The 72089-nt window shown below is 48.0% G+C and overlaps 1 protein-coding gene across 1 annotated transcript; it reads right to left on the bottom strand.

Annotated features, from left to right (window-relative positions):
- Window positions 1–11222: 11222 nt before the first annotated feature.
- On the bottom strand, window positions 11223–48553 carry POLR3D (RNA polymerase III subunit D). Its single transcript, XM_063931807.1, has 9 exons — window positions 48422–48553; window positions 42627–42789; window positions 42264–42307; window positions 41764–41915; window positions 41536–41660; window positions 41211–41379; window positions 40703–40965; window positions 33004–33156; window positions 11223–11732 (listed from the first exon to the last, which is right to left on the bottom strand). Exons 2-9 carry the CDS (start codon window positions 42786–42788, stop codon window positions 11610–11612), a joined length of 1191 nt encoding a protein of 396 aa, XP_063787877.1. The 5' UTR covers window position 42789; window positions 48422–48553; the 3' UTR covers window positions 11223–11609.
- Between the last annotated feature and the right edge of the window lie 23536 nt (window positions 48554–72089).

Below are 72089 nucleotides of genomic sequence, written 5' to 3' on the forward strand. Positions count from 1 at the left end.
GTGTGCACTGGCTCCTCCCCCTATGACCCTCCTCCAAGCCGGTTAGATTTTTGTGCCCGGCCGAGAAGGGTGCAATCTAGGTGGCTCTCCTAAAGAGCTGCTTAGAAAAGTTTAGCTTAGGTTTTTTATTTTACAGTGAGTCCTGCTGGCAACAGGATCACTGCAACGAGGGACTTAGGGGAGAAGAAGTGAACTCACCTGCGTGCAGGATGGATTGGCTTCTTGGCTACTGGACATCAGCTCCAGAGGGACGATCACAGGTACAGCCTGGATGGTCACCGGAGCCTTGCCGCCGGCCCCCTTGCAGATGCTGAAATATGAAGAGGTCCAGAATCGGCGGCAGAAGACTCCTCAGTCTTCTAAAGGTAGCGCACAGCACTGCAGCTGTGCGCCATTTTCCTCTCAGCACACTTCACACGGCAGTCACTGAGGGTGCAGGGCGCTGGGAGGGGGGCGCCCTGGGAGGCAAATGAAAACCTATTTTGGCTAAAAATACCTCACATATAGCCTCCGGAGGCTATATGGAGATATTTAACCCCTGCCAGAATCCGTTAAGAGCGGGAGACGAGGCCGCCGAAAAAGGGGCGGGGCCTATCTCCTCAGCACACAGCGCCATTTTCCCTCACAGAAAGGCTGGAGGGAAGGCTCCCAGGCTCTCCCCTGCACTGCACTACAGAAACAGGGTTAAAACAGAGAGGGGGGGCACTAATTTGGCGTTAGAAATATATAAAAAAGATGCTATAAGGGAAAACACTTATATAAGGTTGTCCCTATATAATTATAGCGTTTTTGGTGTGTGCTGGCAAACTCTCCCTCTGTCTCTCCAAAGGGCTAGTGGGTCCTGTCCTCTATCAGAGCATTCCCTGTGTGTGTGCTGTGTGTCGGTACGTGTGTGTCGACATGTAGGAGGACGATGTTGGTGAGGAGGCGGAGCAATTGCCTGTAATGGTGATGTCACTCTCTAGGGAGTCGACACCGGAATGGATGGCTTATTTAGGGAATTACGTGATAATGTCAACACGCTGCAAGGTCGGTTGACGACATGAGACGGCCGACAAACAATTAGTACCGGTCCAGACGTCTCAAAAACACCGTCAGGGGTTTTAAAACGCCCGTTTACTTTAGTCGGTCGACACAGACAGGGACACTAGAATCCAGTGTCGACGGTGAATAAACAAACGTATTCCTTATTAGGGCCACACGTTAAAGGCAATGAAGGAGGTGTTACATATTTCTGATACTACAAGTACCACAAAAGAGGGTATTATGTAGGATGTGAAAAAACTACCATAGTTTTTCCTGAATCAGATAAATTAAATAAAGTGTGTGATGATGCGTGGGTTCCCCCCGATAGAAAATTATGGGCGGTATACCCTTTCCCGCCAGAAGTTAGGGCGCGTTGGGAAACACCCCTTAGGGTGGATAAGGCGCTCACACGCTTATCAAAACAAGTGGCGGTACCGTCTATAGATAGGGCCGTCCTCAAGGACCAGCTGACAGGAGGCTGGAAAATATCATAAAAAGTATATACACACATACTGGTGTTATACTGCAACCAGCGATCGCCTCAGCCTGGATGTGCAGAGCTGGGGTGGCTTGGTCGGATTCCCTGACTAAAAATATTGATACCCTTGACAGGGACAGTATTTTATTGACTATAGAGCATTTAAAGGATGCATTTCTATATATGCGAGATGCACAGAGGGATATTTGCACTCTGGCAGCAAGAGTAAATGCGATGTCCATAACTGCCAGAAGATGTTATGGACACGACAGGGGTCAGGTGATGCAGATTCCAAACGGCACAAAGGTGTATTGCCGTATAAAGGAAGAGGAGTTATTTGGGGTCGGTCCATCGGACCTGGTGGCCACGGCAACTGCTGGAAAATCCACCGTTTTTACCCTAAGTCACATCTCTGCAGAAAAAGACACCGTCTTTTCAGCCTCAGTCCTTTCGTCCCTATAAGATCATATCTGCCCAGGGATAGAGGAAAGGGAAGAAGACTGCAGCAGGCAGCCCATTCCCAGGAACAGAAGCGTTCCACCGCTTCTGACAAGTTCTCAGCATGGCGCTGAGACCGTACAGGACCCCTGGATCCTACAAGTAGTATCCCAGGGGTACAGATTGGAATGTCGAGACGTTTCCCCTTCGCAGGCTCCTGAAGTCTGCTTTACCAAGGTCTCCCTCCGACAAGGAGGCAGTATGGGAAAAAATTCACAAGCTGTATTCCCAGCAGGTGATAATTAAATTACCCCTCCTACTACAAGAAAAGGGGTATTATTCCACACTATATTGTGGTACTGAAGCCAGAAGGCTAGGTGAGACTTATTCTAAATCTAAAAAAAATTTTGAACACTTACAAAGGTTCAAATCAAGATGGAGTCACTCAGAGCAGTGATAACGAACAGGAAGAAGGGGACTATATATAGTGTCCCGGGACATCAGGGATGCTTACCTCTATGTCCCAAATTTGCCCTTCTCACTAAGGGTACCTCAGGTTCGTGGTGCAGAACTGTCACTATCAGTTTCAGACGCTGCCGTTTGGATTGTCCACGGCACCCCGGGTCTTTACTAAGGTAATGGCCGAAATGATGATTCTTCTTCGAAGAAAAGGCGTCTTAATTATCCCTTACTTGGACGATCTCCTGATAAGGGCATAGTCCAGGGAACAGTTGGAGGTAGGAGTAGCACTATCTCGGATACTGCTACAACAGCACGGGTGGATTCTAAATATTCCAAAATCGCAGCTGATCCCGACGACACGTCTGCTGTGCCTAGGGATGATTCTGGACACAGTCCAGAAAAAGGTGTTTCTCCCGAAAGAGAAAGCCAGGGAGTTATCCGAGCTAGTCAGGAACCTCCTAAAAACAGTGCATCATTGCACAAGGGTCCTGGTAGAAAATGGTGGCTTCCTACGAAGCAATTCCATTCGGCAGATTTCACGCAAGAACTTTTCAGTGGGATCTGCTGGACAAATGGTCCGGATCGCATCTTCAGATGCATCAGCGGATAACCCTATATCCAAGGACAAGGGTGTCTCTCCTGTGGTGGTTATAGAGTGCTCATCTTCTAGAGGGCCGCAGATTCGGCATTCAGGATTGGATGCTGGTGACCACGGAGCTCAGCCCGAGAGGCTGGGGAGCAGTCACACAAGGAAAAAATTTCCAGGGAGTGTGATCAAGTCTGGAGACTTTTCTCCACATAAATATACTGGAGCTAAGGGTAAATTTATAATGCTCTAAGCTTAGCAAGACCTCTGCTTCAAGGTCAGCCGGTATTGATCCAGTGGGAAAAACATCACGGCAGTCGCCCACGTAAACAGACAGGGCGACACAAGAAGCAGGAGGGCAATGGCAAAAACTGCAAGGACTTTTCGCTGGGCGGAAAATCATGTGATAGCACTGTCAGCAGTGTTTCATCCCGGGAATGGAAACTGGGAAGCAGACTTCCTCAGCAGGCACGACCTCCACCCGGGAGAGTGGAAACTTCATCGGGAAGTTTTTTCCACATGATTGTAAACCGTTGGGAAATACCAAAGGTGGACATGATGGCGTCCCGTCTGAACAAAAAACGGGACAGGTATTGCGCCAGGTCAAGAGACCCTCAGGCAATAGCTGTGGACGTTCTGGTAACACCGTGGGTGTACCAGTCGGTGTATGTGTTCCCTCCTCTGCTTCTCATACCTAAGGTGCTGAGAATTATAAGACGTAGAGGAGTAAGAACTATACTCATGGCTCCGGATTGGCCAAGAAGGACTTGGTACCCGGAACTTCAAGAGATGTTTACAGAGGTCTTATGGCCTCTGCCGCTAAGAAGGGACTTGCTTCAGCAAGTACCATGTCTGTTCCAAGACTTACCGCAGCTGCGTTTGTTGGCATGGCAGTGGAACGCCGGATCCTAAGGGAAAAAGGCATTCCGGAAGAGGTCATTCCTACCCTGGTCAAAGCCAGAAAGGAGGTGACCGCACAACATTATCACCACATGTGGCGAAAATATGTTGCGTGGTGTGAGGCCAGGAAGGCCCCACAAAGAAATTTCAACTCGGTCGATTTCTGCATTTCCTGCAAACAGGAGTGTCTATGGGCCTCAAATTGGGGTCCATTAAGGTTCAAATTTCGGCCCTGTCAATTTTCTTCCAGAAAGAATTGGCTTCAGTTCCTGAAGTCCAGAACTTTGTCAAGGGAGTATTGCATATACAACCCTCTTTTGTGCCTCCAGTGGCACTGTGGGATCTCAACGTAGTTCTGGGATTCTTCAAATCACATTGGTTTAAAACCAGTCAAATCTGTGGATTTGAAGCATCTCACATGAAAAGTGACCATGTTCTTGGCCCTGGCCTGGACCAGGCGAGTGTCAAATTGGTGGTTTTTTTCTCAAAAAAGCCCATATTTGTTTGTCCATTCGGACAGGGCAGAGCTGCGGACTCGTCCCCAGTTCTCTCCCTAAGGTGGTGTCAGTGTTTCACCTGAACCAGCTTATTGTGGTGCCTTGCACCTACTAGGGACTTGGAGGACTCCAAGTTGCTAGATGTTGTCAGGGCCCTGAAAATATAGGTTCCAGGACGGCTGGAGTCAGGAAAACTGACTTGCTGTTATCCTGTATGCACCCAACAAACTGGGTGCTCTTGCTTTTAAGCAGACTATTGCTAGTTGGATGTGTAATACAATTCAGCTTGCACATTCTGTGGCAGGCCTGCCACAGCCAAAATATGTAAATGCCCATTCCACAAGGAAGGTGGGCTCATCTTGGGCGGCTGCCCGAGAGGTCTCGGCTTTACAACTGTGCCGAGCGGTTATTTAGTCAGGGGCAAACACGTTTGTAAAATCCTACAAATTTGATACCCTGGCTAAGGAGGACCTGGAGTTCTCTCATTCGGTGCTGCAGAGTCATCCGCACTCTCCCGCCCGTTTGGGAGCTTTGGTATAATCCCCATGGTCTTTTCAGGAACCCCAGCATCCACTAGGACGATAGAGAAAATAAGAATTTACTTACCGATAATTCTATTTCTCGGAGTCCGTAGTGGATGCTGGGCGCCCATCCCAAGTGCGGATTATCTGCAATACTTGTACATAGTTACAAAAATCGGGTTATTATTGTTGTGAGCCATCTTTTCAGAGGCTCCGCTGTTATCATACTGTTAACTGGGTTTAGATCACAAGTTGTACGGTGTGATTGGTGTGGCTGGTATGAGTCTTACCCGGGATTCAAAATTCCTCCCTTATTGTGTACGCTCGTCCGGGCACAGTACCTAACTGGCTTGGAGGAGGGTCATAGGGGGAGGAGCCAGTGCACACCACCTGATCGGAAAGCTTTACTTTTGTGCCCTGTCTCCTGCGGAGCCGCTTTCCCCCATGGTCTTTTCAGGAACCCCAGCATCCACTACGGACTCCGAGAAATAGAATTATCGGTAAGTAAATTCTTATTATCTGATTTTCCATTCGGACAGGGCGGAATTGAGGACTCGTCCTCAGTTTCTCCCTAAGGTGGTTTCAGCGTTTCACCTGAACCAACCTATGGTGGTGCCTGCGGCTACTAGGGACTTGGAGGACTCCAAGTTGCTAGACGTTGTCAGGGCCCTGAAAATATATGTTTCCAGGACGGCTGGAGTCAGAAAATCTGACTCACTGTTTATCCTGTATGCACCCAACAAGCTGGGTGCTCCTGCTTCTAAGCAGACTATTGCTCGTTGGATTTGTAGTGCAATTCAGCTTGCACATTCTGTGGCAGGCCTGCCACAGCCAAAAATCTGTAAATGCCCACTCCACAAGGGAGGTGGGCTCATCTTGGGCGGCTGCCCGAGGGGTCTCGGCTTTACAACTTTGCCGAGCAGCTACTTGGTCAGGAGCAAATACGTTTGTAAAATTCTACAAATTTGATACCCTGGCTGAGGAGGACCTGGAGTTCTCTCATTTGGTGCTGCAGAGTCATCCGCACTCTCCCGCCCGTTTGGGAGCTTTGGTATAATCCCCATGGTCCTTACGGAGTTCCCAGCATCCACTAGGACGTCAGAGAAAATAAGAATTTACTTACCGATAATTCTATTTCTCGTAGTCCGTAGTGGATGCTGGGCGCCCATCCCAAGTGCGGATTGTCTGCAATACTTGTACATAGTTATTGTTAACTAAATCGGGTTATTATTGTTGTGAGCCATCTTTTCAGAGGCTCCTCTGTTATCATGCTGTTAACTGGGTTCAGATCACAGGTTGTACGGTGTGATTGGTGTGGCTGGTATGAGTCTTACCCGGGATTCAATATCCTTCCTTATTGTGTACGCTCATCCGGGCACAGTATCCTAACTGAGGCTTGGAGGAGGGTCATGGGGGGAGGAGCCAGTGCACACCAGGTAGTCCTAAAGCTTTTACTTTTGTGCCCAGTCTCCTGCGGAGCCGCTATTCCCCATGGTCCTTACGGAGTTCCCAGCATCCACTACGGACTACGAGAAATAGAATTATCGGTAAGTAAATTCTTATTTTTATCTTACGTCCTAGAGGATGCTGGGGTCCACATTAGTACCATGGGGTATAGATGGGTCCACATTAGTACCATGGGGTATAGATGGGTCCACTAGGAGCCACTAGCACTTTAAGAGTTTGAGTGTGGGCTGGCTCCTCCCTCTATGCCCCTCCCACCAGACTAAGTTTAGAAAATGTGCCGGTCACAGAAGGGGAGCTCTCCAGAGTTTCTCTAGTAAAGTTATTTTTTAGAGTTTATTATTTTACAGGGATGCTGCTGGCAACAGCCTCCCTGCTTCGCGGGACTAAGGGGGGGAAATAGTGTCCGCCCTGCGGGGTCTGAGCCACTATCTCCGCTGACAGGACACTGAGCTCCTGAGGGGATTGAACGTTCCCCACCACACGGGATCGCACCCCATCACAGAGCCAGAACATCAGAAGGGGAAAGATATGGCGGCACAAGGGTAGGAGCGCAGCGCTGAGCTACTGCGCTCCGGTAAGGCTCAGCGGCACACAGTGTTGGCGCTATGCGGGGCGTCCTGAGCCATCGTCTTAATACCATAGACTGGTTACAGACGCTAACCGGAGACTGAATCCCCAGGCTAGCGACAGAATCCACAGTACACAGACGCTAACCAGCCCCGACTAGCGACGGAATCCTCAGGCCAGTATAAAGAATTGTGCGGGAAGACGCGCTATCTTCAGGAGGGGGAGCTTTTCCTCAGAGCGGACCCAGCAGAGTTCAGCGCCATTTTCCTGCCTGCAGTTCCTGTACACAGGGAGCTGTCCCTCCAAGCAACTCCAGCTATCCTGAGCGGTGCCAGGGGGTTGTAGAAAGGGGGGGGGGGGATTGTGTCAAATTTGTGTAGTCTATTAAGGTACACAGGTGGCGCTGGTAGTTTTATTTGTTCTACCTCAGAGAGCGCTGTGTGGGGGTTGGCTCCAATCTCTGCCATACTTGGGGGTGAGGGGGAGCTATGACTGACAATTCCCTGTGTGTGTATGTGGGTGTTCAATACCTTTCATAGCCATGTCTAGGGCCTCTGTGTCATACTGCTGAAGTGGTTTCCTTTCAGGAGGAATCCATTTCATGTACACAGAAATGGAATCACGGTGCTGAGCCAGCGTCTAAATACCCTAAACTGGTCACAGTCGCTAGCCGGAGACTGAATCCCCAGACAAGCGCCTGAATCCTCAGTACACAGACGCTGGCCGGGGACTGAATCCCCCGGCTAGCAACGGAATCTTCAGGCCAGTATATAGAAGTTGCGTGGGAAGACGTGCCATCTTCGGAGGGCGGAGCTTCTTCTCAGTATGAACCCAGCAGAGTTCAGCACCATTTCTGCTGCAGGGTACACTGGGCTCCACAGGGAATGACATTGGGGTGTAGAGTAGGATCTTGATCTGAGGCACCAACAGGCTCAAAGCTTTGACTGTTCCCAGAATGCCTTATGTCCCGCCGGTGGCTCCTTGGGACTTGTCGGTGGTTTTGGAGGCGTCTCCGTTCAAGCCTCTTGAATCTGCAGACCTTAAGTGGCTTACTCTTAAGGTGTTGTTTCTGCTGACTATTGCCTCTGCTAGACGGGTGTCGGATTTGGGTGCCTTGTCTTATAGGTCACCATATCTGATTTTTCACCGTGACCAGGCAGTTTTTCGAATTCGCCTGGTTATCTACCTAAGGTGGTGTTTTCTATTCACCTTAACCAAGAGATTCCAGTCTTTGTCTCTCCAGATTTATCCTCCAAACAGCGGTCTTTGGATGTGGTACGGGCTCTCCGTATCTATGTGAAGAGAACTGCCTCCATCAGGAAGTCGGATTCTCTCTTTGTTCGGTTTGGTTTCAAACGTGGCTGGCCTGCTCACAAGCAAACCATGGCCAGATGGATTAGAATGGTGATTGCACATGCTTCTGTACAGGCTGGCCTTTCAGCTCCTGCTACCATAAAGGCCCATTGTACTCGGTCGGTTGGACCTTCTTGGGCGGCCAGCCGTGGTGTGACCCTTGAACAATTGTGCAAGGCGGCTACGTGGTCCTCAGTGAACACGTTCATAAGGTTCTATGCCTTCGATACTGGCGCTTCCAAGGATGCTTCCTTTGGACGCCGGGTTCTTGTGCCCGCTACAGTGCGTCCCCTCCCATAAGGAACTGCATTAGGACATCTCCGATGTTATTCCCTGTGGAATACCAGTGTACCCCGCTGCAGAAAAGGAGATTTATGGTAAGAACTTACCCTTGTTAAATCTTTCTGCGAGGTACACTGGATTCCACATGGCGCCCACCCTGACGCACTTAGCTTCTTTGGATTGGTATGGCATTAGCCACTGATACCTTCTCCTGTCGTGAGAATGTGGTGTCTGTGGCTACTAACTATTGTTGTCTCTTTTACCTGCTACTGCATTGGACTGGTAAACAAAACTGAGCTCCTGTGTTATAGAGGAATCGGCACTGAGCATCTTGGGAACAGTCAAAGCTTTTAGCCTGTTGGTGCCTCAGATCAAGATCCTACTCTACACCCCGATGTTATTCCCTGTGGAATACAGTGTACCTCAGAGAAAGATTTAACAAGGGTAAGTTCTTACCATAGATCTCCTTTTGCCTACATTGTGAATTTCCTAGAAGAAAGTGGGCAGGACCAGGACAAGAGTGTCATTAGGCCCCACCCCCTCATTGGAAAAATGCTGGAACAGAATTGTATTTGCTAATGGGTGGGGCTAAAATGACATAATTAGCATATAATCACTTCATTAGGCCCTTCCCTCTCCAGAGATCGCAGTTCTCTGTATTTATCCCACCGTTCTGCCCTCTGCACTAGGAAGAATCTGAGAGTAGTGACCATGCTTCCTGGGCTGCGGGGGACCCGAAAACGCCAGGACAGTAGGCAAGTATGATTTTTATTTTACTAACAAATTTGTACTTTTGTCAGGCTGCAGACAATTAATTAGACCTCATGATATAACTAGTCACCTGCAAAGGGATGGGTTTAATGTACATGCCTATTCATTTACGACCTAATTCAGTAAGGATCATTAAATTGCAAAAACGTATATCGTCCGATTATTGGTAGACTGTGCATGCAATGCGAACGCAATGTGCGTGCACAAAGATCAAAGTACGATTACTCTGCAATCGCAGGCCCTGTGAAAATGAAGCATCAAAATTATTGACAGGAAGTGACCGTTTGTGGGAGGCAACATGGCATTTGGGGGGGTGGTTGGCAAAATGCAGGTGCGTCATGGCTGTTTTAGGGGCGTGTATCTGACGTCAGCTGTGATCGCTGCAATTAAAAACATGGCACCCGCTGCAACTGTAATTGCAATATTTTGAGTAGGTATGGGTCAACAGCACCTGTCGATGGTGTTCGATTTCTGCTGCTTATGCAAACTTGCGAATAAGGCGGTGGGTGTCTTTTTCCTTTCTGGGCAGCTCTTCACATGCGATTATTATCTGCATTTGAGACCATCACTATTTTCAGTCTGAATAGCAATCCTTATGAATTAGGCCCTTAGTCCCAAAATCACTGAAATAAATTATAAATCTGGGTACACACTGACGCAATCTGTACCCAACCAACGAGTGGCACTTGATATGCTGGCTGTCAGGATCCCGGCGCTCAGCATACTGGCGCCAGAATCCGGACACCTGGCATACTGACAACTATTTTCCCTCTTGGGGTGTCCAAGACAACCCTGGAAGAATAAATAGCGTAGTGCGCCACCGTGGCCTCAGCGTGGCGAGCACAATGAGCCCACAAGGGGTTCTTTTGCGCTCGCCCCGCTGCTAGCATACCGCAGTAGACCCCAACCTACAAATCGGAACCTGTGTACACTTTGAGCGATGTTAATGAAGGACGGAATGATCATTGTCCCATCCTTCAGCATGCATGTTGTCGCTAGCAGTACTTCAAACTTGACGTCACTAGCAACCACGGGCACCCGCATATCGGTCACACACTTTGCCTGATAAGTGGTGATGTGAGTGATCTGTCGGTTCAATACGCCAGACTAGACATATCATCGCTCAGTGTGTACCCAGCTTTAAACTCATCAGTTTCCTACTAGATCTATGGCTTGATGAAGAAACATCCTCTACAAAACTTGTGGGACTGCTAGCAATCTTGATGAGTGGGACTTTCTAGATTACATCTATTGGAAACTGTCTCGGGTTTATTTAGCATTATGGAGTTGCTGCATATTCCTCAAAAACACCTGTTTTTGGGGGATATCAGCAAATATTAAGTATCCCCAATAAATAACAAGGAGGAACGGCTGCAGATATCTATATTTACTGCAGCCCCTCCATTTCCTACAGCAGTCACGGCACCTGTACGTTTCTATGGGGCATGTAATGCTGTCAGATTTACCAAGCTCGCATTCTGGGGTTTGGTGGCTCCCAGATAATGCTATCTGACGATGGTGTTGTGCTGCTCTAGCCTATGACCTACACTTCACAAAATTAGCCACTAGAGGGTTCCTCCAGAAACCTCCCCAGCAATGGCTAACACACCAAACATATCACAGGGATGGACTCCTTTCTGAGCCCCTGTTCCAGCACGTGAAGATTGATATATGCCAGCAGTATAATCGCATGCAATTTTGGGTGCTCATATCATGCCCAAATCACTTTGCACATGTGATTATTGATAAATGGGACCCTCAGTGTACTCATGAATTAGAGGCAGCCCACAATGACAGCCTCCACGATGTCTGTTCTATGAAAATACAGATGAATTTGTAACGGTGCAATCTGATATAAATACAACAGCTCAAAGTGAGGTAATATTGGATCACATTGTGTCCAGTTTAATTAAATAAAAGACCTGATGTGTCCTAACAATGTTTCATTGTTTCATTTCAGTCAGCACCCCCCGTTTGTGATTTGTAAAGTAAACCTGAATTTCACTGTACATTATGCACACGCACGTAACAAACAAATTCTCTCCAACATCATCCGCTACGTTCAATGAGCAAAAATCATGGAGATGATGATCCAATAACATGGCCAGAAGAATAAACATCCAAGGGCATCTGCACAGGAAACAAACTGTAACATCACACCCTAGGGCACACCATCCACTTGCCACGAGAACATTTTCCAGTGATACTATATTAACAAGAGAGGACATAATCAGCTGTTCACGAAGTTGTATGAAGGTATTTCAGCGCTGCCGTCCCTCAAGTAGAGACTCAAAGTCTGGCGAGCAGACAAGTTTATGTTGAACATGTCCCAGGACCATCATTTCTCCTCGCCGGGCTTCCCCAACACTGACCGACACCAGTTCCTGAGAGACAGTAAAAGACATTACATATACCGTTTATATGTGCATAATATAATATTTAAAAAAAAAAAAAAAATTTAACCTATATTAAATAAAAATGTAAGGGGGGGGGAAAAAAAAAAAAAAGGAGATTTATGGTAGCCTTACCATTGTTAAATCTCTTTCTGCGAGGTGCATTGGTTCCACAGGGAAACATCGGGGTGTAGAGATGGATCTTGATCCAGGCACCAACAGGCTAAAGTTTTAGACTGTCCCAGAATGCATTGGGGTCTTCTCTATAACACCACCTCCAGGCACTGGAGCAAAGTTTCGTTAACCACTCCAATGCAGGAGCGGTATAAGAGAAAGCATATGTTAGTCACATAGAACCACATTCTCACGACAGGGGAAGGGACCAGCGGCTAATGCCATACAAACCCATAGAAGCTAGGTGCGTCAGGGCGGGCGCCCTGTGGAACCAATGTACCTAGCAGAAAGAAATTTAACAATGGTAAGTCTACCATAAATCTCCTTTTCTGCAGCGGGGTACATTGGTTTCCACAGGCAAACATCGGGGATGTCCTAAAGCAGTTCCTCATGGGAGGGGACATGCCGTAGCGGGTATAAGAACCCGGCGTCCAAAGGAAGAACCCGGCGTCCAATCCTGGGAGGCGGAAGTATCGAAGGCATAGAACCTAATGAACGTGTTCACTGAGGACCACGTAGCCGCCTTGCACAATTGATCAGGGGTGCGCCTCGGCGGGCCACCCAAAAATGTCCAACAGGCCGAGTAGAATGGGCTTTAATAGCAGCAGGAGCTAGGAGTCCAGCCTGCATATAGGCTTGTGTAATCACGATTCTAATCCATCTGGCCCAGGTTTGCTTATTCGCAGGCCAGCCACGTTTGTGAAAACCAAGAGTAAAAAAACTGAATCTGACCTCCTGATAGAGGCAGTCCTCTCCACGTATGTACGGAGAGCCCGTACCACATCCAAATACCGCTCTTTGGAGGGTAAACCAGAAGAGAGGAAGGCCGGAACCACAATCTCTTGGTTAAGGTGAAAAGATGACACCACCTTAGGTAAATAGCCAGGGCGAGTTCTGAGAACTGCCCAGTCACTGTGAAATATCAGGAAGGGTGCACGACAAGACAAAACGCCTAGGTCTGACACCTTCCTAGCAGAGGCAACAGCTAGTACGAACAGCACCTTGGCCGTGAGCAATTTAAGGTCCATTGACTCAAGAGGTTCAAATGGAGACTCTTGCAAGGCATTCAGGACAACAGACAGATCCCATGGAGCCACAGGGAGCCTGAATCCGTAAAACACCCTGAGTGAAAATATGAACGTCAGGAATAGACGCAATTTTCCTCTGAAACCACACAGACAAGGCAGAAATATGAACCTTGAGGGAGACCAGACGAAGGCCTAAGTCCAGGCCTTGTTGCAGAAAAGCCATTAGTCTGGAAGTTCTGAATTTGTATGCATCGTAATTCTTAGTAGCACACCAGGTAAAGTAAGAATTCCAGACCCTGTAATATATCCTTGCAAATGCCGGTTTTCGGGCCTTCAGCATAGTTTAGATAACCGCCACGGAGAACCTTTTGGCCCTCAGGAGTGATGCTTCAAGAACCACGCCGTCAAAGCCAGTCTGGCCAGGTCCGGGTAGACACAAGGGCCCTGAACGAGGTGGTCTGGGCGTTGAGGAAGTAGAAGAGGACACTCTATGGACAGACCCTGCAGGTCTGAAAACCAATGCCGTCTGGGCCAAGCTGGAGCGACTAGAAGTAGTATTTCTCCTTGTTTGAACTTCCGTAGTACCCTGTGCAGGAGTGACACTGGAGGGAGCCACGTAGGGCATCTGAAAAGTCCATGGAATTGCCAGTGCGTCTACGAACGCTGCTTGGGGATCCCCGGATCTTGATCCGAAAACCGGAACGTTGTGACTGTTTCGAGACGCCATCAGTTCTGGTAGGCCCCACTTGTTCACTAGGAGTTGAAAGACTTCCTGATCTAGACTCCATTCTCCGGCGTGCACATTCTGACGACTGAGGAAATCACCGTCCAAGTTGAGGACTCCCGGAATGAACACTGCCGATATAGCTGGCAGATGACATTCCGCCCAACTAAAATGTTATGACCCATCCATCATTGCGATGCGGCTTCAAGTACCGCCTTGATGGTTTACGTACACCACCGTGGTAGGCCTGTTCTGTATCAGAGGCAGGGCGAGAGACAAAGTATTGAACACTACCCGAAATTCCAGAATGTTTATCGGGAGGAGTGATTCCTCCATTGTCCACCTACCATGGAAAGAGTGTTGCTCCGACCCCTCAGACTGGCGTCCATAGTCAGTAAAACCCAGTTGGGGATCCAGAAGGGATGGCCCCTGCTCAACTGCTGGTCCTGTAGCCACCAGGTCAGCGACAGACGAACCTCCGGAGTTAAGGAGTCCGTAGAGGATGCTGGGGACCACATCAAGACCATGGGGTAAAGACGGGATCCGCAGGAGACATGGGCACTCTTAAGACTTTTCATTGGGTGCGAACTGGCTCCTCCCTCTATGCCCCTCCTCCAGACCTTAGTTATAGGAACTGTGCCCAGGGAGACTGACATTTCGAGGAAAGGACCTACTTTAATACTAGTGGTGTGATACATACCAACTCACACCCTCAACCATGCCGCACACATGGCATTCAACATAACACATGCCAACAGGCATGAAACAATTGCAGCAACATGCTGAACCTAAGATAACACAACTTGTGTAACCCGAATAACTAAACTGCAGGTAAAGTACGCACTGGGACGGGCGCCCAGCATCCTCTACGGACTAGGAGAAAAGGATTTACCGGTAGGTATCAAAATCCTATTTTCTCATACGTCCTAGAGGATGCTGGGGACCACATCAAGACCATGGGGTTTATACCAAAGCTCCAGTGCGGGCGGGAGAGTGCGGATGACCCTGCAGCACCGATTGACCAAACTTTAGGTCTTCATCGGCCAAGGTGTCAAACTTGTAGAACTTAGCAAATGTGTTTGACCCCGACCAAGTAGCTGCTCGGCACAGTTGTAATGCCGAGACCCCCCGGGCAGCCGCCCAGGATGAGCCCACCTTCCTAGTGGAATGGGCCTTCACAGACGTCGGTAACGGCAATCCAGCCGTAGTATGAGCTTGCTGAATCGTATTTCTGATCCACCGTGCAATAGTCTGCTTGGAAGCAGGACACCCAATTTTGTTGTGAGCATACAGGACAAACAGGGCCTCTGTTTTCCGTATACGAGCCGTTCTAGCAACATAGATTTTCAAAGCTCTAACCACATCTAGAGATTTTGATTCAGTGAATGTGTCAGTAACTACTGGCACTACAATAGGTTGGTTTATGTGAAAAGATGAAACCACCTTAGGAAGAAAATGTTGTCGAGTTCTCAACTCTGCCCTATCATGGAAGATCAGGTAAGGGCTCTTGTGAGACAAGGCCCCCAATTCAGGCACCCGTCTTGCAGATGCCAAAGCCAAAAGCATCACCACTTTCCAAGTGAGAAACTTCATCTCTATCTTTTGTAGAGGCTCAAACCAATCCGATTGAAGGAACTGCAATACCACGTTAAGGTCCCATGGTGCCACTGGAGGCACGAATGGAGGCTGGATGTGCAGAACCCCTTTCACGAAGGTCTGAACCTCTGGAAAAGAGGCCAATTGTTTTTGGAAGAACACTAACAATGCCGAAATCTGGACCTTGATTGATCCCAATCGGAGGCCTGCCTCCACACCATCCTGCAAAAAATGGAGGAAACGCCCTAAGTGAAACTCTTCCATAGGAGCTTTCTTGGATTCACACCAAGACACATTTTCTCCAAATACGGTGGTTATGTTTCGACGTTACTCCCTTTCTGGCCTGAATAAGGGTGGGGATGACTTCCTTAGGAATACTCTTCCTGGCTAGGATTCGGCGCTCAACAGCCATGCCATCAAACGTAGCCGCGGTAAGTCTTGGTACACGCACGGCCCCTGCTGCAGCAGGTCCTCGCAAGGAGGAAGAGGGTGAGGATCTTCTATGAGCAACTGCTGAAGATCTGGGTACCAAGCCCTCCTGAGCCAGTCTGGGGCAATGAAGATTGCTCGAACCCTTGTTTTTCTTATGATCCTGAGTACTTTTGGAATCAGCGGAAGTGGAGGGAAGACATACACTGACTGGAAAACCCACTGGAACACTAGCGCATCCACTGCTACTGCTTGAGGGTCTCTCGACCTGGAACAGTATCTCTGAAGCTTCTTGTTGAGGCGAGATGCCATCGTGTCTACTTGAGGAACTCCCCGAAGACTTGTCACCTCTGCGAAAACTTCTTGGTGGAGGCCCCACTCTCCTGGATGGAGATCGTTTCTGCTGAGGAAGTCTGCTTCCCAGAATTAATATTGCCGACAGAGCTTGTAGATGTTTTTCTGCCCAGCGGAGGATTTTTGTCGCCTCTGCCATTGCCGCTCTGCTTTTCGTTCCGCCCTGCCTGTTTATGTACGCGACTGCTGTTACACTGTCCGCCTGGATCTGCACGGGACGGTCTTGAAGAAGATGTACCGCTTGTTGAAGGCCGTTGTAAATGGCTCTTAGCTCCAGCACGTTTATGTGAAGGCAGGCTTCCTGATGTGACCAATGTCCTTGGAAGTTTTCTCCCTGAGAGACTGCTCCCCAGCCTCGGAGACTTGCATCCGTGGTTACCAGGACGCAGTCCTGAATCCCGAACCTGCGTCCCTCTAGTAGGCGAGAGCTGTGTAACCACCACAGGAGCGAAATCCTAGTTTTTGATGACAGGATTATCTTTCGGTGCATGTGTAGGTGTGACCCCGACCACTTGTCCAACAGGTCCCACTGGAATACTCTGGCATTACTCTGGCATGGAACCTGCCAAACTGTATGGCCTCATAGGCCGCCACCATCTTCCCCAACAACTGAATGCACTGATGGATCAACACACAGGATGGTTTCAGTATCTGTTTTACCATTTTCTGTATTTCCACCGCCTTTTCCAACGGCAAAAATAGTCTCTGAACTTCTGTGTCCAGAATCATCCCGAGGAAAAACAACCTTGTCGTCGGTTCCAACTGTGACTTTGGGTAATTTATGATCCACCCGTGTTGTTGGAGTATTGACAGAGAGAGTGATATGTTTTGTAACAACTGCTCCCTGGATCTCGCCTTTAGCAGGAGATCGTCCAGATAAGGAATTATATTAACTCCTTTCTGACGAAGGAGGACCATCATCTCCGCCATCACCTTGGTGAATACCCTCGGCGCTGTGGAGAGGCCAAAAGGTAACGTCTGGAATTGGTAATGGCAATCCTGAACCGCGAATCTCAGATAAGCCTGGTGAAGAGGATAAATGGGAACATGCAGGTAAGCATCCTTTATGTCCACCGACACCAAGTAGTCCCCCTCCTCCAGACTGGCAATCACCGGTCGAAGTGATTCCATCTTGAACTTGAACCTTTTCAGGTAGCAATTCAGATCCTTTAGATTTAGGATCGGTCTGACCGAGCCGTCCGGCTTCGAAACAACAAAGAGGCTTGAATAAAAAAAAAAAACGCCCTTGTTGTGACAACGGTACCAGGACTATGACCTGGTCTTGACATAATTTTTGGATTGCCGCTGTTACTGCTTCTCTTTCTGGCGGAGAAACTGGCTAGGTTGATTTGAAAAATCGGCATGGGGGAACATCTTGAAACTCCAGTTTGTATCCCTGAGATACTATCTGCAACACCCAGGGATCCAGGCCAGACAGAATCCAACCTTGGCTGAAGAGTGAGACGTGCCCCCACCAGAACGGCCTCCCGCAAGGGAGCTCCAGCGTCATGCTGAGGATTTGGCAGAAGTAGGGGTAGACTTTTCTTGGGAACCTGGAGCTGCTGTGGGCTTCTTTCCCTTTCATCTTCCCCTACCTCTCGTCTTTTTGTATTTATTGGGCTGAAAGGACTGCATTTGTGGGTGATAGGTCTTTTTTGCCGGTGCAGGCGCAGAGGGCAAAAATGTCGACTTACCTGCGGTAGCCGCCGAGACTAACGCATCCAGGCCATCGCCAAATAAGGCCTCACCTTTATATGGGAGCGCCTTCATGTTTCTTTTGGAATCTGCATCTAGCCGATACTGCCATGGTAGCGGCTTGTGAACTCAAGAGTCCAATATCCTTCATTGCTTCCAGCATGTAGGCGGCAGCGTCCTTGATATTCCCTAACTTAAGGAGTATCTCATCTTCATCAATTGTGTCAATTTCTGATGACACGCTTTCTGACCATTTTTCAATAGCGCGACTCACCCACGCACAGGCAGTAGAGGGCCTGAGCAGTGTACCACTGGTAACAAATGGATTTCAATGTCGTTTCCATTTTGCTGGCTCCTTAAGTGAAGCCGTGCCAGGTGCAGGGAGAATTACCTTCTTTGTCAACCTGGAAAGCGCACTGTCTAACACAGGGGGTGACTCCCATTTTTTCCTGTCCTCAGGCGGGAAAGGGTAAGCTATCTGAATCCTTTTGGGAATACAACATTTCTTATCAGGATGCACCCACATCCCTTCAAAAAGAGCATTTAGTTCGTGTGGAAGAGGGAACGTGACTTTGGATTTCTTTTCCATACCTAAATAAGCCTTCTCCTGAGGTACAGGAGTGGTTTCTGTAACCTCCAACACGTCCCTTATAGCCACAATCATATATTGTATACTTTTTGCCAATTTATGATCTCTCTCTCTGGAGTCACTATCGTCGACACAAGAATCAGAGTCCGTGCCGGTATCAGTGTTTACAACATTCGCAAATGGTCTCTTATGTGACCCAGAGGGGCCGCCTGCATAAGGAATAACAGCATCCTGAAAAATCACATCTTCCACAGATTTTCTCCAGCATGCAGCCTTAGATTCAGACTTATCTAATCTTCAGTTAATCAGATGCATACTGTCACGTATCTCTTTCACCCATGCAGGCTCTTGGTGTGCCGGTAGCGCCACTACATTACAACTTTGTGTCCCTAAAATGGCTTTCTCCGGGGAGGAACTCCCTGCCTCAGACATGCTTCACACGTGTACAGCACACTCACAGACACACTGGGACTTATTTGGGGACAGACCCACAGTAAAATCTGTCAGAGGGACACAGTATAGGAGCAGCCAGTTCACAATCCCAGCGCCAGTATGCTATGCCTGTGAACACAGAATGCTCACAGCCAAATAGCGTTTTTAAACAGTAATTCACACTATTAAATGCACCACAATCGCTTTGTGCCCCCCCTTAATAGCACCCTGTACTTGTCAGAAGTGGAGGAGAGGACCAGCGTGTTCTCTGCAGCCTGAGGAGAGAGAGAAAATGGCGCTGAGCAGTGTGCTGGCTGCCTGAGGAAGAAGCTCCGCCCCCGCAATGGCGCATCCTTACACTCGGTACACATTATGATATTTATACTGGCGGGGGTAGGGCTGTGCCAGCGGCATCTTATGCCCCCTTTTAGCTAGTTTGAGGTATATTTCTTGCAGCCCAGGGCGCGCGCCAAAAACCACCCCACCCTGCAGTGCCTGTGTGTGTGGGCAGCAATGGCGAGCTGCGCTCCCGCCAGCCACGCCGTACCTCAGCCATCACTTACTTGATAGAAGTTCATTCTTCTCATACTCACCTGTCTACTGACTTCTGGCTCTGCGAGGGGGGTGACGGCGTGCTGTGGGAGTGAGCATCTAGACACGGCTAGCGTTCAGTACCCTTCAGGAGCTAATGGTGTCCTGTCAGCCAGAAGCAGAGCCATGAAACTCTTGAGGAAGTTGGTTCTGCTTCTGCCCCCTCAGTCCCACGAAGCAGGGAGTCTGTTGCCAGCAGTTTTCCCTGAAAATAAAAAACCTAACATAAGTCTTTTCAGAGAAACTCAGTAGAACTCCTCAGAGTGCATCCAGTCTGCCTGGGCACATTTCTAAAACTGAGGTCTCGAGGAGGGGCATAGAGGGAGGAGCTAGTTCGCACCCAATGAAAAGTCTGAAGAGTGCCCATGTCCCCTGTGGATCCCGTCTATACCCCATGGTCTTGATGTGGTCCCCAGCATCCTCTAGGACATATGAGAAGAAGAAAAAATTATATATATATATATACACACACACACATTTATTACATACGCGGTCTGAGAACGGATGTATATATCAGAATACTCGTACAATATATTCTGCACAGGTACACTTGTTCTTAACTAACTCTATCTGAATACCGACATGTAGAATTCTTAAGTGTTTGTAAAACCACGGCGCTGATGTACAGGCGGGTTTATAAAGGAGACCTTGCCCTGCAGTCCCGGAGACCAGTCGCAGAGAGATATTCTTATAAAATGGCGCCCAGCGTCTCAGTCAGGGAGTGAGGGAGAGTGTGAGGCAGCTCCAGGGCGGGAACACCACTAGTACATGGGGCCGGGGAATGGGCTACAGGTCAAGCGCCTTCTCCCCTGCGCTGGACTTCACCACCTAGTACTATGGAGTCTTAATAAAATGGATATTAGCGTATCCGACCTGTACTCCTCTGCTCTGGTAGATATAGTGGGGTCCCTGCCCAGTGTCCAAGCCAGCGTCGCAGTCAGTCTCCTGGACTGCGATCGGAAAGCGATTTAATGGCGGGTCCCGCCAGAGGGACCCTCTTAACTCCTCCCTTCAGGAGCAGCCATGCGAACTAAGAGCGTCTGTGACCGTGTGCCTAGAGCCGAAGCGTCTCTGCTGCAAGTACCAGAGAACAGCCAGCGGGAGTATGCAGCGCCGCTGGGGAGGTGACGGAGCAGCAGCACAGAATGTCACCCTGACATGTAAGTGCTGCGTCCCTTGAAGTCTTCTGAAAAAGCTTTTCAGTGCAGCTTCCCTGTTAAGTGACCTGCTGTGCAGGATACCAACTGGAAACTGAGCTCCAGTGCCTGGAGGCGGGGTTATAGAGGAGGCCCCAATGCATCCTGGGACAGTCTAAAGCTTTCGCCTGTTGGTGCCTGGATCAAGATCTATCTCTACACTCCGATGTTTCCCTGTGGAAACCAATGTACCCCGCTGCAGAAAACAATTTTATCAATGGTTTTGAGGGGAAAAAAATAGGATTTTAATTACCTACCGGTAAATCCTTTCCTCGTAGTCCGTAGAGGATACTGGGGTCCATTTAGTACCATGGGGTATAGACTGGTCTACTAGGAGCCATGGACACTTTAAGAATTTGATAGTGTGGGCTGGCTCCTCCCTCTATGTCCCTCCTACTAGACTCAGTCTAGAAAACTGTGCCAGAGGAGACGGACATACTTTGAGAGAAGGATAGATAAGGATAGTGGTGAGATTCTAAACCAGAACACACAACAAGAGGAAAGCCAACCTAACCAAACTTGACACAGGAACAGCAACGGCTGAACCAACATTACTTAACCAAGTAACCGTGCAGGAAGAACGAAGCACTGGGCGGGCGACCAGTATCACTATGAGAAAAGGATTTACCGGTAGGTAATTAAAATCCTATTTTCTCTTACGTCCTAGAGGATACTGGGGTCCTTTTAGTACCATGGGGATGTACCAAAGTTCCCAAACCGGGTGGGAGAGTGCTGAGGTTCCTGCAGTACGGATTGACCAAACTATCGAACTTGTAAAACTTCGCAAACATGTTCGAACCTGACCAAGTAGCTGCTCAGCAGAGCTGTGAAGCCGAGACACCCCAAACAGCCGCCCAGGAAGAACCCACCGACCTAGTAGAGAGGGCCTGTACAGATTTTGGACACGGCAAACCTGCCGTGGAATAAGCATGCTGGATAGTAAGTCTGATCCAGCGTGTAATTGTCTGCTTTGAAGCAGGACACCCAATCTAATTGAGATCATAAAGAACAAACAGCGAGTCTGTCTCTCTGTGACGAGCTGTTCTTTTCACATACACCTTCAAAGCCCTCACAACATCCAAAGACTCTGAAGTAGCAGAGGTGTCAGTGACAACCGGAACCACAATAGGTTGGTTAATGTTAAAAGCGGACACCACTTTAGGAAGAAATTGCTGACGAGTTCTGAGTTCAGCTCTGTCTTCATGGAAAATTAAATAGGGACTTTTGTGAGACAAAGGTCCCAGCTCCGACACACATCTTGCTGAAGCCAAGGTCAACAGTGTGACGGTCTTTCAAGTAAGATATTTTAAGTCCACCTCCAATAACGGTTCAAAATAGTTAGGAGGAACTGCAGCACCACATTAAGATCCCAAGGTGCCGTGGGAGGCACAAAGGGAGGTTGGATGTGCAGAACACCTTTCAAGAATGTCTGGGCCTCAGGGAGAGAAGCCAATTGTTTCTGAAAGAAAATGGACAAGGCCGAAATCTGGACTTTTATGGAGCCCAGACGCAGGCCCACATCCACGCCTGCCTGCAGAAAAAGCAGGAAACGTCCCAGATGAAATTCCACCGCAGAATAATTTCTGCTCACACACAAAGGGACGTAGTTCTTCCAAATACGGTGGTAATGCTTAGACGTTACCCCCTTCCTGGCTTGGATCATAGTCGGGATAACCCTGTTAGGGATCCCTCTCCTGGCTAGAATCAGCCGTTCAACTTCCATGACGTGAAACGTAACTACAATAAGTCCTGATAGACGAACAGGCCCTATTGCAGAAGATCATCGAGAAGAGGTAGAGGCCATGGATCGTCGAGGAGCATCTCCAGAAGGTCCAGGTACCAGGCCCTTCTTGGCCAGTTCGGAGCAATGAGTATTGCTTGAACTTTTTCCCTTTGTATTCGTTTTTAGAATTCTTGGATCAGAGGAAGTGGAGGAAACATGTACACCATCTGATAGACCCATGGAGTTGTCAGGCGTCTATTGCCACCGCCTGTGGGTCTCTCGACCTGGAACAATACCGCCTGATCTTCTTGTTGAGACGAGAGGCCATTATGTCGACCTGTGGATATCCCCACCGACTTGTCAAGCACCTGAACACTTCCGGGTGCAGGTCGTGTCTGCTGAGGAAGTCTGCTTCCCAGTTGTCTACTCCCGGAATGAAGACCGCTGACACAGCCACAGCGTTTCTTTCTGCCCAGAGGAGAATTCTTGACACCTCTGACATTGCTGAAATAAAATGGTATATATACCCACTAGATTACCACAACAGCTGGAAGAGGTTCGTCAGACCCCACAGGAAATAAACAATAAAAAAGAGTTACCAGCGCTATGAGTTGCATCTCCAAATCAATAAATCAATTGGATCAGTTAAAAAAAAAAAAAATTATAATATAAAACCACATACATGGCTAAATGGTTAATTAGTACACATACAAAACTGAATAAAATATATTAAAACCACTGGCTCTGAGATGGTAATATTTCAATCTGCTGATAGGAACCAAACCATTGCTTAGTGATCCTGGACTTAATATGGATAGAAATTCCCTCCTCCTTATAGGTTGTTTGCACAGTCAGCTGGTAATAACCTGATAATACCTCACGCACAGTTCCACGAGGTGATAGCTGTAATTACTCGTCTGCGTAGATAGTTCAAGGGGTTTCCATATCTTGCTGGATTTGCTGAAGAAAGAAGAGGTTTATTTCCTAATCCTTGGAAATCCAAGTAAAAGTAAGAAAGTCCTTATCCGCGTTTCTCTGGGCTAGGTCGCTCAGCTTCTTCTGAAGAAGCTGAGCGACCTAGCCCAGAGAAACGCGTTAAGATACCGCTGTGGAACCCCAGTTCTTATACCATTTTGAGATTGATCCGGATAAGGACTTTTCTACTTTTACTTGGATTTCCAAGGATTAGGAAATAAACCTCTCCTTTCTTCAGCAAATCCAGCAAGATATGGAAACCCTTTGAACTATCTACGCAGACGAGTAATTACAGCTATCACCTCGTGGAACTGTGCGTGAGGTATTATCAGGTTATTACCAGCTGACTGTGCAAACAATCTATAAGGAGGAGGGAATTTCTATCCATATTAAGTCCGGGATGACTAAGTAATGGTTTGGTTCCTATCAGCAGATTGAAATATTACCATCTCAGAGCCAGTGGTTTTAATATATTTTATTCAGTTTCGTATGTGTTCTAATTAACCATTTATGTGGTTTTATATGATTAAAAAATATTTTTTTAACTGATCCAATTGACCTCTGACATTGCTGCTCTGCTTTTCGTTCCGCCCTGACAGTTCATGTACATTACTGCCGTCATAGTGTCCGACTGGACTGAATTGCCCGATCTTGAAGAAGATGTGAGGCCTGCAGAAGAGCGTTGTATATGGCCCTGAGTTCCGGAATTTTGATTGGAAGGACGACTTCCTGACTTGACCATCTTTCTTGAAACTGCACCCCCTGGGTCACTGCTCCCCAACCTCTGAGGCTTGCATCCGTGGTTAACAGAATCCAGTCCTGAATTCCGAACCTCCGACCCTCGATGAGGTGAGAAATCTGTAGCCATCACAGAAGGGAGATCCTGGCCTTTGGCTACAGACAGATACTCTGGGGCATGTGAAGATGCGATCCGGACCATTTGTCCAACAGATTGAGCTGGAAGGGTTTGCGTGAAACCTTCCGTATTGAAGAGCCTCGTAAGAGGCCACCATTTTCTCCAGAAGGTGAATGAACAGATGCACCGACACCCGGGTTAGCTTCAGGACATACCGAACCATCGACTGGATTACCAATGCCTTTTCCAACGGAAGGAACACCTTTTGTGACTCCGTGTCCAGTATCACTACCAGGAATGGGAGCCTCCCTGTTGGCTCTAGGAGAGATTTAGTAAAGTTCAGAACCTTCCCGTGATCCTGGAGGAGTTTGGCAGAGAGAGCAATGCTGTCCAACAACCTCTCCCTGGATGGTGCTTTTATCAGGAGATCGTCCAGGTACGGAATTATATTCACTCCCTGTTTGTAGAGTAGAAATATAATCTCTGCCATCACCTTGGTGAACACCCTTGGTGCCGTGGAGAGACCAAATGGCAGGGCCTGGAACTGGTAGTGACAGTCCTGCAGTGCAAACCTTACATAAGCCAGATAAGGCCAATTTTTACTTAACTCTGCAGCTAGGCGATAACGAGCTAGCATCTTTTTCGACACGGAGAATTTCTTTCCTGGAGACTCCCAGGATTCCTGACATATGTCAATTAAATGGTCAGAATGTGGCAAAACTAATTTAGTAACCTTCTGACGTTTGAACTTATCAGGTTTCTTAGACGTATCTGGAGAGTCAGTTTCATCATCAATTTGAAGAATCAGTTTGATAGCCTCCAATAGGTCAAGAACATCAACTTGTGTTGTAGATTCCCCATCATCGGGCTGCACCCACTCTGTGGAATGCCCTACAAGCACAATAAGACTCTCCTCTAGTCTCCAAACCTTCAAGCATTCCCTGAAAACTCACCTCTTTAGGCAAGCATATCAAATTCCAGAACCGCCCACATAACTTTCATAAACCTTCCTATCAAATTGCATCCACTCTGCACAGTCCACACATATCCTCACATGTCTTCTCATTCTTCACTTTCACTTCCTCTCGAACCCGGTTCATCATTGCTGTATGACCATATCATACAGCCCACCAAGAACCTTTTCAATCTGGCGGACAACTATGCAATAGAGGTAAAGTGGTATACGGTAACTGAAATACACAGAGAAAAAAAACAAAGTATATCCTGTTAAAACTATATAGGAGACCCTGATGCACTTAGCCCCCTTCAGGGTACAGAATATAGGGATAGCTATGTGTGTGAGATACACTGAATAGGAACCACAGAGCAGCTATAGGCACACACAGTCACATGTACAATGCAGAAATTATTACACAACAATAAAACTGCACTGGACTAGCAATACTACGTAAAGCTACTGTATGTATGTATGTATGTATGTATGTATGTATGTATGTATGTATGTATGTATGTATGTATGTATGTATGTATGTATGTATACAGATATAACAATGCACAGTAAACACTGGATGTATATCACAGAATACTTGTACTAAATATCCCTGTAGTAATGCACTTGTTCTTAAGTATTCTACATGTCGTTTAGACAGTTACTTAAGTGTCCTGTTAATGCACAGCGTTGAGGAGGAAGGTGGCTTTGCCCAGCAGTCCCAGGCTCAGCGCAGCTCTGTGTAATGGCGCTCAAACGCTGACAGGGAGTGAGGAAGAGAGACATGCAGGTTCAGAGCGGGAACATCTGCTGTTGGTGGCGCCTGGGGGAGGGGCTACAGGTCAGCACCCTTTGCCCTATGCTGGACTTCACCACCGGGTACTATGGAGCCTATGGAAAGCGGATTTTAGTAAATCCGACCTGTGGCCCTCATTCCGAGTTGTTCGCTCGTTCTTCTTCATCGCATCGCAGCGATTTTCCGCAAACTGCGCATGCGCAATGTTCGCACTGCGCCAAGTAAATTTGCTAAGAAGTTTGGTATTTTACTCACGGTATTACGAGGTTTTTTCTTCGTTCTGGTGATCGTTGTGTGATTGACAGGAAGTGGGTGTTTCTGGGCGGAAAATGGCCGTTTTATGGGAGTGTGTGAAAAAACGCTGCCATTTCTGGGAAAAACGCGGGAGTGGCTGGAGAAACGGGGGAGTGTCTGGGCGAACGCTGGGTGTGTTTGTTACGTCAACCCAGGAACGAAACTGACTGAACTGATCGCAGTGGCAGAGTAAGTGTCGAGCTACTCAGAAACTGCTTAGAAATTTCTATTCGGAATTTTGAGAATCTTTCGTTTGCAATTTTGCTAAGCTAAGATTCACTCCCAGTAGGCGGCGGCTTAGCGTGTGCAATGCTGCTAAAATCTGCTAGCGAGCAAACAACTCGGAATGAGGGCCTGTGTTCCTTGCTCTGGTGGAAATAGTGGGGTCCCTGTACGGCCAGTGTCCACGCCAGCGGCGCGGACCGTCTCTGGAGACCGCGTCCCGGATCGCGTTTCCGGCAGATCCCGCCTGGGGGACCCTCTTACCTCCTTCCTTAACGTGCAGCCACGCGATCCCGGAGTGTGTTTGCCTGATGAGACCGGAGCGCCTCCGCTGTAAGTACCCGGCAACCAGGGCGCGGGAGGTGAGGGAGCCACAGCACAATATGTCAGAATGACATATAGCTGCTAGTGCCTGTGCTGCGGCCCTTGAAGTCTTCTTTCTTCAGAAAAGCTCTTTTCAGGACTGTCTAGCACAGCCCTCCCTGTTAGCTGCCTGCACTGCAGGCACCAACTTACAAACTGAGCTCCAGTGCCTGGAGGCGGGGATATAGAGGAGGCGGTGCAGTGCATCCTGGGAACAGTCAAAGCTTTAGCCTGTTGGTGCCTCGGATCAAGATCCAACTCTACACCCCGATGTTATTCCCTGTGGAATACCAATGTACCCCCGCTGCAGAAATGGCAGATACTTATCCTAGACTTCCAGCCACGTGGAGTCCCTGAGAGAAGTTTCACAGCAGACAATCGGCCCTCTTTCAGGTGGACTGTCCAATGTGCCAAGTCTACCTCCAGGCTGCCGGCTGTCAGTATCCCGACAGGGGCATCCCATCTGGCTGAGAGGCAGCGAGCTTCACTCGCCACAGGTTCTATTCTATTTTCTATAGGTGGCGTGAATCTACCAACCCAGTGGGAGTTACAGGCGGGTGCCGGTATTCCAACTGCCAGTAAAAATAGGATTTTAATACCTACCGGTAAATCCTTTTCTCTTAGTCCGTAGAGGATGCTGGGGATGCTTCAAGAACCATGGGGTATAGACGGGATCCACAGGAGACATGGGCACTTTAAGACTATAAATGGGTGTGAACTGGCTCCTCCCTCTATACCCCTCCTCCAGACTCCAGTTATGGGAACTGTGCCCAAGGAGACGGACATTTCGAGGAAAAGGATTTATTTAATTTTTAAACTAAGGTGAGATACATACCAGCTAACACCTCAAACCACGCCGTACAACATGGCATTCAACAACAACGCATGCAACGGCATGACCAAACAACAGTCACAGACTGACTGAACTAAACTCAACATGAGCGTAACTACAACCAAACTGCAGATACAGCCCGCACTGGGACGTGCGCCCAGCATCCTCTACAGACTAACAGAAAAGGATTTACCGGTAGGTATTAAAATCCTATTTTCTCATACGTCCTAGAGGATGCTGGGGATGCTTCAAGAACCATGGGGTTTATACAAAGAGGTCCTCCTCAGCCAGGGCATCAAACTTGTAAAACTTCGCAAAGCTGTTTGATCCCGACCAAGTAGCCACTCGGCAAAGCTGTAATGCCGAGACCCCCCGGGCAGCCGCCCAGGATGAGCCCACCTTTCTGGTAGAATGGGCCTTCACAGATTTCGGTAACGGCAATCCTGCCGTAGAGTGAGCTTGCTGAATCGTATTACAGACCCAACGTGCAATAGTCTGCTTGGAAGCAGGAGCCCAAATCTTGTTGGGAGCCCACAGGACAAACAGAGCCTATGTTTTCCTAATTTGAGCCGTTCTGGCAACATAGATTTTCAAAGCTCTGGCCACATCGAGGGACTTTGATTCCGCCAAAGCGTCAGTAGCCACAGGCACCACAATAGGCTGGTTTACGTGAAACCACCTTTGGCAAAAATTGCTGACGAGTTCTCAACTCCGCTCGATCAGCATGGAAGATTAAATAGGGACTTTTGTAAGACAAAGCCGCCAATTCAGAGACCCGCCTTGCGGAAGCCAAGGCCAACAACATGACTACCTTGCAAGTAAGGAACTTTAACTCAACCTTACGCAAAGGTTCAAACCAATGAGATTGTAGGAACTGCAACACCACATTCAGATCCCAAGGCGCCACTGGGGGCACAAAGGGAGGTTGGATGTGTAGTACGCCTTTCACGAAGGTCTGAACTTCTGGAAGGGAGGCCAATTCTTTCTGAAAGAAAATCGATAAGGCCGAAATTGGCACTTTAATTGAACCCAACTTTAGGCCCGCATCCACACCAGCTTGTAAAAAATGGAGCAAACGCCCCAACTGAAATTCCTCTGTAGGAGCCTTCTTGGATTCACACCAAGACACATATTTCCTCCAAATACGGTGGTAATGCTTTGCCGTTACTTCTTTTCTAGCCTGAAGAAGTGTGGGAATGACTTCACTGGGAATACCCTTCCGGGCTAGGATTTGGCGCTCAACCGGCATGCCGTCAAACGCAGCCGCGGTAAGTCTTGATACACGCACGGACCCTGTTGTAACAGGTCCTCTCGAAGAGGAAGAGGCCAGGGATCTTCCATGAGCAACTCCTGAAGATCTGGATACCAAGCCCTCCTTGGCCAGTCTGGAACAATGAGTATCGCCTGAACCCTTGTTCTTCTTATGATCTTTATCACCTTTGGAATGAGTGAAAGTGGAGGGAACACATATACCGACGGAAACACCCACGGTGTCACCAGGGCGTCCACCAACATCACTTGAGGGTCCCTTGACCTGGAACAATATCTCTGAAGTTTCTTGTTGAGGCGGGACGCCATCATGTCTATTTGAGGAATTCCCCAACGACTTGTCACTTCTGCAAAGACCTCTTGATGAAGACCCCACTCTCCTGGATGGAGATCGTGTCTGCTGAGGAAGTCTGCTTCCCAGTTGTTCACTCCTGGAATGAAGACCGCTGACAGAGCGCTTGCATGTTTCTCCGCCCAGCGAAGAATTCTCGTGGCCTCGGCCATTGCCGCTCTGCTCCTTGTTCCGCCCTGGCGGTTTATGTACGCCACTGCTGTTATGTTGTCTGACTGAATCAAGACGGGCAGACCACGAAGAAGATGACCCACTTGCAGAATGCTGTTGTAAATGGCCCTTAATTCCATAAAATTTCTCCCCTGTGTGACTGCTCCCCAGCCTCGGAGACTTGCGTCTGTGGTCACCAGGATCCAATCCTGAATCCCGAACCTGCGTCCCTCCAGAAGGTGAGAACTGTGCAGCCACCACAGAAGGGAGATCCTGGTCCTGGAAGATAGGAATATTTTCCGGCGCATGTCCAGGTGAGTCCCGGACCACTTATCCAGCAGGTCCCACTGAAACACCCTGGCATGGAACCTGCCATACTGAATGGCCTTGTAGGCCGCCACCATCTTCACCAGCAACCGAGTGCATTGAAGAATCGACACTCTTGCCGGTTTCAGAATCTGTTTTACCATGTTCTTTATTTCCAGAGCCTTTTCCACTGGAAGAAAAACTCTCTGTAATTCTGTATCCAGAATCATATCCAGGAACGACAACCGTGTAGTCGGAACCAGCTGTGATTTTGGCAAGTTTAGGAGCCAACCATGTTGTTGCAGAATCATCAGAGAGAGTGCAACGTTTTTCAGCAATTTTTCCTTGGATCTCGCCTTTATCAGGAGATCGTCCAAGTACAAGATAATTGTGACTCCCTGCTTGCGCAGGAGAACCATCATTTCCGCCATAACCTTGGTGAAAATCCTCGGAGCCGTGGACAGACCAAAGGGCAACGTCTGAAATTTGTAATGACAATCCTGAACAGCAAACCTCAGGTATGCCTGATGTGGAGGATATATGGGAACGTGTAAGTAGGCATCCTTTATGTCGACAGACACCATAAAATCGCTCTCCACCAGACTGGAGATCACTGCTCGGAGAGATTCCATCTTGAATTTGAATCTTTTTAGAAAGAAATTGAGAGATTTTAGGTTCAGAATCGGTCTGACCGAGCCATCCGGCTTCGGTACCACGAACAGACTCTAATAAAAACCCTCCCCCTGTTGTGACGGGGGGTACCATGACAATGACTTGATTTTGACACAGCTTTAGTATCGCAGCGCATACCACCTCCCTTTCTGGAAGAGAAACTGGTAAAGCCGATTTGAAAAATCGGTGAGGGGGCATGTTCTGAAACTCTAATTTGTACCCTTGGTCTACTATTTCTAATATCCAAGGATCCAGGTCCGAGTGCACCCAGACCTGACTGAAGAGCCTCAGACGTGCCCCCATGGTGCAGACTCCCGCAGAGGAGCCCCAGCGTCATGCGGTGGATTTGGTAGAAGCCGGAGAGGACTTCTGCTCTTGGGAACTTGCCACAGCCGGTGACCTTTTTCCCCTTCCTCTTCCTCTCGCAGCAAGGAAGGAGCAGCCTCGTCCTTTCTTGTATTTATTGGGCCGAAAGGACTGCATCTGATAGTGGGGCGTTTTCTTCTGTTGTGCAGCAACATAAGGTAAAAATTACGACTTACCCGCAGTAGCTGTAGATAGAGACCGAAGGGGTCTGAGCTTGTGACAATGCATCCTCCATGGATTTTCTCCATGTCTGGTTCTTAGTCTCAGATTTATCAAACCTCTTAGACAACCGAGTCACATTTGCATTCAGAACACTCAATATATTTACCCAATCGTCCGTCGGCGGTGCCGACACGGTCACTCACAGTTTTTTCTGTCCCCACTCCAGCCTCCTCCTGGGAAGAGCACTCAGCCATGTCGAAACACACGTACCGACACCCACAACCACACTGGGATAATAGGAGACAGACCCACAACAAAGCCTGTTAGAGAGACACAGAGGGAGTTCTGCCAGCTCACAACCCAGCGCCTATCCCGGTACTGAAGCTAGTAAAAAGACTGCCCAGACCTGTTAGCGCTTTATATTATATATATATCAATTAGCACCAAATCACTTGTGCGCGCCTGCTGCGCAGTACCTCAAACGCGTCTTCTGCCGTCGCTGAAGTCTTCTGATCTTCTCATACTCACCCGGCTTCTATCTTCCGGCTCTGTGATGGGGGTGACGGCGCGGCTTCGGGAACAAGCAGCTAGGCGGACCAAGTGATCGAACCCTCTGGAGCTAATGGTGTCCAGTAGCCTAAGAAGCAGGGCCTTTGAACTCAGAGAAGTAGGTCTGCTTCTCTCCCCTCAGTCCCACGATGCAGGGAGCCTGTTGCAGCAGGTCTCCCTGAAAATAATAAACCTAACAAAAGTCTTTTTCCGAGAAACTCAGGAGAGCTCCTCAGTGTGTGACCAGTCTCTCTGGGCACAGAATCTAACTGGAGTCTGGAGGAGGGGCATAGAGGGAAGAGCCAGTTCACACCCATTTAAAGTCTTAAAGTGCCCATGTCTCCTGCGGATCCAGTCTATACCCCATGGTTCTTGAAGCATCCCCAGCATCATCTAGGACGTATGAGAAATGTCGGCTGTCGGGATTCCTGGCGTTAGTATCCTGTCCGCCCGGATCCTGACAGCCGGCGTGATGACTGCATCCCACCTGATGGCCAGTTTTGACACAGCGAGTTACCCTTTTGGTTAAGGGTTGGCCCTGGGTGAATCGCCTCAGTCCTTTGATTCTTTCAGTAGAGCGATAGAGGAGGGCACTGTCATACATACAGCACCCCCCCCCCCCCCTTCTTTCAGGGCGACCTAGTTTGGATACCCTACCTGCTGATGGCATCTGTAATGGCTGGCAGCTGTGTTTAAAGTAGAAAGCACCAGTACTGCCTGCACTGCTCTCACTAATGGTAGCTGCAATGCCTCCCTGACACAGCAGTCCTCTCTGGGTCTACTAGTTGGTCCGTGGGCAAAATGCGGTAACTGCTGCCAGATCAAACAGCCGTGCTCGATGGCGGGACCCAGCATCCGTGGCTCTGTGGCCATGCTGCTGGCCCTACTGCTGACCCCTGCTACAGGTCCTGGCTCCAGCCGGACCGACACTCGCCAGCACCTGCTCCTGTCGGCCGCATCATTCGGTGCTATCCTGCAGGCAGCAGGTCCAGCCACCGCTGATGCAGTGACTCCTGGCCAGCTGACCACTGCACCCCCCTCTCTTGACTGTGAACCTGCCAGCGCCTTACGGGATTGCCGGCACCACATCCTTCCACTGTATCCTGAGCTCGAGCAGCTGCAGCTGCTATAGATAGGAGGAAGGATGGTAGATTTTTAAAGGGATAAAATGCTAAACGTACAGGTAACAATATACTAGCCAACACCGGCCCAAATGTATTAAGCCTTAAGAGACAGTGGGGACGGCTAAAGAGTGATAAATGACCAGCCAATCAGCTCCTAACTTCCATGTCGCAGGCTGTGATTGAAAAATGACAGGAGCGGATTGGCTGGTCAGTGATCACTCTTTATCCATCTCCACTTTATCTCTTGTTAAGGCTTAATACATTTGGGCCATAGTGCTGACCTACTCCTTAAACACAGAATAAATAACTGAAGAAAGAGTTGCAGTGGAGGAGCGTATTTACTACAAAAAATGTTACCCTATTAAGTGCTAGTTCCTCAAACCTCATTAAACCCATGGTCAAGAGTATCCTTCAGACGGAGGAAGGAGAATCACTATTTAAAGGTTACAAAAACTAGCACATCATATAAGTACTGCAAGTGTGAGTGACATCACCTGTAAGAAGGAACAGGAGGTCCCCATGGTGACATCAAGAGTGACCTTGCCCAGGACAAGCTGAACTTTGCCTGATCTTCGTATAACCAGTTTCCCAATCTGGCCCTCGGCTACATCACGCAGTGAACAGCTCTCTTCCGCTGCCTGCGTTTCCTGAGGAAAATGGAAATACAGGCCATATTACCATGAGACATATACCGCTGTAACAAACCAGAAATACCCAAATACACAAAACAAATAATCATCTTCACTTAGGTGAGATACTGTATGCAAACATCTCAGCACATGGCCTCAAGTATTTCACATGGGATTAGAGCAGTTCTTTACTAGCTGTGCAGTCAGCATGGTTGCACTGAACTGCAGATTCTCCCAATAGTATATGGTTTTCAACACAATTTTATTAAAGGACTATGAAAAATAAAAAGATATTTATTTTGTGGAAAAGCGGATGACGTCACAAGAATTCTAAAAGTATCATAACTGAAGATGGCATCTCCACTATGGGTGGGGCACAGAGTAAGACTAGTTGATTCCCCCACAAAGAACCCTCTCTTGGGGGGATATTCAATTGTTTAAAAAGTCAGTTGGGTGTCTGTTTTTTCCTATCTAATAGACAGGAAAAAAAACAGACACCCAACTGACATTTCAAACATTTGAATTCCACCCTTGGAGTGGACAGACTACAAACTCAGAATGTATATCCATAGCTCTCAATGGGGCTGTACAGAACAGCTTCTACAGACCTCCACCATAGAGCTGTGGGTGGATTTGAGTACTTCAGGGGGAAAGAGCTGCAGACCCAGCTCTTAGCTTCAGTAACACACGGTCTAGGGTAATCCCTTAAATTTGCTGTTTCTGGTTGGCATATTTTCTAGATCAAGTGTATTTACCAAGTTACATACAAAGAAAGAAAGAAAAAAAAAAAAAAAAAAAAACCTGTAATATAGGCAAATTATAGTTATGAGTCAAGCAAACACAAGTCAGACATGAGCAACATCATGACAAAGGTAATACTACCACGTAACTTTGATATAATCCTGGTAATACGAGCATAGCACAGAATGTGCGCAGAGCAATACATTCTCATCAACATAAACACGCAAAAAGTGCACAAGTGGCCCCCCGGAGGCTATCACACAATAACAGTCTCCCCCTCTCCACCGCTGCTACCATAACGGTATAAGTACCACGTGGACCACCATTTATGGTGTTTGTCCAGGGCCTTCCTAGCAGTGTAGAGATTATTCTCATTTACTAATGCAGTCCTATTACAGGTTGAGTATCCCTTATCCAAAATGCTTGGGACCAGAGGTATTTTGGATATCGGATTTTTCCGTACTTTGGAATAATTGCATACCATAATGAGATATCATGGTGATGGGGCCTACATCTAAGCACAGAATGCATTTATGTTACATATACACCTTATACATGCAGCCTGAAGGTCATTTTAGACAATATTTTTTATAACTTTGTACATTAAACAAAGTGTGTCTACATTCACACAATTCATTTATGTTTCATATACACCTTATACACACAGCCTGAAGGTCATTTAATACAATATTTTTAATAACTTTGTGTATTAAACAAAGCTTAGGTACATTGAGCCATCAAAAAAACAAAGGTTTCACTATCTCACTCTCACTCAAAAAAGTCCGTATTTCGGAATATTTGGATATGGGATACTCAACCTGTATAAAAAATCATTTGTAGCCATTTTCTAGTTACAATAACCTTAGCTAGTATCAGTAGCTTGAACACATTTTTGTATTTCATAACATTGAAATACTTTCCTGCACATGAGAGGGTCTTGTGAGTGGCATATTTAAAGAAACAGCTACTAAATGGTGTAGATGTCCTGTAAGATACTGCCAGTAGGGCTGTGAGTATGCTTGGGTGCACAGGGAGAGGAATAAGCAGCAGAAAGAGATTTAACAATGGTAAGTCTACCATAAATCTCCTTTTACTGCTATTGAGGATAAAATGTAATGGTTTTTGGGCTATATTGTTTCTTTTTATTTTGTGCTATATTATCACTAAGCTGCGCATTTTGAGTACTGAAATGTTAACGATCCACCACAATAGTTTTGCAGTGTTCCCATACTCTGATGTTTCACCCTGCATATACCATTGCAGTGTACCTGTAAGAAATAATAATGCCACTGTATAGGTCATTGGTACAGGCTGATGTAGAATAGGGATGTAGTTAATATCCCGGTGGTCGGGGTCCCGGTGGTCAAAATACCGACGCCGGGATCCCCACCGCCGAGAATACCGACGGCTGCACCAGGGCTATTCTCTCTCGTGGGTGTTCACAACACCATAGAGTGGGAATAGAAATGTGGCAGGCACAGCGAGCACGCAAGGTGCTATCGCTCGCCCCGCAGCAGGCATTCTGACGGCTGGGATCCCGTTGTCGGTACATGGACCTCCGGGATCCCATCCTCAACCCCTGGAATACTGTGTTCAATTCTGGAGGTCATATCTTCACAAAAATATTAATACGTTAGAGACTGTACAGAGAAGGGCAACTAAAATGGTGCATGGCCTACATCACAAAACTTACCCAGAAAGACTAAAAAATCTACCGGGATCCCGGAGGTCCATATACCGACACCGGGATCCCAGCTGTCGGAATGCTGGCAGCGGGGCGAGCGATAGTTCTATTCCCACTCTATGGTGTTGTGGACACTCACAAGTGGAAATGGCCCTGGCGCAGCTGTCGGTATTCTGAGCAGTTGGGTTCCCAGCGTCGATATTAACTATATCCCTATTCTAGATCAGCCTGTACCAATGTCCAGTGGCATTGTTATTTCTTTATTTCTGCAAGGTACATTGGTTCCACAGGGAAACATCGGGGTGTAGAGATGGATCTTGATCCAGGCACCAACAGGCTAAAGCTTTAGACTGTCCCAAGATGCATTAGGACCTCCTCTATAACCCCGCTTCCAGGCACTGTGAGCTCAGTTTCGTTAACCAGTCCAATGCAGGAGCAGGTAAGAGAGAAGGTAGAGGTTAGTCACAAAGAACCACATTCAGGAGAAGGGACCAGCAGCTAATGCCATACAAACCCCATAGAAGCTGGGTGTGTCAGGGTGGGCGCCCTGTGGAACCAATGTACCTTGCAGAAAGATTTAATAATGGTAAGTCTACCATAAATCTCCTTTTCTGTAGTCGGGTACATTGGTTTCCACAGGGAAACATCGGGGATGTCCTAAACCAGTTCCTCATGGGTGGGGACGCGCCGTAGCAGGTATAAGAACCCGGCATCCAACGGAAGCATCCTGGGAGGCGGAAGTATCAAAGGCATAAAACCTAATGAACGTGTTCACTGAGGACCACGTAGCCACCTTGTACAATTGTTCAGCGGACGCGCCTCAGCGGGCCGCCCAAGAAGGTCCAACAGACCGAGTAGAATGGGCTTTAATAGCAGCAGGAGCTGGGAGTCCAGCCTGAGCATAGGTTTGTGCAATCACCATTTTAATCCATCTGGCCAAGGTTTGCTTGTCTGCAGGCCAGCCACGTTTGTGAAAACCAGAAGGTACAAAAAGGGTATCTGACCACCTGACAGAGGCAGTCCTCTCCACGTATATTCGTAGAGCCCGTACCACATCCAAAGACCACTCTTTGGCGGACAAACCAGAAGAGATGAAGGCCGGAACCACAATCTCATGGTTAAGGTGAAAAGATGACACCACCTTAGGTAAATAACCCGGGCGAGTTCTAAGAACTGCCCGGTCACGGTGAAATATCAGGAAGGGTGAACGACAGGACAAAACGCCTAAGTCTGGCACCCAACTAGCAGAGGTGATAGCCAGTAGGAACAGGACCTTGACGGTAGGCCATTTAAGGTCCACTGACTGAAGAGGTTCAAATGGAGACACTTGCAGGGCATTCAGGACAACAGACAGATCCCATAGAGCCACAGGAGGGACATAGGGAGGCTGAATCCGCAACACACCCTGAGTGAAAGTATAAACATCAGGAATAGATGCAAGTTTCCTCTGAAACCACACCGACAAGGCAGAAATATGAACCTTGAGGGAGGCCAGACGAAGGCCTAAGTCCAGGCCTTGTTGCAGAAAAGCCAGAAGTCTGGAAGTTCTGAATGTGTATGCATCGTAATTCTTAGCAGCACACCAGGTGAAGTAAGAATGCCAGACCCTATAATAAATCCGCGCAGATGCCGGTTTGCAGGCCTTCAACATAGTTTGGATAACCGCCTTGGAGAATCCTTTTACCTTCAGGAGTGATGCTTCAAGAGCCACGCCGTCAATAGCCAGTCTGGCGGTCCGGGTAGACACAAGGGCCCTGAACGAGGGGGTCTGGCCACTGAGGAAGTAGAAGAGGACGCTCTTTCGATAGACTCTGCAGGTCTGAGAACCAATGCCTTCTGGGCCACGCTGGAGCGACTAGAACTAGAATTCCTCCTTGTTTGAACTTCCGCAGTACCCTGGGCAGAAGTGACACTGGAGGGAACACGTAGGGCAGCCAAAAGTTCCATGGAATTGCTAGTGCATCCACGATCGCTGCTTGAGGATCCCTAGTTTTTGATCCAAAGACAGGAAGTTTGTGATTGTGTTGAGATGCCATCAGGTCTACACCTGGTAGGTCCCCACTTGTCCACTAGGAGTTTAAAGACTTCCTGATCAAGACTCCACTCTCCGGCATGCACGTCCTGACAACTGAGGAAATCTGATTCCCAGTTGAGGACTCCTGGAATGAACACTGCCGATACTGCTGGCAGATGGCGTTCCACCCAACAAAGGGTTTTTGATACTTCCATCATTGCCATGCAGCTTCGAGTGCCTCCTTGATGGTTTATGTATGCCACTGTAGTGGCATTGTCTGACCGTACTTTAACAGGCCTGTTCTGTAACAGAGGCAGGATAAGAGACAGAGCATTGAACACCGCCCGCAATTCCAGATTGTTTATCGGGAGGAATGACTCCTCCTTGGTCCACCAACCCTGGAAGGAGTGTTGCTGCAACACCGCGCCCCAAACCCTCAGACTGGCATCTGTCATCAGTAGGACCCAGTTGGGGATCCAGAAGGGACGGCCCCTGCTTAACTGCTGGTCCTGTAGCCACCAGGTCAGCGACAGACGAACCTCCAGAGTTAAGGAGATCATATGAGACCTGATCAATGAGTTCTGAAGCATTTGACTTAATATGAGCAGATAATATTTTGCCGAAACACTCCAGAATTAATTCTGCTGCTTTTGTCAGCAGTCACATTATCAATAAATACAAGGGAACCAGTTCCATTGACAGCCATACATGCCCACGCCACCATGACACTACCACCACCATGCTTCACTGATGAGGTGGTATGTTTTGGATCATGAGCAGTTCCTTTCCTTCTCCATACTCTTCTCTTTCCATCACTCTGGTACAAGTTGATCTTTGTCTCATCTGTCCATAGGATGTTGTTCCAGAACTGTAAAGACTTTTTTAGATCTTGTTTGGCAAACTCTAATCTGGTCTTCCTGTTTTTGTGGCTCACCAATGGTTTACATCTTGTGGTGAACCCTCTATGTTCACTCTTGTGAAGTCTTCTCTTGATTGTTGACTTTGACACATATACACCTACCTCCTGGAGAGTGTTCTTGATCTGGGCAACTGTTGTGAAGGGGTTTTTATTCACCAGGGAAATAATTCTTCTGTCATCCACCACAGTTGTTTACCGTGGTCTTCCGGGTCTTTTGGTGTTGCCGAGCTCTACAGTGCGTTCTTTCTTTTTAAGAATGTTCCAAATAGTTGATTTGGCCACACCTAATGTTTTTGCCATCTCTCTGATGGGTTTGTTTTGATTTTTCAGCCTAATGATGGCTTGCTTCAATGATAGTGGCAGCTCTTTGGATCTCATATTGAGAGTCGACAGCAACGGATTCCAAATGCAAATGTCACACCTGGAATCTACTCCAGACCTTTTACCTGCTTAATTGATAATGAATTAAATAATGAGGGAATAGCCCACTCCTGTCCATGAAATAGCTTTTGAGTCGATTGTCCCATTACATTTGGTCCCTTAAAAAGTGGGAGGCACATATAGAAACCGTTGTAATTCCTACACCGTTCACCTGATTTGGATGTAAATACCCTCAAATTAAAGCGGAAAGTCTGCAGTTAAAGCACATTTTGTTTGTTTCATTTCAAATCCATTGTGGTGGTGTACAGAGCCTAAAATCTGAGAATTGCGTCAATGTCCCAATATTTATGGCCCTGACTGTATATATATATATATATATATATATATATATATATCAATGCGCAGGCCGAGACCGGATGTATATATCAGAATACTCATACAATATATTCTGTCACAGGTACACTTGTTCTTAACTATCGCTGTCTTATTAATGACATGTAGAATACTTAAGTGTCTGTAAAATCACGGTGCTGATGTACAGGCGATTTTAAAGAGGAGTCCTTGCCCTTCAGTCCCGGAGACCAGTCGCAACTATGCTTAGAAAATGGCGCCCAGCGTCTCAGTCAGGGAGAGTGTGAGGCAGCTCCAGGGCAGGAACACCAGCAGTAGATAGCGCCCGGAGCTGGGGGAGGGGCTACAGGTCAAGCGCCTTCCCCCCTATGCTGGTCCTCACCACCTGGTACTATGGAGTCTTAATAAAGAGGATATAAATACCCCTTTTACACTCGCAGAAAAATCCCGGGATATTGCACGTGAACGCGCATCATCCCGGGATTCTTCTCAGTGTAAATGGGTACAGGGACAATTTCCCGGGACGAGCATCCCGGGATTTCATCCCAGGTCAAAAGCAGGGTTGAACCCGGGACCGTCCCGGGAAGCTGCCAGTGTAAACGGGTATACCGGGTCAAGGCGACCCGGCACCCGTTCTCTTCATAGGAGGAGGCGGTGCTTGGAGAAGATTATCTCCAAGCACCGCCTCTGGGAGACTCGGCGGTGACGTCACTGACCCGGCAATATGCCGGGTCAGCCCGCTAATGTGAAAGGGTCATTCCCGGGAATGTGTCCCGGCAAATATACCGGGACACATTCCCGGGAATGAACTTTCCTGCGAGTGTAAAAGTGGTATTATATATCCGACCTGTACTCCTATGCCCTGGTGGATATAGTGGGGTCCCTGCTCTGTTATAGTGTCCACGCCAGCGTCGCAGTCCGTCTCCTTAGACTGCGACCAGAACACGATTTAATGGCGGGTCCCGCCTGGGAAACTCTCTTACCTCCTCCCTTCAGTAGCAGCCATGCGAACCAGGAGAGCGTCTGCAACCGTGTGCCTAGAGCCGGAGCGTCTCTGCCGCAAGTACCCGGGAACAGAGCCAGCGGGAGTATGTGACGCCACTGGGGAGGTGACGGAGCCACAGCACAGAATGTCACCCTGACATGTAAGTGCTGCGGCCCTTGAAGTCTTCTAAAAGATTTTTCAGGGCTGCCCACTGCAGCCCCCCTGTTAAGTGACCTGCTTCTGCAGGCGCCAACTCGAAAACCGAGCTCACAGTGCCTGGAGGTGGGGTTATAGAGGAGGCCCCAATGCATCCTGGGACAGTCTAAAGCTTTAGCCTGTTGGTGCCTGGATCAAGATCCATCTCTACACCCCGATGTTTCCCTGTGGAAATACCATAGGGGTGCTGGAACACAAAATGACACCTTTGACTACTATTAATCATCAACCTAAGCATGCCATATTTCCGGATGTCTCCCCCCTCACACACACCTTGTCCTTAACCAGCAACATGTGACCATCCTCACTCTGCACTTCAGTTTTGACAGGTCGTGAGTCTTGGGTGGGCGGCTGCCCTGGGAGTGTGTCAGGAAGTTGCATAAAAAAGAGAGTTTCCTCTCCAGAGATGCGTAAAGATTCTAGTAACTCTGGAAGAGAGACATCCTTCTTCTCGGGGGCCTTCTTTACAGCCGGAGGCTTGCTTGTAGGGACACGAGACTTCCACGCGCCTTCATCTTCCATTGGTTCTTCCTTCACTGGAAGATTTAAAATAATCTGTGACCCTTATTAGGTTTCAATTCCCAAATAAACCCCCTACATTATTATAACTGTCTGCTGCAGTGTGCCGTCTACCATAATGTTATCAAAATCAGATATTGATGTGTGAAGATGTTTGTGGTCTTAATAATTTCACACCTAGTCTGATAGAATGCCATGAGCCATGTACTCCCATTTGCAGAGGTTATTATAGACACAGGTGATTTTACTGAAGGCTACTGACCTTTGACTGATGAGGCTTCCACTTCCATCTTCTCCTCTTTAGGGGCCATCTGCGGGGGCTTTATGTCCTCTTCTTCCTCCTCATCTCTGAACAACCAGCCTGAGTGTGCAAGAGGAAGCTGCACAGGCTGATTCTGTACATCGTTCTTCAAACCTGGGTCATCCAAAAACTAGAGAAGAAGACGGTGAGAGGCAAAAATATTGGGGTTAAAAAGATGGGAAGAAAAGAAGAAAAGATTTAAAGTGAAGCTACAGTATTGGGGAATAATAGTCCCCTGACCGCCGGTCACATAACTACATCCCGGTAGAAGGACGTGTCCCATTACCTTGTCATTTTCCAGCATTCGCAGGATCTGTTTAGTCTCCTCTTCAGTTTCCCTTTTCTCCCGTTTTATGTTAATTATGTGTGAGGGACCAAGTTCACCCACATCTGCGGGCCCATCCCACCCAGCTTCAGGGAACGCAAGAACAAGTTCAATCAGTAACATAGACTTTAGATACAGTTCGTAGAAACACAAAAACGAAACAAAGCCCTCTCAGGTATCGGTCATTACTTTTTTTCTTTAGCTGTTCTGCCGGTCCTTGCTCAAAAATGGAGTGACTTTGGATAACTTGTGGTCTTCCACGTCCTCTCCCTGCTCCATCCCCCCGCCGATCTCGGTTACGCTCAGACCGTTCATGTTTTACAGACACCTCCTCTTTAGGCCTGAGTGAGGAAAAAGTGACAGTTACAAGCTGATTGACTGGTACTTTATCTCTCCCTCTCCAAGATGTGTTTAAATATAAAGATGATATGACTGGTACTTTATCTCTCCCTCTCCAAGATGTGTTTAAATATAAAGATGATATGTGCATCAGGGATGGGGATGAAAAGGAAACAAAACATAGATGGAGTTTTAATAGTTTATAAGTGAAGGTATATGAAGCCACTGGGGAGAAAGCAATTTGGAGAAGTAATAAATATGGAACAAAAAGCAAGTAAAGAAAGCTGGGAAGAGGGACAAAGCCCTTATTAGTAGAGAGGAAGAGTATATAGGTAAGAGAAAATCCTTACTCTTCTTTTATCTTCCTACTGATTATGTTTGGAGCAAAAGTTTTCTGGAAACAAACAGAATATAATTAACCTCAGTCACAGACAAAAAAAAAACAAGTGAAACCCAACACTCAGCCATCTAGTCTTCCCCTCCATATTACAAAATACAATGCAGAAAATTGCTGTGACATTATAATCCAGATATTGTGATCTATACATTTCATTATATTCTCTCTAGAGGGAAACCTGCACATCGTAACAAAGGGAAAAGAAAGACACAGAATTACAGACCCACAACATCATAAGGATCCCTTCAGTGTTGTCATTCAGATCATACACTGGTCATAAATAATTATTTAAAAACTATCAAGAGATTAATCTCACCTTCCTGACACCACCTAGGGTAAGATCCCGGGAGCGGATAGAAGGAAGGCGGCCTGGTGTGACGGGAGCGGATGGTCTGCGCCCAACCAGGCCTCTTGCACCTGCAGCTGGGGTCCTGGGACCACCAGAAGCAGAATCATTCTTCTTAGTGGCGTCAGACATCCTGGGAAGTGGTGAAAGGGACAAGATAAAAAATTAAGATTGCGCAGGGCGAGTGATTTTAAAAATATAAATCAACAAAGCGTCAGTACATCCAAAATGCAAAAAAAAAAAAAAAGTTTATAAAGGGTTTCAGCATTTCAGCAGCAAAGATAAAGTGCATGTAACACAAAGAGGTATGACAGCATTAAACCAAAAAATACTTAGCAAAGGGCTGAGGGCTGTTTTGTATACTTGAGGACGACGGGCTGACTGTGTTTGATCACCCTGACAATATGTTAAGTATTTATTGGATTAAAGCAGTTATACCTCTTTATGTTACACTATATCTATTCTGCTGAAATGTTGAAACCTTTTATAAACTTTTTCTGCAGTTTGGATGTGCTGGCTCTATGTTCATTTCTGCAAATACATTTACAGTGGTGCTTGAATGATTGTGAACCCTTAAGAATTCTGTATATTTCTGCTGAAATTTTGCCTAAAACTACCTCAGACTGTCACACCAGTCCAGGCTGGAAAAGGTTACAATATCATCTCTAAAGAGTTTGGACTCCACCAATTAACAGTCAGACAGATTGTGTACAAATGGAGGAAATTCCAAACCTTCCAAATTACCCTCCCCAGGAGTGGTGGACCAACAAAGATCACGCCAAGAGCAAGGCGTCTAATATTTTGCAAGGTCACAAAGGAACCCCAGGTAACCTCTAAGCAACTGAAGGCTTTTCTCACATCAGTTAATGCTAATGTTCATGAGTCCACCACCAGGAGGACACTGAACAGCAATGGTGTTGCATGGCAGGATTGCAAGGAGAAAGCTACGCTCAAAAAAGAACATTGCCGCCCGTCTCCAGTTTGCTAAAGGTCACTTGAAGGCTATTGGAATAATGTTTTGTGGACAGATGAGTCTAATGGTGCCCATACACTTGTGAGATATTAGGTGCTATCCTTCGATTTCGAACGCATCTGTGAGAGAAATTGAAGGATTATATGCACAAAGGTACCATGAGACGCGATGTCGCGTCTCATGATAGTATGTGCTGCACATAATATTTCTCGCATCGCAGTGCGATCGTATGTTTTGTTTTTTGTTTTTTAACATATGCAATATATCGCAATGCGATGTACGATGGGCACCCGCCGGGAGCCTCTAGAGGCTGCTCCCACTCGGCGGTGACGTGCCCATCACGTGATTACCATGGTAATCACTTTGGCAGTTCAGGTGTGATATCATCGCACCTGAACTGCCGGTGCGATGCCCTGCGATGTTATGTCGCGGGGCACGGCACAAGTGTATGGGGGCCATTAAATAGAGCTTTTTGGATTAAATGAGAAGCCTTATGTTGGGAGAAAGGATAACACTGAATTCCAGCATAAAAACCTCATACCATCTGTGAGGGTTTTTATTGTCTGGTTGGGGTATCATGGTTTGGGTCGTTTTGCTGCATATGGCTCAGGACAACTTGCCATCATTGATGAGACAACGAATTCTGAATCATACCAGAATATTCTACAGGAAAATGTCAGGACATTTGTCCATAAGATACATCTCTAGAGAACGCGAGTCACACAGCAAGACAACGACCTAAACCACACAAATCATTCGACCAGAGAACAGTTAAGGTAGAATAAATGTAAAGTTTTGGGGCCCATACACACCAGGAGACTTTCATTTGAAAAGACTTTGACAACATCTCTGTGCATACACACTGAGCTATTTTCCCAAAGAGCAAGAGATTTTCAGGAGGCGAAAGACTTTGCTGAAAATTTTTCATTAGAAAGGCTACTTTTATAATGGGCTGGGTTTGAATACCAAGGGTGGGAGCATGGGCCATTTTAAAAAAGTGGGACTCGGCAGCCGTAATGTGTAAAAAGGGGGGACACGGCTGCCGTAAGGTCTTAAAAGGGGGGACACTGCTGCCGTAAGGTGTATGAATGGTGACTTATAGTGTTCACTCTAGGAGTGAAAAGGGGCAGGGCGTCGGACTCAGGGGGGCACATGTGCACGCGCGGCTAAGCCGCGCGGACGAAATGGGGGCGCGGCCACGCAAATTAGGGGGCGTGGCCACGCCTCCGTCATTTTAGGGGGCGGTGCGGCCCACAGACGCTACTATAGAGAGCGTCTGTGGCCGCCGACGTCACTGTTGGGGGCGTGCCCAGCACCTCCGTCGGTGCTGGGCTTCCCCCAGCTCTCTCCCAATGCGTGAATGGATGCCGCGCGCATGCGCACGGCATCTATACACGCCGGGAGGGCAGGGAGCGGGCGGCTGTTCTAGCAGGGCGCCGCAAAAGGGGCAGGGCGGGTTTTGCCTGTTAAAAAACGGACAGGGCGCGGCGCCCTGCTAAAACAGCCTAGAGTGAACACTAGACATATATAAACGCAGTTTATATATTATGGGGTATATTCAATACCTGTCGGAAACTGGAGTCTTGTCGGGAAGACTGCAGTTTCCAACAGGTTTAGGTCGGAAAGCGTTCTGACCTATTCAATGCCGGGCCATTTTTTCCGACAAGTCAGGAATTCCCGACTTGTCAGAATCCACATTTTAAGTGTCGGGAACGGAGCCAATCCTACAGGTTTTGGTCCTGGTTCCGACAATGTCAATCTGACTTTTTTTTTTTTTTAAGTTGGATTGACATCATCAGAACCGGGGAGATGACACGGGAGAGTAGGGACAGGTCAGAGGGGACAGGTAGGAGGGGACAGGATCATGTGAGGAGCGTCTGTCGGGACGGAGCGTGGACCGGTGAGGAGCGTCTGTCGGGACGGAGCGTGGACCGGTGAGGAGCGTCTGTCGGGACGGAGCGTGGACCGGTGAGGAGCGTCTGTCGGGACGGAGCGTGGACCGGTGAGGAGCGTCTGTCGGGACGGAGCGTGGACCGGTGAGGAGCGTCTGTCGGGACGGAGCGTGGACCGGTGAGGAGCGTCTGTCGGGACGGAGCGTGGACCGGTGAGGAGCGTCTGTCGGGACGGAGCGTGGACCGGTGAGGAGCGTCTGTCGGGACGGAGCGTGGACCGGTGAGGAGCGTCTGTCGGGACTGAGCGTGGACCGGTGAGGAGCGTCTGTCGGGACTGAGCGTGGACCGGTGAGGAGCGTCTGTCGGGACTGAGCGTGGACCGGTGAGGAGCGTCTGTCGGGACTGAGCGTGGACCGGTGAGGAGCGTCTGTCGGGACTGAGCGTGGACCGGTGAGGAGCGTCTGTCGGGAGCGGCCAAATCCAACAGTCGGATTGTGCCGCTCATTGAAAACTGACCTGTCGGATCCTTTCCATCAGAAAGGATCCAACAGGTATTGAATACACCCCTTAGTATATATTATACATAAACATTGGTGGACAGTGGTGCTAGAACATATACATTGCTGGCCTTGGCCTCTGCCAGTAATGTATATATTACTGGCATACATATTCATTGGTGGACAGTGGTGCCAGTAATATATACATTGCTGGCCTCTGCCAGTAATGTATATATTGCTGGGGGACAGGCAGAAATATTGGTTGCAGTGGATACCTGTCATTGCTGCTGCTTCGTGAGTTGGGGAGGGAGCATGGCGAGTGCAGGACAGGTCACCCATCTTCGCTTGGCAACGTACACACTGAGTGATGATGGATGAACAAGCAGCGAGGTGGGCAAAACACTGTGTGCAAAACACACGATTGCCCACCTCGCTGGTAATGATGCGGGAGCGCGCATCAGCGGTCATTGCCAGGACATACACACCAGTAGATTTTGAACTCAAAGAATCTCAAAACGCCAAAAGTGAGCTGCTTTGAGCTCAAAAACTTCTAGTGTGTATGGGCCTAAAGTCCTGACCTTAATCCAATCGAAATGTGGTGGAAGGACCCGATGAGAGCAGTTCATGGGAGGAAACCCACAAACATAACAGAGTTGAAGCGGTTTTGTACAGAGGAATGGGGTCAAATTCCTCCAAGCCGATGAGGACTAATCCACAATTACCAGAAACGTTTGCATGCAGTTATTGCTGCACAGGGGGTCATATCAGATACTGAAAGCAAAGGTTCACATACTTTTGCCACTCACAAATATGCAATATTGGATAATTTTCCTCAATAAAAACTGAGCACGTCTAATTTTTGTGTCATTTGTTTGATTTGGTTCTCTTTATTTACTTTTAGGACTTGTGTGAAAGTCCGAGGTAGTTTTAGACCAAATTTCAGTAGAGATAGAGAAAATTCTGAAGGTTCAAAAACTTTCACGCACCACAGTATGTGCCATGCACTCCTATTATTGGAGGCTTTGGTGTGTACAGCTGGTTTCAGACATACATACACTCGCACACTAAATACAATTGTTAAGTGATACAATACTATGAGCGAGCAGATGCTGTACAGTCACAGATTGTGCAGCTATATAACCCCAGGTACATATCAGAATTATGTGTTTTTTATGCAATGGGACAGCCGATGTACAGATATATTGCGCAGCTGTACACACTGCCCAGTCCGATCGCGTGATATAGCGGTACATCCCGCATTAAGCTGCATGGGGTCATCAGCAGGGTTGTCCCAACTGACATGCAGCACATCAGATGGTACGACGACGCTGATGACGCTCATGAACATGCAATTAAACAAACACTGTTTGGGCTCAAGTTCAGAACATGGGACCCCCTGGGTGAGCATAAATAAGCTGCCTCAGAGAACTATCTACATGGACGTCTATTGGGAATAGTAACCTGCGGCGAGCAAAGTGGAGCGAGCCACAACGGCAGAAGAGAGACCATGAGGATACACATTTTAATGTTCTGAACAAGTTTACTGATGTTTATAAGCAGTTTAGTTACACCATACCAGGGGTCCCACGTTCTGAACTTGAAACCACTGTTTGATATGGCCGATATATTGTTCTAATTCACATCGGAACACAATATCGGCCAATACATTGCTTAATGTGTACCTGGCCTTAGAAGAGGCTGCAGCAACCTAAACGGCACAGGAGCACTACATGGCACAGCCAGGCATCCACTATAAAGCACAGGCGCGCTACATGGCACAGGTATCCACTATAAAGTACAGGTGTACTACATGGCAAGAGCCAGGCATCCACTATAAAGCACAGATGCACTACATGGCACAGACACCTACTATAGGGCACAGAAGCACTACATGGCACAGGTATCCACTATAAAGTACAGGTGTACTACATGGCAAGAGACAGGCATCCACTATAAAGCACAGATGCACTACATGGCACAGACACCTACTATAGGGCACAGAAGCACTACATGGCACAGGTATCCACTATAAAGTACAGGTGTACTACATGGCAAGAGACAGGCATCCACTATAAAGCACAGGCGCGCTACATGGCACAGACACCTACTATAGAGCACAGAAGCACTACATAGCTCAGGCACCCACTATAAAGCACAGTGCAGTACATGGCACAACCAGGCACCCACTATAAAGCATTGACATACTACATGGCACAGGCACCCACTATAAAACACAGGAGCACTACATGGCACAGCCAGCAACCACCATAAAGCACAGGCGCACTACATGGCACAGCCAGGAAGCCACAATCGAGTACAGGCGCACGACCTGGCACAGACATGAAGGAAGAAGAGAGCCGCAGTGTATGAGACATGATCAGTGTATATATGCTCCTTCCTCACCTGGCTGCTGCCGGTCACCATCACATGTCTCCACAACACACACCGCAAGCAGCGCAGAAGACGGGTATGGGGGTCTCAATATTATGTCACTTCCGTCCCGCCCGCAGCATGCCGGGAGATGTAGTCCTGGCTCCTGCTTGCGTAGACGCATCGCATTCGCAGGGATCAGAGGGAGCACTGAGTATTTGAGGTTACTACAGTATGATGTAATCACCATGACAACACACTCATTACATTATGTGATTACATGATTATTAGGTGCCAACACCAGTTTGTTACTTGCAGCTGCCATATGGATGTTCCACATAATGTTATTCATATAAGCAGGGCTAGCAGCAGCAGAATGTGCTACACAAGGGTCTCTGCTGCTTTCTTCTGGTACAGCTGCTAATACATCAGTTATAAACGAAGAAATTGTGTCTAATGTTTCCTCATACACCTCATTCTGGTAGGGATTGTCACATCAGCTGTCACCTGGCCATAATGTCACTGTAGTGAGGTGCGGTGAGGTGAGGCAGAGCCTTTCCTGTCATGCTAACGTTTGTGCCGGAGTTATGTGGTTTTACTGTCATTATTTCACTTCATTTGTGGAATCAGAATCTGCTTTATTGGCCAGGTGTACTCACTTGCACTAGGAAGTTTTTGCGGTACAGTGCATCACCAAGCAGCAGCATGAAGGGGGAATACATAGCATAAGAATGGGAAAAACATAGCATAAATGACAAACATTACACGTATCAGTTCATACTACACATTGCAACTGTACAATAGACTCGACATATTAGACATGTTAGACTTTTAATATATTGTTCAGCTGGTGGACAGCTACTGTAGTTGGAAGAAGCTTTTAATGGATCTGGTCGACTTCACGGGAATGGCCCTGTAGCGTCTGCCTGATGGAAGCAGTTCAAACAGTTTGTGACCTGGGTGCTGCATATATGCCATGATTTTTTCCGGTTACTTCCTGACCCTTGACTGGTATAATTCCTGGACGGGAGGGAGGTCAGCCCCAACGATCTTTTCAGCCATCCTCACTACCCTTTGCAGCCTCCGTCTGTCACTCTCATTGGCAGCTCCATACCAGACTGTGATTGAGGAACATAGGACTGATTCTACGATCGCTGTGTAGAAGATGAGCAGCAGCTTATTCGGGATGTTGAATTTCCTGAGTTGCCTCAGAAAGTACATCCGCTGCTGGGCCTTCTTTACGACAGTGCTTATGTTGGGTCCCCATTTGAGGTCTCTGGAAATTTTTGACCCTAGGAATTTGAAGGAGTCGACCCACGAAACCACGCTGTCGGCTATTACGAGTGGTTGCATGGCATTGGGTTTCATTCTGAAGTCCACCACCATCTCAGCTGTTTTGAGGGGATTTAGGTCAAGGTTGTTCCTGCCGCACCACTGCATTAGCCGTTCCACTTCACATCTGTATGCAGATTCATCTTCGTCCTTGATTAAGCCGATGACGGTGGTGTCGTCTGCAAATTTAATAATTTTTACTGATTGCTCGGCCGAGGTGCAGTCGGTATATAGAGAGAAGAGCAGGGGGGAGAGGACACATCCTTGATGGGCCCCCGTGCTGATCGTGCGCCCACTAGATGTGAATGACCCAGCTTTCACCACATGTTTCCTTGCTGCCAGGAAGTCGACGATCCAGAAGCATGTTGATTCTGGGACCCCTAAGGAGAGGAGTTTGACTTGCAGGATACTGGGAATGATTGTGTTGAATGTCGAACTGAAGTCGACAAGTAAGACCCTCGCATAAGAGCCCGGTCGGTCTAGGTGCTGTAGGATGTAGTGCAGACCCAAGTTAACAGCGTCCTCAACACTCCTGTTCGCTCGGTATGTGAACTGCAAGGGGTCTAGGTGGATGTTAGTCGCTTCTCTCAGGTGGTTCAGCACCAGCCGTTCAAACACTTTCATTGCCACAGATGTTAGTGTGATCGGCCTATAGTCGTTTAGGTCTTTTGCAGCTGCACTCTTTGGAACCGGGAAGATTGTTGAACATTTAAAGCAGGAGAAAACCATGCACATCTCCAGTGAGATGTTGAAGATCCTGGAGAAAATGGGGCAGAGCTGAACAGCACAGTTCTTTAGAGCAGATGGCGATACTCCGTCCGGACCTGTGGCTTTCCTAGGTTTGACCCTACTGAACATTCCTTCTACCTCTTTCTGATCCACCCGGAGTGCCTGGGAGTGTGGGGTCAGCTTCGCCTGAAACAGGGGTAGGACTGGGACGGGGCCTCCTTCTCAAATCTGCAGTAAAAGTTGTTCAGCTCATCCGCCAGTTCCTGATGCATGACAGTGGGTTTTCGGGTTTTCTTGTAACTGGTTATTATTATTATTATTATTATTATTACATTTTATTTATAAGGCGCTACATGTGTTAGCGCCGTACAAAGGACAGTACAGGGAGACAAAACATAGCATTACAGTAAATAAATAACAGAAATAGAGTACAGGTAACAGAGCACCACACGTTCTCAAGACATAATACAGCTAAGATGTAAGTATTGATGGAGTGATCATCGTACTACTAGAGGCTGGTGGCCATAGATGGAGATGAGCCTTTACTAGCAGGATAAAGATGGTCATTGAGTAGGGGAGAGCTGCGAGTGAAATGTGTCGAGACGAGGGCTTAGTTAACAAGAGGAAAGAGGGCCCTGCTCTGAAGAGCTAACAATCTAGTGGTTATGGCTTGAATACCTCTCCAAACTGATGCGGGGTCGTTGACTGAAATGTTGTTAGTCAGCTTGTTGGGGAATCGGTTTTTAGCCAGCCTGATTTTGCGTGTTAGGGTGTTCCTGGCCTGTTTGTACAGGGCCCTGTCCCCGCTGCTGTATGCCCCCTCCTTGACCCGACGAAGCTTGCTTTACTCGGCACCTGGAACCGATTCTGCTGTGTATGCATAGACAAGCTGTGGCCACACCTCCTGGTTTGGTCTACCCCATCTGTGTCACCCCTGTCTGTCTGCCCATCCCCTTTAGAATGTAAGCGCTCACGAGTAGGGCCCTCATCCCTTATGTGCTTATCCTTTACTTACTTTAATAATCCTCAACTGCCCAAATCCCGCAGTTTTTCGGCCACCTTGAAACTTATCTCTATGTCGTTTACTGGTGTAGTTATGCTTAGTTACCCTGTACTTGTCCTATATTGTCTTCAACTGTAAGTCACTGTTTTGATTATGTGCACTGGCGTGCGCAGCACATTTTATTAGGGGGTGCACCGTCGGAGGGGTGTGTCTAGCACCGCCTTATGGGCGTGTCTAGCACCATCTATTGATGGTCAACGCATATAAAATATCCACCTTTGTACCAATCCTAATAAAGCAGATACATTGTCAGATGTTGTGGTGTGCACCAAACACCCCTGATGGCACTCATGCAATTACAATGCTCCTCCTCAGCCTGGTCTGGCTCCCCCTCTCTTTCCCCTGCAAGCTGCAGCAGCTTACTGACAAGTCAGTCACTCACTGACACTGACAGTCGCAGACTAGTTACTGCTACTGCTGGAAAAACGAGTGACGTGTCAAAGCTGCTGCCGGCCGTCTGCCAGTATTGAATTTGTCTTTCTAAGAGGAACGCTGGCTGCATGCTGCTCCTCATCAGTGGCTGGCGTTGGCATAGCATAGAAGGAGAGAGGTGGGCATGTGACGGATGGACGTGCGAGCAGCATGACGTAATCACATCACACTGTTTTTGTACATGGAGGTGGAGCTGGGAATTTGAAATCCAGTGGCAGTGGCAGCCTTGATTAACCCAGGCGTCCGGTCAGTAATGCAGTCCTGTAGGGTGCAGAGCAGAGGGGACAGTAATCAGCCTGCTCGGCAATCGCTGCATCAGGCATGTGAGATCGGGGTGCCAGAAATTAGGGGGTGCCTGTGCGTACCAGGCACCCCCCCTGCGCACACCTATGATTATGTGCATATGTACTCTGTAATTGGGCGCTGTGGAAACCTTGTGGCGCCATATAAATAAAGGATAATAATAATAGAGATTTACATATAGGAGAGAATTCCCGTCTTCTCATCGCCACTTGTTAAGAGAAATCCTGGAACAGGAGAAGTTTCTCTCCCTGATACTGCAGCCCCTCTGATTTCCTGTAGGCCTCCAGTATGTGCAATTTAGCTATATAATTGATCAGCTTGAATATAACCGGCCGAGGTCTACGGCGATCAGTTTGATTGTCTGGGCCAATGCGGTGAGCACTTTCTATCATTAGTGAGCCCGCCGTAAACAGGTAATCCAGTTCTTTCAGGAGCCATGTCGTTACTAAATCCGGCAGATTTCAGGAGCCGGTTTTTAAATGTTATCGGTGCTAGGCGCCATTCTTGGAAGTGATGCTGGCGCTTGGTGTTTGATGTTTAAAAACATTTGTTTGAAAACTGTTTGATGTGCCGTGGCTCCTGACCCTTGCCAGCTGCCGCAGCAGCGCTGTGTGTTAACCCCCGGACTCGGTACCAAGGAGACGCGGCAGCCGTGACATAGGGGTCTATTTATTAAGCCTTCAAGAGAGATAAAATGGAGAAGATAATGTACCAACCAATCAGCTTCTGTAATTTTTCAAACACAGCCTGTAACATGGCAGTTAGGAGCTGATTGTCTGGTACTTTATCTCTCCAAGGCTTCGTAAATAGACCCCTTAGTCCGGGGCTGCGTGCCAACTGCTGAGGGCAGGGAGCCAAGCAATACAGGGAGGCAGAGTGGCCACATGCTGGGGGACAGGGAGAGATAATTCCCTGTACCCCCAGTGCTGAGAGCGGACCAGCAGCAGGTTTAACCCCATGTGCGCTGCACCAGGGAAGAGTGCATGGAGCTGCCCGCTGGGGCGACCGGGAAAGTTGGCTCCCACTCCCAGTGCAGCGTTTCAGGTAGTTAACCCCTGGTGTCCTACTCTGTAATAAAGACTAATGTACAAATATGTAAAATAGTATGTATAAATGTGTTTTAAAGATCTGTGCAGCACTAAGCCAGGAAAGCATGTCATGTGCTGCAGTGTATTATGCAATATATGCATAGTTGCCGACTTTTGGGCTGCTCTCTCCGGGAGAGAGCAGCCAGTCGGCTCAGCAGGGGGGCGGGCACGCCGGGCAGTGAGCTGATGTGAGGAGGGGGGCGGACCGGAGGCGGCACGGGGGCGGGCCAGAGGAGGGACGGGGGCGTGGCTGCTGGATCGCGTCATGCAAGCCACGCCCCCACTGTGCAATGCCGCAATTACCGGCATTATACAGTGGGGGGCGTGTCTTGCATGACGCGATTCAACAAGAATCGCGTCATCGCCTGCCCGGACCGCCCACTTCACTCGCTAAGTGGGCAGCCGGGCAGGGGGGGGCCCCTGTAATCGGGAGACTTGCCTGCTCTTCCGGGGGGCCGGGAGGGTCACCCGATTTTCGGGAGCCTCCCGGCCATTCCGGGAGGGTAGGCAAGTATGAATATATGTGGCTTTAAATCTATTTAAAAGTAAGATGCACTTATTTGCATTTCTGGTGCTCTAGGGGAATCCGGAGCTCTCTGTGGGCTGATGAGTCACCTAGCCCCCCTCCCAGGCAAACGGTATGTCTTCCCATGCAGCCACAGTGGCATGGGAAGGTATGGGAAAAGCTGTCCAACACAGCCAGCTTATGGGCCCTACACACTGGGGGTAATTCCAAGTTGATCGCAGCAGGACTATTGTTAGCAGATGGGCAAAACCATGGCCCTCATTCCGAGTTGTTCACTCGCAAGCCGCTTTTCACAGCAGTACACACGCTAAGCCGCCGCCCTCTGGGAGTGTATCTTAGCTTAGCAGAATTGCGAACGAAGTATTCGAAATATTGCGAAAAGATTTTTCTGTGCAGTTTCTGAGTAACTCGAGACTTACTCTGCCACTGCGATCAGTTCAGTCAGTTTCGTTCGTGGTTTGACGTCACAAACAGACCCAGCGTTCGCCCAGGCACTCCCCCGTTTCTCCAGCCACTCCCGCTTTTTCCCCAGAAACGGCAGCGTTTTTTCACACACTCCCATAAAACGGCCAGTTTCCGCCCAGAAACACCCACTTCCTGTCAATCACACTCCGATCACCAGAACGAAGAAAAAACCTCGTAATGCCGTGAGTAAAATACCAAACTTCTTAGCAAATTTACTTGGCGCAGTCGCAGTGCGAACATTGCGCATGCGCAATTAGCGGAAAATCGCTGCGATGCGAAGAAAATTACCGAGCGAACAACTCGGAATGAGGGCCCATGTGCACTGCAGGGGAGGCAGATTTAACATGTGCAGAGAGAGTTAGATTTGGGTGTGGTGTGTTCAATCTGCAATCTAATTTGCAGTGTAAAAATAAAGCAGACAGTATTTACCCTGCACAAAAATAAAATAACCCACCCAAATCTAACTCTCTCTGCACATGTTATATCTGCCTCCCCTGCAGTGCACATGGTTTTGCCCATCTGCTAAAAAAAAGTCCTGCTGCGATCAACTTGGAATTACCCCCACTGGGCGAGAATACTGAAAGATATGAACGATCTCGTTCATTAATTAACGAGATACCGTTCATATCTTTCAGTGTGGAGACACCATCGATGAACAATGCGCGGCCCCGCGCTCGTCCATCGCTGGTGCCCCGTCGCTTGTGCATGCAGGCCAATATGGACGATCTCGTCCATATTTGCCTGCACTGCTATGGAGTCGGGTGACGGGGGGAGTGAAGTCATCACTGCACCCCCGCCACCGGGTCACCCGTATCCGTCGTCGGGCAGCTCGGCGGCGGATCAACAAATGTGTAGGGCCCATAAGTGTTTCAGGGAGCCCCAAAAGACTGTCGCTGCAGATGGGCTTAGGCACAGAGGAGGACACTGGGGACAATGTTAGAGGTGAGCATGCCATGCACATGCACTTACGTTGATTATGTAAAAACCACAGGGCGGAACTAGCACCTGTGGTATTGTGTGTTGAATTAAGATGAAAGTAGGCCTGCAGCCTTGTTTAGGATATACCTTCTGTGACATCAAGTACCTCCCAAGCAATACTTGCAATGGGGAAGAGTCTTTTTTTTAAAGACTATCTGAGCAATAAACACCTTGCTTTCAAAACAACTGCCTTTGTATCGTGTGACTAAAGGAGTGCGCCAAAAGCAATCCCATTCTCCGTCTGTTATGGGTTGACCCAGCGTCTTCAAGTTCCATCTTCTGCCCGTTACTGTGCAGGGCCTGGTCCATCGTAAGTGACCAGTGGGAACCAGCCGACACAAACCAGGAGGTGTGGCCACAGCTTGTCTATGCATACACAGCAGAATCGGTTCCAGGTGCCGAGTAAAGCAAGCTTCGTCGGGTCAAGTAGGGGGCATACAGCAGCGGGGACAGGGCCCTGTACAAACAGGCCAGGAACTCCCTAACACGCAAAATCAGGCTGGCTAAAAAACGATTCCCCAACAAGCTGACTAACAACATTTCAGTCAACGACCCCGCATCAGTTTGGAGAGGTATTCAAGCCATAACCACTAGATTGTTAGCTCTTCAGAGCAGGGCCCTCTTTCCTCTTGATAACTAAGCCCTCGTCTCGACACATTTCACTCGAGCATGAGACAGAGGGCTAGGATGAGATTAGGCTGGGTTTCGTAAAGAAATGGGTCTTAAGAGCCCGTTTGAAGTTCTGTAGGGAGGTGGAGAATCTGAGGGGGAGAGGTAAAGAATTACAGAGAAAGGGAGCAGCACGTGAAAAATCTTGGAGATAGCAATGGGAGGAAGTAATCTGAAGACAGGAGAGTCAGCGTGCAGCAGCAGAGCGAAGAGGATGGATGGGTGAGTAAAGGGAGATAAGGTCAGAGATGTAAATGGGAGAAGAGTGGGTGAGTGCTTTGTGAGTGTGAGAAGTTTGAATTGGATTCTGAAAGGGAAGGGAAGCCAGTGAAGGGCTTGTAGAAGAGGGGAGGTGGACGTACTGCGTTTGGTGAGGAAGATGAGCCGGGCTGCAGCATTGAGGATAGATTGGAGTGAAGAGAGGTAATTGTCAGGGAGGCCAGTTAGGAGGAGATTACAGTAATCTAGTCTGGAAATAATCAGTGATTGAATAATGGTCTTGGTGGCATCCTGGGTGAGAAAGGGTCTGATCCTGGAAATGTTTTTGGGATTAAAATGACAGGTTTGTGAGAGGTGCTGAATGTGTGGTTTGAAGGAGAGGGAGGAGTCAAGGATTATGCCAAGACAGCGTACTTGGGGGCTAGAAGTGATAGTCATGCCATCAATGGGTAATGAGATTGTGGGAGGTGAGGTTGTGCGGGAGGGTGGGAAGATGATCAGCTCAGTCTTAGACATGTTGAGTTTAAGAAAGCGCTGGGACATCCAGAAAGAGATAGCAGAGAGACAGTTGGAGGTACAAGTGAGGAGAGCTGGGGAGAGATCAGGGGAGGAAAAGTAGATTTGAGTGTCATCAGCATAGAGGTGATATTGGAAGTTAAAAGAACTAATGAGTTCACCTAAAGAGGACGTATAGAGAGAGAAAAGAAGATGACCAAGAACAGAGCCTTGGGGACACCAACATTTAGCGGAAGTGGGGGGGAGGTAGTTTCATGAGAGGAGACAGAGAAGGAATGATCAGAGAGGTAGGAGGACAGCCAGGAGAGGGCAGTATCACGCAGACCAAGAGAATGAAGGATTTGCAGAAGGAGAGGGTGGTCCACAGTATCAAAAGCAGCAGAGAGGTCAAGAATAATAAGCAGAGAGTAGTGGCCCTTATATTTGGCTGCATGGAGGTCATTGCAGACTTTTGTGAGGGCAGTTTCAGTGGAGTGGAGATAACGGAAACCAGACTGGAATGGGTCAAGCAGTGAGTGAGAGGAAAGAAAGGCAGTGAGGCGATAATAGACAATATGCTCAAGGAGTTTAGAGGCAAAAGGAAGGAGAGAGATGGGTCGATAGTTGGAGAGGGTGTTTGGATTAAGGGTAGGTTTTTTAAGAATAGGGGAGACGGCAGACTTCCGGTGGGCAGCCCCTGCAACAGGCTGCATTTTAAGAGAGCTCTCCGCTCCTTACATGCTGGGCGCCTATTATACACTGCTGGCACTGGGAGCTGTACCCCCATACTGTCACCTAGGATACATGAGATGGTAATGGTCAAGTGGATGCTGGTCCCGGCTCCCTACTGCTCTGTTACCGCCGGATCTGGAGCATTTTAGTCAGCGCTCCCGCCGGCAGCCGCCATCTTGGATCAGCTGGGCTCTTTCCCCCCTGTCTCCCCCTGCTCCTGGTACTGTGTGAGGCGGCCAGTGCGAGTGCTGAGGGCTGTGTACGGTGCTGTGGACCCGCTGATACTGCCCTGCTGTGTGTTACCCTGTCTCCCACATCTCAGATCCACTGGACGGCTGAGCTTCTCATCCCTGGAGACTTCACTCACCATCTTGCTGAGGTCATCAGTCCTGTGGGGACTCCCAGGTACCTCTCAGCTGATTCTCCTCTACCTGCGCTGTTCTTTTTGACCTCTGCTATACACACTGCACACGAGGTGAATATTTTTTGTTTGCTGGGACTGTTTCTCTGTGGTACTGCATATCCCTCTCCACTCCTACTGTGTTTCTTTGACTTTGGCTCCCCCTGATGGTCAGACGCCTGCGGTGTCTGCACTTTTTTTTTTATAGTGATTCATTTTTTTGTACCATTTCACCTGCCTTGTCATGGATAAATATGTGGCCAAGCAACAGAAGGGTGGTAACGGTACCCAAGTTACTAAAAGTCGTGAAACTAGAGCTTCCACTCCAGTCTTTCAAGGCTCCCCAGCTAGAGATAATGTCCTTGAAGGAGTCTCTGACTCTGTCAAATATGTATCTGCCTCTGTCGCTAAAGCACAAAAAATTTCTGATATTATTTCCCCGCTGCTTGACAAGAAATTGTCAAGTTTGAAGGAGGCGATTGATTCTACCATGGTGCAAATAAAAGTACATGAGACACGTCTGGATGAGGCGGAACAATGGATCTCGGATCTTGAGAATGATTTGTCCGCTGCAAAGGCACTGATTGATACACATGAAACGTCCCTTGCAGCTGTACGCGACAAGTTAGAGGACCTTGAGAACTGGAATCGTCGAAATAACTTTCGTCTGATTGGTCTGCCTGAGTCGGTCTGCCAAAGGGATCTCATGGATATGGTCTCCACCTGGCTGCCGCAGAAACTTTGTTGCGCACCTGGTTCTGGCTCCTTCCTCATTGAAAGAGTTCATCGTGTTGGGCCTGACCGTCAGGCTGGCCGGCGCAGATCTCGACCTGTTATATTCGTTTCCTTAACTACACGGATAAAGTTTGTGTCATGGAGGATTATCGCAAATCTCAAGGCCTGTCCTATCAAGGGAATCGTTTGCTGTTGTTTCAGGACTTCTCTTATCAGGTGGCGATGAAACGCTGTGAATTTTCACCGGTGTGCAAGTTATTGTTTGAGGCTGGAGTTCGCTTCGCTCTTCTCTACACCACCAAACTTCGAGTACATCATGACGGCAAACAATTCTTCTTTGATTCAGTGGAACCAGCCAAGACTTTCACGGCCTCTCTTCCTGCTATCTCTACTGCCGCGGAGTGATTAACTGTCATGCCAGCAAGTATCGTGTAGTTGTTCTTATTGCAATTATCATCTTGATGTTTCTCGCTGTCTATTTCATTATGTTGTGGTTAACTGTTATTTTATGTCCTGGGCCGTTTCTGACTGATGCCATTCCCGGGGTCTTCTTCTTGTTCCGTCTCATTGCCTGCTTTCTTGTTCTTTCCTTTTCCTCTTCCTTTTCTCGCTCTCTTCACTTCTCTCTCTCTTTTGTTATTTTTTCCTTTTTCCTCCAGCTCCTTTCCCCCTTTTTCATATGAGAGGTTTCTATTTGTTTCATGATAGGCTGTTATGGTCTATTGCGTTGGTTCTTATAATGTTACAAAATGGAAGAACTGCAAGACTTATGTCGTATGTTACTATGTCCGTATTCTTTTGTTGTATGCTGTTGTTGAGGTTGAGGGGTCACACGCTGTCACACCTTGTAGTTCCCTTGCTCGTTTGGACATGGGGGACTCCTTTTTTTGCTATATTCAAATTTACTTCTTTTACTAAATGTGGTATTGGTTAATCCTATAGACCCTGCTACTTTACCACTGAGTAGAAAAACACATATTAAATTCCTATCTAGGAACGTGGAGGGCTTAAATACCCCTATAAAGAGGAAAAAGGTGTTACACCTTAAACGTCTTAAACCGAACGTAGCGGTACTCCAGGAGACCCACAGGAGGGAGGGTAACAATAATAAATTGTGGGACACTTGGATAGGGGAATTCTTCTCTGCCTCCTTTACGACTAAAAAAAGGGGTGTGGTGCTGCTTCTTCATAAGTCCCTACATTATGTTGTCCTTGATAAATTGTGTGACTCTGAAGGCAGATTTCTATTTTTTAAACTTGTCAAAGTCGAAAAATATTGTAATGCATACATCATGTACTAACCACACACACATGCCCGCTGCGCGGGCACTTGTTCCGCCGTGCGTGCACATATCCGCAATTTGCGTATGATCGCTAACGCGATCCTGCGCGTGGTATGGGTATTTACGGCGGAGTTTGTGAGCGCATAGAGGGTTATCAGAACATTACATATTTAACCCAAATAGTGCACATTGTACACATAGCCCCCCTGCACCACATCAGCAAGTATCAACAGTTTAAATGATTCCAGGACTAAGGGATTCACCTTTGCATGATAGGAAGGGACAGACTAAGGTTATAAGGTGATGTCTAATATCCAGCTGTAGGGTATTTTAAGGGTATCTTTCCGGTGTTGGTTAGAGGAAGATCGCATGTTCCTGCGTATAGTTATGTGCAGAAGTAGAATATAGATATAAACTGTATTTACTGTATATTATGTATGCGGCGGGAATCCAGAGGAGACCACCCACAAGAGCAGTTGGGAAAGACATCGCCCACCTTTTCAAATCAACCTATGACCTCTCCTGTAATGTAAAGATGCATCTATGTGTCCAATAGACAAAGGGATTACAGTAACCATTGTATTGTTTATGGAAGTTGTGTATAAAAAGCCTGTTGCTGACTGGCCGGTCAGAAGACTCTGAACGCTATCTACCTGATGAGCGGAGGACTGGTCCAGGTTGCGCAAGCGAATATTCTCACGTATGTACATTGACTGTAGCCATTATTCTGTTGTAGATTTATCTTGTTAGCCTTGTAGTGTATAATATGTACTGTTATCCCCTTTCAAATAATCCACTGTGGCGTTAGAACCCAGCGGTTAACTACAAATCGGTGTTGTGTCCTCTTTTCCCTGCTAGGGTTTAAAGTGTATTTAACTGTGTAAGGTTTAAGGTATAACATCACTGCATTGCATTACTAATAAGGTTTAAAGTTTATCAAGATTGTGTGCGCGCGCTGTGCGTACTTTGTACCCCAGCGCGGCGTTTGTATGCAAAGTACGTACACGGTGCGGGACTCTGTACGCAAATAGCGTACGAAGTACGTAGCGTGAGTATTAAGTCTAGCGGCCGCAGTGGCTCCATGGTAAAGGTGTGATTTAAGGTATAGCTTTATGTTTTAAGGTAATATCTGTCAGGAATCGACTTACCACAGCTACATCTGTCCGTCGGTGCGGACTCCGTCCGGGGTTCCTACGTCTCGCTGTCGCTGGTCTCCCTGTCGCCGGATGCCATCCTGGGCCTAGGAACGCTCCTGTTGTCAGCGGGCGTGCATGCACGCCACGTTCCCGCCGGGCTGCGGCATGGGCGCTACCATGACAGCTTTCCTCAGACTGCCGCATCAGCCAATCTGGAGCTTGGCCGCACCTCCTTGTTTCCCTTCCAGCCAATGCCTGCAGACCGGGGGGTATATCAGGAGCAGCAGGGTGAGTCAGTCCTTGTTCTGGACTTCGTGTCACTCCTATGACCTGTGTCTCTGGCTCCGTTCTCCAGTTCCTCCGTTTACCTGCTTTGCCTTCCAGTTTGTTCCTGTACTGCCGTGGAACCACAAGCACCAGCAACCCTTGCACTTGAGTTCTAGCTTCACACCTTTACCAGCTACAGTGTGCTTCAGCCCTCTGCAGTAGAGACTCTCCTCCAGGTGCATCTCGTCATCTACACCTGTTCATCAGCCTGCAAGCTGCCAGTGTTATTCAAACTGCACTGAGAACTTTTAACACTTGTCTCCTGCAATTGCTACCAGGTTTGCTATTTCCACCAACATCTCTGCTGGCTCCACGGTCCAACAACTATCGGTTCCCATACTGACACATCGATCCCCTGATCGATTGAACTTACCATACAGACTTTGCCATAGACTCTCAGCTTCCACGCTGCATATTCACAATTGCATTTGTTTCTGTTGTTTTCAAGTATTCCTGCTGCCATATTGTTTAAAGCCTACTGTTTAATAAACAACATTGCGCACATGCGCAGGAATCCAATCCGGCCTCCTCACTTCTTCCATCCTACCCCCACTGACCCACTAGCGCCCCCTCCGGGGACACAAACTAAACAGAACCTGACAGTAAGTCCAGAACCGATGGACTCGGATGGTGGTCAGAATGTGGGGTCAGGGGCCTTACAAAATCTGGTCTCCCGCTTGGATGGTCAAGAGGCTGCGCAGCAGCAGATGTTCCAGTTCCTGCAAGGAATGTCCTCCCGTCTCGATACACTACAACAATCTCTGTCCAGTGCTCTTGTTTCTTCAGTTCCAGTCACCCCTGCGCCTGCAAGTGCAGCGGGTTCTCCTTCACCGGCCGCATCAACTCCAGTGTCACGCTTGCACCTGCCCATGCCCAGCAAATATGATGGCAGCCCTAAGCTATGTCGCGAGTTTCTTAATCAATGTGAAATCCAGTTTGAGTTGTTATCACACAATTTCCCCACGCCAAGATCCATCATATCACTGCTCTCTGGATCAGCTTTGAGTTGGGTGTCTCCTCTGTGGGAACGTGCCGACCCTCTTATGAATAACTATACCGAATTTGTGTCAACCTTCAGACGCATCTTTGATGAACCAGGTCGCGCAACATCAGCTTCTGCAGATCTTATCCAACTTCGTCAAGGTACCCGTAGCATGGGTCAATACGTCATCCAGTTCCAGGCGTTAGCCGCAGAGATTCAATGGAATAACCAAGCACTGGTAGCAGCCTTCTGGCATGGACTCTCTGATCGGATTAAAGATGAACTAGCCACCCGTGACATTCCTGAGCAATTATCAGAGTTAATTTCTTTGTGTATCAAGTTGGACTCTCGCATTCGCGAACGCAACAGTGAGCGTGCTCGTAGTGAGTCTCGCAAGCCAAGAATGGTACCTCCGACACAATTTCAGCCTCCACCTTCTGACGAGCCTATGCAAATTAATAGGTCCCGCTTAACCCCTGAGGAGCGGTCAAGAAGACTTCGAGAGAGACTGTGTCTTTATTGTGCGGCAACAGGTCACCAAATTAATTCTTGTACAGCGCGTTCGGGAAACGCCATATCCTGACTTGTAAAGGAGGAGTCAAGTTGGGATCTTCTAGACAAGCTCCTTCAAACCAAGACCTTATCCTTCCTGTGACTTTAGAGACTAGGGCTGGACTCCAGTCTGTAACTGCATTAGTGGACTGTGGAGCTGCTGGAAACTTCATTACTCAAGCTGCAGTTGATAAGTTCCGTCTGCCTGTCTGCGAACTCACATATCCAGCCTACATCACTGCAGTGGATGGTAGCCGAATTTCCAAGGGTAACATCTCTCATCAAACCAAGCCAGTGGTGCTGGGAGTCGGGTTCCTGCATTCTGAATTAATTGAGTTCCTAGTCATCCCTCAGGCAAGCCAGGAGGTCGTTTTGGGTATGCCCTGGCTCCAGCTACATAATCCGCAGATTGACTGGTCCACGTTACAACTGACTTCTTGGGGTTCACACTGCCATCAGTCCTGCCTAGCCCAAGTTCGTCCTGTGAGGTCTTCAGAAGTTAAAGTTCAGTCAAGTCTTCCTGTGGCCTACCAAGATTTCTCTGACGTCTTCAGCGAAAAGGCAGCCGATGTTCTGCCGCCCCATAGAGAGTGGGATTGCCCCATCGATCTCATTCCCGGCAAGAAGCCACCCAGAGGGCGTACTTATCCGTTATCCGTACCTGAAACCGAGGCAATGAGTGAGTACATCAGGGAGAATTTACAGAAAGGATTCATCCGCCCTTCGTCTTCACCCGCTGGAGCGGGTTTTTTCTTTGTTAAAAAGAAAGATGGAGGATTATGTCCATGCATCGATTACCGGGGGCTCAACGATATTACCGTCAAAAACAGCTACCCATTACCTCTCATCACTGAATTATTTGACAGAGTCAAGGGAGCCCGCATCTTCACCAAGTTAGATCTCCGCGGTGCCTACAATCTCATCAGGATCCGAAGTGGTGATGAATGGAAAACTGCCTTTAATACTCGGGATGGTCATTACGAGTACCTAGTAATGCCATTCGGGTTGAGCAATGCCCCAGCAGTGTTCCAGCACTTTGTTAACGAAATCTTCTGTGATGTTCTGCACAAATATCTCGTAGTCTACCTGGATGATATCCTTATCTTCTCTCAAGATCTCTCCTCACATCGCCTACAAGTTCGTGAGGTCCTCCGACGTCTTCGTGAGAACCGTCTCTACGGCAAGTTGTCTAAATGTACCTTCGAAGTTTCTTCCATACCCTTCCTAGGGTATATAATTTCTGTATCGGATCTCCAGATGGACCCGACAAAATTAGAAGCTATTGCCAATTGGTCTATTCCGAGTACTCTCAAGTCCATTCAGCGATTCCTGGGATTCGCTAATTATTATAGGAAGTTCATCAGAGGATTCTCAACTCTCATTGCTCCTATTACCAGCCTAACTCGAAAGGGGGCAGATAATTCCAACTGGTCAGAAGATGCCTTGTCTGCGTTTCAGAAAATCAAGCAGGCTTTCATGACCGCCCCAGTTCTGTCACAACCAGACGTTAACAAGCCATTCGAGTTGGAGGTAGATGCTTCTACAGTGGGAGTCGGAGCTGTTCTCTCCCAAGTGGGGGTTGATGGAAAGGTTCACCCTTGTGGGTTCTTCTCTCGCAAATTCCTTCCTGCGGAAGTTAATTACTCCATCGGTGACCAAGAACTACTGGCGATCAAGCTGGCTCTTGAGGAGTGGAGGTATCTCCTGGAAGGAGCAAAGTTCCCATTTAACATCTACACGGATCACAAGAACTTGCTCTACTTAAAGGCAGCCCAGTGTCTTAATCCTCGCCAGTCCCGGTGGGCTATGTTCTTTTCTCGTTTGAACTGTAAGCTTCATTTCCGTCCAGGTTCTCAGAATACCAAAGCTGATGCTCTGTCTCGTTCTATGGAATCCGAAGAGATTTCCGATCCAGTTCCGCATTCCATTCTGAATCCAGTTGTGTTTGCTTCGTCTCAAGTTACTCCTGTTCCGCCTCCTGGCAAGATTTTTGTTTCTCCTGAGCTTCGTTCCAAGTTACTGTCTTGGGCTCATCAGTCTAAGTTCACTGGGCATCCTGGTGTCCTAAAGACTTTCAAGTTCCTGTCTGAAACTTACTGGTGGCCGAAAATGAAGGTCGACATCAAGGACTTCGTGGCGTCCTGCCCCAAGTGTGTTCAACACAAGACTCCCCGTCAGTCTCCGGCAGGTCAGTTACAGCCGTTATCAGTACCCAGACGTTATCAGTACCCAGCCGTCCCTGGTCACACCTGTCCATGGACTTTATCTCTGATCTTCCCTCCTCTCAAGGATTCAATACCATCTGGGTAGTTGTCGACAGGTTTACCAAAATGGCCCATTTTGTTCCACTCCAAGGTCTTCCTTCTGCTCCGAAACTTTCTCAAGTCTTCCTACGGGAGATCTTTCATTTACATGGACTGAAATTATATCTGACCGTGGAGTTCAGTTCGTGGCAAGATTTTGGAGAGCCCTTTGTTCTGCCCTGCAAGTCAACCTTAAGTTTTCGTCAGCCTACCACCCTCAGACGAATGGACAGACGGAAAGGGTGAATCAAGATTTGGAGACCTTCTTGAGACTTTATGTTTCATCTTCCCAAGATGACTGGGTAGACCTGCTTCCGTGGGCTGAATTCGCTCACAACTTTCGCTATCATACTGCCACGGAAACCACTCCGTTCTTTGCTGTATATGGACAACATCCTCGTGTCCCAGATTTCCAAGACCTTCCTAAGAATCGATGTTCCTGCAGCCACTTCTGTTCTAAGTCAGTTTTCATCAACTTGGAAGAAAATTCATGTTTCCCTTAAAAAGGCTTCAAGTCGATACAAGTTCTTTGCCGACCGCAAAAGACGTGCAGTTCCCAGCCTAAAACCCAAAGATAAGGTTTGGCTTTCCACTCGGAATCTTCGTCTCAGAGTGCCGTCGATGAAGTTTGCACCACGCTTCATTGGTCCTTTTCCCATTGACAAAGTCATCAGTCCTGTGGCCTACAAGCTCAAATTGCCTCCTTCTTTACGAATACCTAATGCCTTTCATGTCTCTCTCCTCAGACCTTTGATCCTGAATAGTTTCCAAAGAGCTCTTCCAGTTGGTCCCAAAATACGAACCCAGCGGGGCATTGAGTTCGAAATAGAGAAGGTTCTGGATTCCCGTTGCCGGTACGGTCGTCTGCAATATCTCATCGACTGGTCCCGTTATGGTCCTGAGGAGAGGAGTTGGGTAAATGCTACAGATGTCCATGCTCCAAGGTTGGTCCATGTTTTCCACAGAACTCATCCTTCCAAGCCACGTGGGTGTTCGGTGCCCACCCGTAAAGGAGGGGGTACTGTCAGGAATCGACTAATCCACAGCTGCATCTGTCCGTCGGTGCGGACTCCGTCCGGGGTTCCTACGTCTCGCTTTCTCTGGTCTCCCTGTCGCCGGATGCCATCCTGGGCCTAGGAACGCTCCTGTTGTCAGCGGGCGTGCATGCACGGCACGTTCCCGCCGGGCCGCGGCATGGGCGCCGCCATGACAGCTTTCCTCAGACTGCCGCATCAGCCAATCCGGAACTTGGCCGCACCTCCTCGTTTCCCTTCCAGCCAATGCCTGCAGACCGGGGGGTATATCAGGAGCAGCAGGGTGAGTCAGTCCTTGTTCTGGACTTCGTGTCACTCCTATGACCTGTGTCTCTGGCTCCGTTCTCCAGTTCCTCCGTTTACCTGCTTTGCCTTCCAGTTTGTTCCTGTACTGCCGTGGAACCACAAGCACCAGCAACCCTTGCACTTGAGTTCTAGCTTCACACCTTTACCAGCTACAGTGTGCTTCAGCCCTCTGCAGTAGAGACTCTCCTCCAGGTGCATCTCGTCATCTACACCTGTTCATCAGCCTGCAAGCTGCCAGTGTTATTCAAACTGCACTGAGAACTTTTAACACTTGTCTCCTGCAATTGCTACCAGGTTTGCTATTTCCACCAACATCTCTGCTGGCTCCACGATCCAACAACTATCGGTTCCCATACCGACACATCGATCCCCTGATCGATTGAACTTACCATACAGACTTTGCCATAGACTCTCAGCTTCCACGCTGCATATTCACAATTGCATTTGTTTCTGTTGTTTTCAAGTATTGCTGCTGCCATATTGTTTAAAGCCTACTGTTTAATAAACAACATTGCGCACATGCGCAGGAATCCAATCCGGCCTCCTCACTTCTTCCATCCTACCTCCACTGACCCACTAGCGCCCCCTCCGGGGACACAAACTAAACAGAACCTGACAATATCGAAATTATCATATCAAACTACACCTTGAAAACTCTATTTACACAATAGCCACTGTATATGCACCCACTGGCCCGAATGGTGCCTTTTTTACCGATCTCTATGTTAAATTACAGGAATGGGCTGAAGGGGCCGTCATTTTGGGTGGGGATTTTAATGCTACTTTGGACCCTATGTTAGACAGATCGGGTAATGCGGGGCGGGGTAGGGTAGTGCACCATCCGCATTATGATTATTTATTTCTTCCTTGCAACTGTCTGACCCGTGGCATCACCAGTATCCTGTGGAAAGGGATTATACCTTTTATTCTCATCCTCACCACACCTCCAATAGAATTGACTTTTGGCTTTTGCCTACACATTTACTTTCCAGGGTCTCCCAATCTAAGGTGGAAAATATCGCCATCTCCGATCACGCCCCTACCTGGTTCACCCTATCCCTTTCTAATCCCTCACTGACTTCATTTAATTGGAGATTTCCAAAGTATCTGTTTGACTCCCCTGACTTCAAATTAGATTTAGAAAGACATTTTCTAAATTATGTGGATGACAAACCACAACACATGGACGACATTAATTTGTTCTGGGCCGCATCAAAACCGGTACTGCATGGTCATATAATTAATTATGTTGCCCATAAACGGAGAGTACTTAATCAGAGGTATACGAATCTTGGACAGGAATTGACCACAGCATATGCAAATATGTTGAGATCTGACACTGCTGAGACTCGTCACACATACTTGACCACTAAACATCTTTATGACACTTTATATACCGAGCGTGCCCAATGTGTATTAGAGTTTCAAAAACATTGCTACTTTAGATGGGGTAATAAGTCAGGCAAATTGTTGGCTAACGTGATTAGAAGTCAATGCCCCCCCCCCCCCCCAACCACCTCCCATTTAATGTCTTGCGTATTCTCTCAGACAGACAGGTTCTAACTGCTCCCTCAGAAATAACAGATTATTTTTTACATTATTTTAAGACATTGTACGCTGCTCCACCGGATTACCCTTCCTTAGGTATGTCCTTCCTCAGATCGGTAGGTTCACCTGTTTTGACGGATGAGGAACATGAATCTCTTACTGCCCCTACTAATGACTTACACATTTTATCTGTGATAAAACGCCTAACCAATGGTAAGGCTCTGGGTCCCGATGGCTTATCCACAGAATATTATAAATTATTGGCTCCTCATATCGTCCCTCATTTAGTTGCCCTCTTTAATTTGATTTTGTTCTGGCCGAACCCCACCTCCCTCCTTTACTCAAACCCACATTATCCTGATACCCAAACCTGGGAAAGATCCCACTTTAATACAGTCCTACCACCCCATATCTTTGCTAAACCGAGATTTAAAACTATTCACTACCTTGCTGGTGCAGCGTTTACAATTATTGCTTCCAAAGTTGCTTCACCCTTCACAATCTGGTATTGTGAAAGGCGGGTCCTCCCAGTGGCGTAACTACTGCCCCCGCAGCCCTCGCAGTGGCTTGGGGGCGAGGGGCTGCGGGGGCGCCACTGATTTAGCACAGATTGACATGCGGACGAGCGTCCGCATGTCAATCTGCTCCTACTAACCCTCCCTGCCGTGTTGGAGGGACACGGAGGGCACAGCGCGTGCCTCTCCTGTGTCCCCTCCTGCATCATCTCCGGCGGCCGCGGGTCTAATAGAAGAAGTGCCGGTCCGTGAGCCAATCAGAGCTCACGAACGGCACTTCGTTTATTAGACCCGCGGCCGCCAGAGATGATGCAGGAGGGGACACAGGAGAGGCGCGCGCTGTGCCCTCCGTGTCCCTCCAACACAAACCAGCGGGGGAGCAGCGGTGGCGGGGGAGGGGGCATATATGGCACTGGGGGGGAATATCTGGCACTGGGGGGGGTGGGGGAATCTGGCACTGGGAGCATATCTGGCACTGGGGGGGTAATATCTGGCACTGGGGGCATATGTGGCACTGGGGGGAATATCTGGCACTGGGGGCATATGTGGCACTGGGGGGGGGGGATCTGGCACTGGGAGCATATCTGGCACTGGGGGGGAATATCTGGCACTGGGGGCATATGTGGCACTGAGGGGGAATATCTGGCACTGGGGGCATATGTGGCACTGGGGGGGTATATGTGTACCTGGCACATAGGGGGGGGGCTATATTGTGCACTGGGGGCATGTGAGTACCTGGCACCGTGGGGTAATATCTGGCACTGGGGACATATGTGGCACTGGGAGCACAGCCCTAGCAACAAGCACTACCCCCTAGCAACGAGCATGACACCCAGTGCATGAAACCCCTGGCAACGAGCATGACACCCAGTGCATGAAACCCCTGGCAACGAGCATGACACCCAGTGCATGATACCCCTGGCAACGAGCATGACACCCTGAGCATGAAACCCCTGGCAACGAGCAGGTAATTTAAAAGTAATTAGAAGCCTTACTGTAGGACTTAATGTGTAATGGGCATTACGGTGTGTGGCATAATGTATCACGGACATTGCGGTGTGTGTCATAATGTGTCACAGGCATTACGGTGTGTGGCATACTGTATCACGGGCATTGTGGTATGTGGTATAATGTCTCAGGGTCATTGCAGTGTGGCATAATGTATAACGGGCATTGCGGTGTGTAGCATAGGGTAAAACGGGCATTGCGGTATGTGTCAGGCATTACGGTGTGTTGTATACTATATCACGGGCATTGTGGTATGTGGTATAATGTATCAGGGGCATTGCAGTGTGTAGCATAATGTATAACGGGCATTGCGATTCCTGTCATAATGTGTCAGGCATTACGGTGTGTTGTATACTATATCACGGGCATTGTGGTATGTGGTATAATGTATCAGGGGCATTGCAGTGTGTAGCATAATGTATAACGGGCATTGCGATTCCTGTCATAATGTGTCGGGGGCATTACGGTGTGTGGCATAATGTGTCGGGGCATTATGGTGTGTGCATATTGTGTCATGTGCATTATTGTGTGTGGCATAATGTCTAAGGGCCATTGCAGTATGTGGCATAATGTATACTGGGCATTACTATAAGGAGGAAAAATGACAAATAATGTAAGGGGCATGAATCAGGATTATTTTTCTTTCCAGTGGTGGCTAACGTCTGGGCGTGCAGGTTGGAAAACTGGGGTATAACGTAGTCTTTTCCTGCGATGCCACGCCCCTTTATGTGAAGCCACGCCCATCCCAAACAAAGCCACGCACCCTATTTTGCGGCGCGCGCCGTAGGAGCGCGCACATTTATTCCTTTAATAGTGCCAATTATGGGGGGGGGGGGGGGCGCCGAAGAATTTTATGGCTTGGGGGAGAAAAATTTCTAGTTACGCCACTGGGTCCTCCGTACATAATATTAGACAAGTGGTTGCTGCTCTTACCCAATCCACAAGAGGAACTGGGGGAAGTTCTTTATTGGTTAGCTGCGATGCAGATAAGCCTTTGACCGGGTTTCCTGGAATCATCTTCTTAGACTCTTTCACCTACAAAATTTTGGTTTCTCTTTTGTCCGGCTTTTTCGCATGTTAGACTCTAACCCGACTGCATTTCTCACAATAAACGGCCTGAACACTGATAGTTTCTCACTCCACAGGCGCACTCGGCAGGGTTGCCCCTTATCTCCCGTACTTTTTGACTTAGCCCTAGATCCCCTCATTAGGCAATTTTACAACAATACTGATTGGCTAGGCATAAAAATTGGTCCTCATGAGCTTAAAGTCTCAGCCTATGCTGACGACTTGTTATTGTATTTTGCCAACCCTCAGGAAGCCTTCCCCAGTGTTCTAAGGCTGCTTCATACCTTTGAGTCCATTTCAGGGTTCCAGATAAATGAATCTAAAACAGAGGCCTTGTCATTACATTCAAAAGCTGTGGAGGGGTGGGATGGCCGTTTTCCTTTTAACTGGGTGCGCTCCTCTCTGAAATATTTGGGTCTTAATATCCCAATATCCCGGTGCTTCCATCTGATCTTTACACGGTTAATTTCCTGACATGGCAGATTTTCGATCTTGGAAACACGTCCCGCTTTCATGCATTGGCAGATGCCATTTAATTAAAATGATCTCATTCCCCAGATTGCTTTATCCTATACAAATGCTTCCTTTGATGCTTAAGGATTCAGAATCGGTTACTGTCTACAGCCATGAGTAAATTCATATGGGCCGGGAAAAAGCCTAGAATTTAGCTTTTTAAATTAAGCCAAAGTCAAAACTATGGGGGTATTAATTTGCCTTGTATACGCAGTTATGTTTTAGTAGTGCAATACAGAATAGCAGTTGATTGGTTACAAGGATCCTCTAATTTTGCAAATACTGATTTGGAACAAGCCTTTTGTCCAGACATTCTCCTCCCTAGTCTACTACACAAGAAACCCACTACATATCCTCCACATGTGGCCTGTAACCTTTTATTAATTAGTACTTGTATGGCATGGAGACGGTCTCATTCCCGGATGGGCGTCTCAACTTACACCACACTATTTCTTCCACTATCACACAACAAGGAATTTCAAATGCCTTATACTACTCCTACATCTACTATGCTTAGGGACTGGTATTATGGAGGTTTGCGCCTACTTTACCAGATTATAGATCCAACCTCCCTTAAAGTGCTTTCCCACGATTGTTTGGTGGAGAAATTCCCTCATTTGTCTTTCCCCCTTTTTCTTTATTTTCAGATACGCAGTTACGCTACAAAGGTGGTATCTAAATTGCCTATATCTGACAAGGCAAATGTGCTGGATGGTGCGCTACGTTGCTGCCCAGGGAGGGGTTGCTCCACATCTGTTATTTATGTACATATCAAACGATCCGTGAATGTTGATACTCTATCTACGGGTATGGTTAAGTGGACAAATGATTTTCCATTGTTACCTCTCAAATCTATACTTGATGCCTTTGTACGGCTTAACAAACTTTTGATTTTAGCATCTTATGCAGAAATTACGTATCAGATCTTACATAGATCTTATATTACACCTAGGTTGCGCT

This window comes from Pseudophryne corroboree, chromosome 6 (genome assembly GCF_028390025.1).
Source record: "Pseudophryne corroboree isolate aPseCor3 chromosome 6, aPseCor3.hap2, whole genome shotgun sequence".
Lineage (NCBI taxonomy): Eukaryota > Metazoa > Chordata > Amphibia > Anura > Myobatrachidae > Pseudophryne > Pseudophryne corroboree.

Excerpts from the sequence above, each read along its gene's own strand:
- POLR3D (XM_063931807.1), bottom strand. The coding sequence starts at position 42,788 with ATGTCTGACGCCACTAAGAAGAATGATTCTGCTTCTGGTGGTCCCAGG. Across the intron at positions 42,308-42,626 it reads CCCTAGGTGGTGTCAGGAAG|AAAACTTTTGCTCCAAACAT; the intron begins GTGAGATTAATC and ends GTTTGTTTCCAG. Across the intron at positions 41,380-41,535 it reads GAATGCTGGAAAATGACAAG|TTTTTGGATGACCCAGGTTT; the intron begins GTAATGGGACAC and ends CTTCTTCTCTAG.